Here is a 71,850-nt window from a genome sequence, read left to right as displayed (position 1 = left end):
GAGAGGCAAATTTTCTGGGAACAACCTAATTTGTTTTCCTTTATGTCTATATGAAAAGAATGAGTAATCTGCCATATTTGCTTTCATCAAGCTTTGAGGGTTGATGTAGGTTTCCTCTTGCTTTCCTTGAGATTGCTTTGAGGGCTCATTCTGAAATAATGAGGCATTTTAAAAAACTTTCAACCTACCTGATCTCATCCATTCCAGACACTCAGCTAACTGTGCCCCTTTGATCCCCTCTCACTGGGAGGGGAGGTGGATTTGAAAGACAATATAACTTAAAAAAAAAAAAGAAAAGTGAGTTGGCCCCAGAAAATAACTTATGTTCCACTTTCTGGAGAAATAGCCTCTAAAATGGCAGATAAAAGCCTGAGCTTCCTGCCTCACTCAGGGAATTCTGGTTTTATAGTTGGGTTATAAATACTTTTTCTTATTTTAAAATATGTGAAAGACATCAAAGACACACAGCCAGTCCCACTCCTTGTGACAGAAATACAGTTAGTAAAATGAATCTTTCCATGGACTAGAAGAAGAGCTCCACAGCATCTTGGTCACTCAAGGTACCAGTAGGAAATCAAACTCTCTCTTGGCATTGCCATGCCATAATGAGCCATTCCCTTCTTTGTACCTTGTCTTTGTCTGCTTAATCCAGATTACTGTATTTCTCCATTTCAATGAGATACCTATAAAATAAATGTATAGAAAAGGCTGCCATTAACCTCTGATACCTTCAGAAATACCTTTCATAAACATTCCTCTCCACAGAGTCTGTAGCTTTTTTTTGCCTTTGGGAATCTGATCCCTGCTCTTGCTTGTAGGCTTTGCTACCATCATCTTTCCTCCTCTCCAGGCTTTACCTTTCCCCTCCCTCTCACACAGAAAGGGCTTAGAAAAAGAGACAGCACCACTCATGGAAGCTACAATTCAGCCTGAAGATCTCTCTGAAGCAAGAGACTGACTGAGAGCTGCTGAGGAACCCCCGGTCTCCCCCCTGCTCAGGACCACCACACAAGAGGGCTGTCAGATGCCATCATCTTCCCCTTGCTCCCACCTCCAGCTCTCATTGCCTGTTACATGACCCCTGCAAGCAGTGACACACCTTCCTCCTGGGCATGGAGGCAGGTGATGCTGTGCCACAAGATGGGAGCAGTGCACTGCTTGCTTTGCTTTATTGCTCAGAGCCTACAGCAACTTGGAAGCACGGTTTGTAGAGTTGCCCTTGGAAGGTGAATCAGGCAGAGCTGCTGTTTGCCAGTACCTGTTGTGAAGCATCTCCTTTAGTCTAAATCGTTAGGCAGTTTAAGATCTATTGGACACGGGGCCAGGTTTTGGCAGGATCTCTGCTGCTCAGGCCATAATCTCTCCGCCTCTCATTTGTTTTCATTTGCTCCAGCCAGCAGCTCTCATGACAACTGTGGCAGCACATCCTTCAAAGACCAGCAGCCAGATAAACAAACTGGACTACCAAATATTTCAGCAGCAAGTCTCAGTCAAGGAAGGAAAGCCCTTGAGTCCTTATAAGGCAGCAAGGGAATGTAAAACTGCCTCCCTTCCTGCAAAGCTTTTACTTTTGAAGGCAATTCCTACCTTAAAAAGGAGTCGAGATGTTTGAGACTGCCTCGAGAGAAGGGAGTGGAGCAAGGTAAGCAAAGATAAGCACCAGAAAAATGGAAACATTGCAGGAAAATGAAAAAAAAAAAAAAAAAAAAAAAAAAAAAAAAAAAAGACAGAGTTAAGTAGCAGGGGAAATTCCCTTTTCCAGCCCAGCTTTTAGGTCAGCATAAGGCAAGGAGAGAAGCAGGACCACCAGAGCGTTAAGTGGACAAGCACTATGCTCCAAGCTCATCCAAATGCACCTCAGGATTCATTCTTTCTGCAAGTTCTGCAATTAAAGTGTGAGGCTTCCCCATTTAAAGCTGCCACCCTCATGTGCTGTGATTTAAATTACAGAATCCTCTTCAAGTGGGTGTGATCAGTGATCAAGGAAAGTCTGTCTTTGCACAGTTATCTCACTGCACTCACACTTGCTGCTTCAGGATTCCTCTCTTCCCTGGGCTTCTCAATAATATAGTGCAAAAATGAGATGTTATGTTTTGCAATATAACCTGTGCCTGATCACAAAGCAAATTTGGTTTTGTATTAAGGTAAACAAAGGGGTATAAATTCCTCAGTAAAGCATAAGTCCTTTTAACTGAAAAGCACGGGTGTTCAAAGATATTTGTCCCAGTTTAATTAGATTTCAAAAGTGGGATTAAATGAGCTTTAAGCCTCCAAACTGCTGGGGAAGCCCAATATTTTACCTCTGTGTAATGTGACAATAAATAACCTTAATGCCTATTCTTCCACACAGTTCCCACCTCCTCAGGGCCAAGCGAGCAGTGTATTTATGTTATTGATTGAAACAACAGTTTAGTTCCCCACTTGGTTTTAAAGGATCTACCTGAGAGCAATCAATCCTATTCAGGTCCATCTCCCAGCCAGAACGTGACTGCCACCACCACTGACAGCTACACCACCCTCCGGGGAGAGGCAAGACCTTTAGGATGGCAATGCAGATTTAGGCACTTGTCCAGACCAGTCTGTTGCTCTCTCCAGACCACAAGGAAGCTCTGCATGATCCTCATGATACACCAGGGGAAAATGATGATAAAGGAGAAGCAAAGGAGTTGCTGCTGCCTTCAGAAACACCTTCATGCAGGCAGAGAGCAGCTTAGAGGTATCTCCCAGTGCTGGGGGGGAGACCTGCAGAGTTGCACTCTTGTATTCCCCAGCATGTCTCAGCATTGGGATTTTGATGGGATGGGGGATACTTCTTACCAAGCCCATTATTCTCCCCATTTCATTATCTAATGGCCCCTGGCTGTGCAGCAACAGTGTAAAGAGTTTGTGGCTGATTTAATTTGCCAGAGACTTCATCTGTGTAGCTGCAAGAACAGGGTTGTGATTTCTATTACATGACACAGCAGCAGCTGCTCAGCCCCAGCTCTGAGATCGTTCTAGCCCAAAAGAAATAGGTGTTCATTTACATCAGTTGCATTTTCACTTTGGAAAGAAAATAAATTCAGATAATAAGCAGGACAAATCCCTCTGACATATGCACAGGAAGAGCTGCCTAGGAAAAAAGGTCAACTGTACAGTGTTGTGAAAGAATAGGAAAGATTTTCATGGATTGGTAAGGTTAGTCTGCCATCCTTCAAAAGCAAGCAAAATTAAGTCATTCTGGTATAAACCCCTTATATTCTAGGTAACCAAAGCACTTAGGCTGTATATCACTGTTGTGACCTTCAAGAGGACTCACACAGTTGCATGTGTGAACAGTGGTGCACATCCCACCCCCTTTTTGGGACCAATTCTGACCAAGTTACACCTGCTGATTTGTGCAACAAACAGTCAAAGATGAACCAGTTAATTCCTTCTCTCAAACCCAAGAGTTTGCCAGTCCCTGAGAGACATCTCTGAGTACAGGTATCACCCCCACAGTCCGAACTGGGCCATTCAGGTAAATTATCCTTGGTCCTCAGTCTGTAACATCCACTGAGGGCAGGGGTGCTAAATCCCTGTCTGTCCTCACCCCCAGCTTTCAAAATTCTCTACAGAAGCCTTCAGGATCATGCATTTCACTTGAAAAGAGAGAGAAACTGAGGCACAGATGTGATGTAAAGCACCCAAGGATATGCAACAGTGAGGAGCACAGATCACAGTTAACAGCTTTCAGTGCACTACACAACACCAGCCCATAAAGAAGAGCTCAGTGCACCAGGTGCTAATTTCACCCTGAAAAAGCTGACTTTTCTTATTTTCTGCCCTCCCTGAATCCCTCAGCCAAGTCCTTATTATTCCTCCCCAAGCTCCCCCTGAGCCTGGAGCAGGTCAGAAGCAAAAAAATTTATTCCTTTTTTGTGCTAGGTGACAGGGAGATGGGGCAGGGGGTGGCAGAAATACAAGAGGAAAAAAGAGGTCTTAGCGAGTTTGGAACTGTTCAGCCTTTCCTTATTTATTTTATGTTTTTTTCATCTGTTTCCGGTTTCTGTAGAAGTCACCCCTCATGAGAATACCCTCAAGTGAATCAGCAGAGGATGAGGGGTCTTTTAAGACAAGTTGGAGCTGTGGTGTCAGAAACCAGCCAGTTTTCACCAGACTATTGAAAAATTAGAGAGCGACAAGAGATGGGCAACTCTAGACTAATTTGTCAAAACTAAATCACTTAAACGCATCTTAATTTCTTTTCAAAGGATTAACAGTGTCTTGTGGGTAAAGAAGCACAAATATCAATGAACCTGACTTTCCACAATACCATTGGTGTTGCCACAGCCAAGCTATGGAAACAAGAATTTGTGAAGCTGTGATGAGGCAGAAGGACCCAGAGAAAAACAGACTCCAGGAGTCATTTTCAACAGCTTGCTGACAGACCAAAAGGCAGTATCTGCTGATGGCAGCTTTGGTCTGCTACCACTGGAGACTTCCAGTACTGAAGGGAACAATGAAGGGACAAGCATGCCAAGGCAGCTGCAGACGCTGCTAAGTTGGGAAGAGCCACGAGCATGTTGTGGGATAGAAACAATTCAAAACAATTGTGACAAACCATGGAAAGATTGAAACAGTGTAATAAAGGACAAACAAACAGTGTCTGAATTTCATTTGGAATAATTCACTGACATCAAGGCAAACTGGAGAGCCACAGGCTGAGGCAGGTAGGATCATGAGATAGGGAGGGCAGACATGTGCTGTAAAGCCAAAAGAGAGAAACTTTCCAGGGCCACAAAACCCCTGTGCTTTCCCAGAGGTCACTGTTAGAAAGTTTTACTCTTTAGCCAGCTCTGCCAGAGTTGTGTCCAGTCCTGGAATCATAGCTCAGGAACATGTGGAGGAAAATTCAGTGAGCTAGAAGAGGGTGAAACAGGAACTATTTGGCTTAGAAAAAGGGGAGGGGAAGCACTCAATGCTCTACAAATAAAAGTTTACTACAGAAAAGAAGTTATCAGTTTTTCTGTGGTGGTCTGGGCAAGAAGGAATGGGCTTGGACTGCAGTAGGGGAAATTCCAAAAATATTCTTATTATTTAGCCCCCCAAAAATGGACAAGGACTGGAAATACTTGTGCATGAGAGATCTGGATTCTCCAGCCATAAAAATCTTCCATGAACAGTTTAGAAAAGCATCTTTCAGAGGCACAGCAAGGTGAGTCAATCCTGCCTTTAAATGAGAAGAAAGACACAGACTTATGGCCTTTCCAACCCAATTTTCTCTAACTCCTGTGACTTCTATTGTTAGCACTTGCCTTGCTAAAATGGAACAGTTTCTCATCTTCCTCGAATATACTTTACCAAAGACAGAGCAAAGAAAAAAGGCATTTTAATTGGAATCTTCTCCATTCACCTCCCATACATCTCCCACAAAACAGAAAAACAGTAAAGTCATTCCTTCTTAACCATATTTTCCCATGAGGTTTTTGCAGAGGGGAAGAAATGCAGATCTGTTAAAAAAGCAATATTGTCTTTTTTTTTTAATTGAAATGAAAAGAACTAAAAAAGTTCTTTTTTCCACTGCAAGATAAAGAGGTGAATGGAGAAGCAGCAGACAGGTTTCATGGAGGCGTTCATCTCTGAACTCATCAAGATACCAATGATGCTAACATTGGAGAAGGACATAGTTCTGTGTGCTTAACAACCCAGAGCAACACTGCAAATTGGAGAAGGCTTTGAAGTATAGCAGACTCCTGTAACCAGTGGAAACTCTGGTGTGAATGTGGGGGTGGATTTAGGTAAGCAGAAAGTAATTTCCTTCTCAGGTAAATTCAGCTCAGGTATTTCTGCAGGTTACAAAATTGGCTTCGGAAAAATCTCATGAATAGCAGCTTCACATGGATTATTCAAACATTTTACATTTATACCACAGTTTGCAATAAACAAGGAGTTTCAATACTCTATGTCTTTATTCACAGAAGAAAGTTGCCAAATTCTTGTTAGAGGCCAGATTTTCTTAAAGGTAGCCAAGAGATGAAGTTTCTCTGTGGGAATTAATTCTGAAATCTAATCATGTAAACTCTTTGCAGACATTGACTTCATGTCTCCATTCTGCAGCTGGCCAAGAAGAATGATCTTAAACTTTTACATATACACAAACCATTGTGCGTTTGTTTCTAGCTGATCTGCAAAAATTCCTTTTGCAAATATTGATTTGAGAATTCTGGTAAGAACCAAAAGCACTAAATGAGGCAAGCTCAACTATAACAGGGGAAAAAAAATTAGGAATAGGACTAGAGAACCAAAGCCACATGGAAGTTTGGCTGTCTTTTGTCTTTTAAACTGCTCCTAACAAAGTTCATGAGTCTGGAGGATACTGAAAACTCACATGAAGCACGGTCCACAGTCATCAATCCCATTATTTTCTGTGCTAGGCAGAGGCTTGGGCTGTAAAATTTTTCTCCTCCCACCCATGTTTTGGATGACTGGTGAAACTATCACACTTCACCTTGTCTTCTCATTGCTTGGCAAAACCCTGAAAACAGTACCAGCTACCAGGGAAGTCAGTTACAAAATAGAACCTGCTTTTGTTGAGACAGTCCTGAGGAATTTGCATCACACTTTGCTCACCAAGTCCCTCTTTCAAGAGGTTTTTGGCACAAGCAGTAAAGAGGCCTTTACACGAGTGCTTTAGAGACAAATGGACATGCAGCCTTACAGTCAGGATCTCATAGCGCCTCAGAGAGCAGGACCCAGGAGAACTCCAAGGACCAGAGCACACTAATTACTTCTCTTGTTTTCACCTCAGTGTTTCCTAATAAAGGCCCCAGGAAAAAAATGCTGTCATGTAAGAAATAAGTTATTAAGAGCCAAGATTCCAAGTAATCCCTTTGCAGGTTTTCCAGGACTCTGTGCTGTTGTAGCTGCCCAGGATAAATGACATCCTGCAGAAAGAGACAAGAGTCCCCAAGGCAGCACTAGAGGAGCTTTATTCAAGAGAATTAAATAATCTGTCTGATAGGGTAGGTTTTATAATGAACTGATGAATCACAAGGAAGGAGTTCAAAATGCAATATCCAAGATTTTCTTCACTGTGGATGTAGTGAGGTCCTGGCACCAGTTGCCCAGAGAAGCTATGGATGCTCCATCCCTAGAAGGGTTCAAGGCCAGGTTGGATGGGGCTTGGAGCAACCTGGTCTAATGGAAGGTGTCCTTGCCATAGGTAGGGGGGTTGGAACAAGGTGTTCTTTCAGGTTCCTTCCAATTCAAATCATATTAGGATTCTAGGATAACAGGAGAAAGGGACAGGCAGCAACTGACTTACAGCTGGCAAACAACGTGCATCCCCTCAGGCAATGCTTATTCTCTTTGCAACTGTCTCAAGAGATTTTTAATTCAACTTTTTATCCTTTTCACTAGACACGTTCCCAGCTGGAGCAAAATAAATTATCCCTAGCTATCCAAATGAAAATTAAAAAGCATCAGTGAGACTTGACTAACATTCTAACACATGCCACATATCTTCCAAAACCGTAATATCATCCTGAACAGGATAGCATAATTAATCCCCTCCTACATTCTTTTCAGCGTTCTGCTTAGCCTTTTCCTTCACTTATAGCTGTGTTCTTGCACACTTGCAATCTACCAGGAAGATCTTAAAATAAGGAAACTCTTTTATCTCTTTCCCACCATATTCATCTATCACAAAAACAGCACCAAAAACCCCAATCCTTCAAAGTCACCATATTCATGTGTCCTCAGACTTGTCTGAATAGTCTGACTACTTGTTACCCAAAGCTTCTTTTTCTGAGACTGGCACTGATTTCAGTAAAACTGTTCCCACAAGGTAAGGACAAGCCAGTGAATTTATTTGAATGGCAGCTCCATATACTCATATCTTCATCCTGAGATAGCAGTCAAATATAGTTAAAATGGTTCCAGCCTAAATAGATCAGGTTTCTTCAATCCTGAAAAGAGACAGCTAAGGGAAGTACAAAAATACCCATAAAATCAGGAGTGACATGGAGAAGGGGAACAGGTACAGACTGCATATTCCAAATCAGAACTAAGGGCTATCAGACAAAACCATAAGAACAGGTTCAAAACAATCTAAAGGAGGTGGTTCTTCATAAATGTGTGTTGCAGCCAAGGAACTCATTGTTCGGAATGTTGTGGATGACAGAAATTGACATGGGCTAAAAATTGGAACATTTCACTAAAGAAAAAAGTACAAAGACAGACATTGTCTTTGGTTTATGAAAACCCTGAACTACAAACTGCTGGAAGCAAGACTGGAAAACTACCACTCTGCTTGCCTGTATGCTGCTGTAAATGAGACACCAGCCTAGATCCAGCATGTTTATTCTTATAAGATTTTTTTGAACGAGAAAAGATTGCTGGGAGGAAAAACAAGGTTAGGAAATAATGTTACTGAATGCTTTCAGTGTTCTGATAAAAACAGAAGAGAAAGAAGTACCACTTTTCCAGAAACTTCAATCACAAACAGTGCTTACAATGTTTTTCCCAAAATGTAATCATGCTCCTTGTTCCAGTAGTTATCTTGTTGTCATGCCAGGTACTTCTCATTATACTTTTGAGCAAAGCTTGCTTTGAAGTGTTACTGTGCCATATGATACCTACGTGTGTCCTCAAAGAAATGTGCTGGCTTGAGCAACAGAACACTCAACTCCTGCTTGCCCTAAAAAAATGAAAAGCCTTGCCCTCTCCTGTGTGTCACCAGGAACACTGATGGCAAAGACTCAGTCAAGTACCAGAGGAAAACCTTCCTGAAGGTGTCAGGGGTTGCATGAGGAGTTAGCACTCAGCTTGCAAGAATTTCCTTGATACAGAAAAGTCACAAGAAGGAGGAAAGCCAGAAGAGCTCCCAAAGCCCCGATAACTCTTTGGGATAACAAGCTAACACATAGCTAGTATGGAAACATATTTCTAGATAAAAGATCAGGCATCACTAAGAGCTTCTTTGTGTGTGGAAGTTCTTACTGATTTGAAAGCACATCAATCAAAGGAACATACATTCAGACTTGCATGTACAAACCTTGTCAAAACTGAAGTGCTCCTGCTGCTACTGTTTCTACAACAACTGGTCTCTGCAGGATGAGCGGGAAGTCCATCCCTCACCATTCAGTGCTGGGGAATTACTCACTGTCTTTTACAAAGAGTGAGCTCTTCATGAGACATTAAAAAACAAAGGGAAATAAAACACATCTGACTTTTGGTGACAAAACTTAGGAGAAAAATCTCTCAATTTCATACTGAGGAAAGGTTCAGTTACATTTGGAGATGCCTCTTGGCAACAAGTCAGGATTCTGGCCCACTATTTCTCCAAGGTATAGGAAGATAGAAAAGGTAAAGTAATCCACAAGACTTCAAACAACAATAATTTTCTATAAATATAATGGGATTTGGAGGACTTAACCCAAATCTAAGGTGTCCAAATAATGCTTAATTTCTAGCCACATTCCTGCAACATAAATGACACTCACAACCCTGTAAAAACCCTCAACTCTTCCTCTTCTGATTTACAAATTTATTCATAGGAGAACACTTCAGTCATCACTGAGCTGTGATTGCCTTTTAGGTGGCAGGCAGCATTTAAATTGCTCAGTGCTTGAGGATGCAACAAGAAGAGACACAGCCAAGAGAATTATACCTGGACAAAACAGCCCAAATCCTCAGGAGTACTTTGGCTCTAACTCTCACTGACACCCATGGCAGTTTGGCCCTAAATAACTGCAGGGAGCTGTGACAATGCAGTTAATCCAGGGAGAGTTTGGTCAGCATGCAGCAGTAAGTGCCCTGTCCTCACCAAGAGTGACAGTGGGTAATGGGAAGTTGAGACACATTCCATTTTACTCCCCCTTCCACCAACAGCCTCCAGACAAAGCTATTGAGACAACCATAACACTGTTACCAGTTTCATGGCTGCTTTGCCAAGGGGATGATAACAGAAGGCTACCCACTGTCATAGTAAGTCTCAGCATTACCATTTATATGTCTATGTCAGCACACTCCAACTCTGAGTAACTCACAGCAAGCTGCCAGCCCAGCTTCTGCAAGCCTGAAAAACTAAACCAACAGAAGAAAGTGTGTAGACAGCCATTATGGGAAGCAAATTATCAGGATTACTATGGTAACAACGCAGAGTGAATGATGACTTCAAGGTCATGACAACATATGCATGTTATAGGAACAGCTAATTATCTGACTCTGCTCACTGACACCACAACATACTTTTCACTAAATACCTTAGTATCTGAATTTTGCTGCCTCCAGCTACTATTAACATATTTTGCATTCATTCTTTGTATAAATCCCCAGTAATGTTTCTAGTCAAAGTTCCCAAACATATATTCAATTTATATTTAATGAAACAGTGTGAGTTAAGTAAATGAGTGCTCATTAATTAAAGCATATGTATAGTGAGATGTGAGAATTAATTAGTTAATGTTTGCAGAGAGCTCTGAAAAATGTAAAAAAAATCCACGTGTGAACTTTGCTTTGGGAGAAAGAAGGAGACAGAGGAGATGAAGAGATACAGAACATGATATGTAACCTTTAATGAACACCTGTTTAATATCATGCATGGTTTGCCATTAGTGTTAACTGCAACAAGAAAACAGCTACACATTAGTCAAAATCTGGTTTGTCAGATGTTATTTTCTGTTAAAAATAAGTGGGCCAAATTCTCCAGTTCTCTCTCTACTGGGACATTGTCATGTAACATGACTAGCAAAAGTTATCCAGAGTTATGGATAAGCACCAAGAGGGGATGACACAGCCCAAGGGGAGGAACAGTGTCTGAAGAGTTCCCATTGCTGGCCTGCTGAGTCCCAGTGGTTCTCCAGCTAAACACAGAACCCAAACTTTTCTAATGACTCCACCCATTTCCCGTGGCATCCAAAAATTCTCTGAGCTCAGCACTGGGACTGCCAACCTCAGGGTAGAAATCACCAATGCTCAAATCTTCTGGCTGCAACCCATAAGAACACCTTCCCTCTCCTCCTTCCTTCTCTTAATTATTTTGATTCTTGGGCACTGCCTGTATACTTGGAGACCAGCCTGGCCAGCATGAATGAAGAAAAAAAAAGAGTACTAAGAGGTTTCTAGCACAGTCTGCCCCTGATGAGGAGAAGCCAGCTTGGGCAGTGTTACCTCCATTGCTCCCTGGAGCGCTGCTGTGACAGCTCAGCCTCTGCAGCCTGGGAACCCACATCCACACATCCCATGGCTGAGAGCTCTGCTCTGTGGGCACCATCTCAGGGGAATGATGGACCCTTAAGCCAGACACAGCCAAAGCTGTCCCATGTGCTTTCACTAGTCCTGCTCAACACTCAAGGGATAACAAGGGAATATTTGTGGGCAGACAACCAGGAAGATTTCAGTGCGTTTCTTTCACTTTTGCCAGGGTAGTTATTTTATACAAAGCTGGAGAAGGGGCAATACAAAATAAGTCACCCAGGGAAGACTTCTTTAGACAGTGTAATTGATGTAGGGCAGTATAACTGATGTAGGTTGTATATTAGCAGAGCTTTCCAGGACAACACACTGGTAAACCTTATGCTTCTGTTAAACAGCCCTAGAAATTAATTTAGCTTTCTGCAAACATAAAGTAAGACAGACTGCCTGACCTGAAGGTGAGTCTTTTGACCAAAACAAGACAAGGAATTTGCTTCCACATTCACCTCCTGAAAACATAATAAAATATGATGAAGCAAGTGAGCCTACCTGTGACAGGCTGTGCACCACCTTGGCTGTGCTGTGTCCTCAGCAGAGCCAAGGACTGAGTGTGCAGGAGCCCCAGTTTCTTCCCACCTTCACTTGAGGTACTGAATAAGGGGGAAAACCAGCACAGTATGTGTGAGGGGTCCTGTCATTGTGGGTGCTGCTGCAGCTTGTGTGGCACTCTGGTACCATAGGTGGTTTTATGGATGTTCCAAGTCATATCTTGATCCTGCCATATATCCTTAGGACACAGTACTAGCTGCTAGGATGCTCCCATCCTCATCACCTTCTAGCGAGTAATATCACCAAGGAGTAACAACATGCCTCTGCAAAAGGAGATATGAAGGGACTATCGACAGGCCAAAGTCTGAGTGGAGAAGTGCTCAGATTTTTCTCATGAAAACAGGCTCTGCTGCCCTTGTCCCCAAGGCTGAATGAAAGCACACAGATGACTGAGTGAACCCTAGTCTCATCTGAGACCCAGAATTCTCCCAAGCCCCCTTAAAAGAGAGTTGTTCAGGAGCTGCTGTTCCTGCAATTGCAGCTGAAAATCAGGACTGAGGGGAGGCACCACATTCAACAAAATATTTAGGGCTATGTTCAGGGAGCTTTCATGAGGGTTCTCTAGAGACTGATAGGTGAAGGATACCCGTGCTGGCGTCATGCTGGTGTTGTGTGGTACAAGTGCTGCAGTGCCTCCAGGCAGCCCAACACCCCATCAGCTTCTGCCAACCTTCCCTCTCCTGTCTCCCTTCAGCCAGCCTGTGCCAGTCCTTGACAGAAAGTGACTGAAAACCCACCTGATAGCCTGTGTTCTGAGGCACTAGAGCAGTCATCATCCACCTCATTTTCAGCCAGTTTTCTGACAGATGAAGGGTTATCAGTGACAGAGCCAGTGCTGGGTATGGGTGGGTTTCCAAGTCTGCCAGCAGCTCAGACAGAGATATTTCTCCTAGAAGCCAGTGGCTGCAGCCTATGTGTGTCCCCTTGCAGGTGAGCTCCCTAACCAGCACCCAAAGTCACACACCTATTAACCCTTGAAGTCAGGGGGAACCACCCAGCTCTAGCTCCCACAAGATGGGACAGTCTATTCAAAAGTCTCCGGGCAGCTGCAATCTACCTTGAAAGCCCAGACACAAAGCAACACATCCCTGGAAGTATTTGGTTAGTTATATATTTCAGCTTATGGCAGCCCCGGGACTGAAGATGACTTGTGCTTAAACCTCACTTCCATAGCTGCTACCTGGCTGCTGCAGAGAAAGGTAGATTACTGCAGTCCTTCATGGAACAGATCCTTGCTGTTGCATCAGACTCAGCTCCCCACAGGTTAGGAGGTTCTGCAGCTTGTCTGGATACTCTTCTGCAGCAGTACCAAGAAAGAGGAAGGCCCTTGGATGGCAAGGGCAGAAAAAGAAGAAAGCCCAATAGCCAGATGCAAGGATGCATGGAGAACAAACCACCATAGCTTAGTTTCCAGATGTGTCTGCCACTGGACTTCATTATCTCCCCAAATGGGCTAATGACCTGCTTGCATGATGCTTCTGCTGTCCCACCAACCACACTGTCAGCTTGAGGGCCTTTCTGGGCAGCATTCTCCAAGAAAAACCCCGTTGCTTACATGCCTCCAAGCAGCTGCTGCCAGCAATGCCTGATATGCTGCTTGGAGGAGAAGCACATTTCCTTTCAGAAAAATAATCCTGATTTGTTCAATATACTTAGGAGAGCCTTGTTGTTAAGGAATGCTGGATGATTTATTCAGCAGTGCCTTTCTCCTGGAAGGACATAAGCCATTCTCTTAGGAGACCTACAAAAATCACATTAACACTAACATGTTCTTTGATGATTAGAGAGTTTCCCTGGCAACACTCCATCAGTGCAGGCTGGCAAAATATATTGTCATAATTGGAGATAGACTTTTTCCCCTTTTGCATTACAAAGTAATTCAGCTGAAGGACTCCAAGTGGATTCTTCCATTTATGGTGCCTATTTTCAATTAAAAATATCCCTTTTGAGACCATGGAAGAAGCAAAGTTTTCAGGAATTTCCCCACACTGGGAATTGTGTGCTCATGTGGTTTTGTTTAACACAAAGCAAGAACTGGATCCCCCATCTGTTGCTCCATAGCTTATGCAACATTTAGGGGCTGTTTTGTATTAATGATGGTCACCATTAATAAAACAGTTTGTAGATTAGGAATTTATACCACCCTTTATAATTAATAGACAGTTCTTGCTAATCTCCTCTATGGTTCTTTCTGTCCTAAATTCTCAAAGCACTTTCCCTTCCTATCTAGATCTTGCTGGCAGGCCCCAATCTACCATAGACAACTGGCTGAGTTCCTAACTGGGGAAAAATGGAGATATGGCAGAGCACCAGCTGGGTCAGCTATTGCAAGAAATCCCAACTATCAGACTTAATAAGAGAGACCACAGCAACTGTTATTGCTGATGGTTGCACCAAACCAGTCAAACTTTTTTATTCTACAGTAAATAAGTGCAGGCAAAACATCTAACATTTGCTAGAAGAATTGATTAAGTTTACAAGCACCAGCACTCTCTTGGGGAAGCCAACCTGACCATAATTGTCGGTGTAACTAAGTCCCAATAAATGCTTCCCTGGGGAGAGATAAGAGGCTTTAGGAACAGATACCTGCCAAGACCTGTTCCATATTCCCTGTCTGGCTTCTGAGAAAATTTAAGCAGCTTCTAGCCTCAAAGATAACTTGAAGCAATCACTGGTAAAAAGACAAAGTCTTGATCTGTCCCCAGAACTTGGACTTGAAGTCTAATAAAGGGTCTTGAAGAAAAAGGAAGCATAAATTATTTCTGTTAAAAGTACAGAATTAAAGTTATGTTAATAGAAGTCATTTAGCCATCTGAGCAGTCTCCTAGCAATTGCATAAATTACTGACTGAAAAGGAGTTTCAACCAGAACATCATTTCATGGCCAGACCCTGACTGATTTCCCAGCAAGCAATAACAAGCACTCTGAAGGGAGCTGCTCTATCCTCAGATGAATGGAATTAATAAGTCACAAAAAGCTGTTTAATAAACAAATTTCCCTTTTTTCTCTTGTGAAATGTACAGGAACAGAGTATGTGAACACAGAAGCCTTTGCTATTTCTGTGTATTTCCCAGACCATTTCTTCTTCAAGTCCTTGCCACTCACTTTAAGCCCATCACTTCTAAGCCCCAATTGCTTTGATGTGCAGCACAGAGCCTATGGCACTGTTGCCAGTTCCTGAGAGGGCTGCTTGTCACCTCTATAAATCCATATGCTCCACTCAAAGCAGTTAGTTTTTTGACTGGTCTCTGCCTCCAGGGACAGAATGGCAGAGTTCTGGTTCAAATCTGTTATTCCCCTCTAAGATTCAGCCATTTGTAGCTCATAAATTGCAACTTAACAAATAGATTGAGATGTTTCAAGTTTATCTTCCCACACAAGTAACAGCAAATTGTAGTGTGAGCCTTGTGTGCAATTTTGCTGAAGTGCCCTGAGGCTGGGAAGCAGCTCAGAGAAGCTGTTTTGCTGGAGATGAGCACTTTCCTGGTCACCATCTTTCCAACACAAAGCTCTCCTCCCTCAGAAGTGGCTCTGGGAAAAGTGAGGGATACACTGCAGGCAGAAGCTTTATAAATGGCCCAAGCTGAAAACCCATGCAGTGAGCTAAAACTTCTTGTTTGAGACAAACCATTGCAGAACTTTTTATTGAGTTGGAAAAAAAAGGTCATTTGACTTCTTTTAATTATACCTAAAAAGGTTCTGTACATTCCTAGGGAACAGCAACAGTCCTGCTGAATCACAATGAGGAAAAGCCTGTGTCTAGGCAGATCTGTGCTTGCAGAAGCAAAACTTCAAATTCTTTAGAACTAGAAGGATTGGAAAGAAGAACCAGCTGTGCACAAGCACTACATTTAACACAGGAGAGCTGGACCTTCCAGCTGCTATCTCAATGAAATTAACACCACCAGCAGAAATAACTATGGGAAACTTCTTTTCCTGAGGCATTTCCATGTGCAGCTGTGGCTGTAATCACATTCAATTTATCTATACAGTGCCCAAAGCAATCTCAGGCACGACCATCTCTCCACAACCGAAGGCATGGAGATATCAGTCTGGCTCCAGCAAAGGCTTATCTAGATTTTCACAATGTATAAAAAAAAGACTTGGGGCAAATGCTGTCTTTAGGACTGTGATGGTGTCAGACTGGAAGGATCATCTCTGTCCCACCTGAACCCTCAGTCTGTCCAAGTGTCACAGGGTGATCAGACTCTTGGAACAGACTGGCACACCTGCAAAGCCACATGAATACCCCAGCTCTCCTTATGACCCACCCCCACACAGAGCTGGGTTTTGTGTTTATGGCAGCACACAGCAATTCTCCCATGTGAGACCCCACCAGGCAATGGTGAGGATTTTGGCCAGATATTTACTAAGCCTCATCTTCCCCTCTATGGAGACACTGAAACAGTCTGGCATCTTAGCCCCCTTCTGCCACTGGGTTTTGACTAGAAGTGAAGCAGACAGGGCTGGGGCCTGGCCAAGACCCTTGTCCCAGATTTCTATGACATATTCCATACCTACAGCACTGATGGGTGCAGATCCTCATCAACTCCCTTTGGAAACTGGCTACCCAAATCTTCCTGGTTTTTTCCAACTGGTTTGAAAATTTGAAGCTCATTAAAATAAACAAGCAGAGAAGGGGAACTGGCACACTGCTCTAGCAAAGGCTCATCTCTGAGGAGCAAGTTTATCACTGCTGCTGCTTCCATCCAGCTCCAGCATGACCTCTATTTATTTAGCCATGGCTCTCCACGACCCACAGGGACATCAAGTGGCCAAAGAATCTAGTTGCACATACAGAGACCACAGACTTGCTGAGAAACGTTTGGGAGGAGAGTGGGGCATCTGAGCTTAAGTAAATTTGGGGCGTTCACTGCCCAGCAAGAAGTTTTCTCTCCATGTCTTTACTGAACATAATTTCATTTTATTCTTCCTTTCCCTCTTTTGATTATAAGCCTAGTAAAAACATGCAAAAAAAATACAAACAGAAAAGAAACCAGATGTTCCCTGAAAGACTGAATGTACCCTGTACTGAAAGTGCCCCTGCAGAGTGTGTGACAAAGCCCATCCACGTGACCCAAAGGAGACCCTGGCACTGGGGCCTGTGCTTAGGTAAGAAAGACATCATAGTAAGTTTGTGCAAGTTTTACTTTCCAGAGTTTGCCCTTTCTCTCCTTTTCCCAGTATAAAGTAAATTAGCGTGGTTTTTTTTCTTTGTCTGGCATTTGCTTTTTTTCCCCTGAATCCCTGCTGTGAGGTTATCAGCAACACAATGTGGAATGGAAGAGAGCCTGGAAAAGCTGAAAATCATTTGCTATTGTCAGTACCATGGGGAGATGTCTTTCAGAGAGCTGAAAAAAACATTTCAAAGCTAATCCTAGCCCAAAGCTGCCATCAGTTACTCCTTTCTACACCTTCCCCTCTGATAATGAGGGATTGTGGCTTGGGAGCTCGGCAGCAAGCCCAGAAGCCCCAGAGGTGCTGGTAGGTACCATCCTCAGCTGATAACGCTGTCAAGAGCCTGCCAGTACCTTTTGGGAATCAACTTACTATATCTTGTATTAAGTAAGTTGATTCAGAAGGGGTTTCTCTCACACCAGAGGCTAAGAGGGTGAGGAATTATGGGATAAGTGTCGTGTGCAGATGTAAGAGGTGAAGGACAGTTATAGCTTTTGCAAGCCAGGCTTACAGGTTTCCTGAGCTTCAACTGTTAAACACCATGGCAGGGAGCAGTCCCAAACCTCGCTGCTCCCCGCAGTGCTTATTCCAAAAGGCATCTTCTCTTTCCCACTCCCAAGCAATTCCCATCACAGTCTACACAACAGCTGAGAGCATGCTCTGGGGATGTTCTCATGCCTCTGGGTCTGCAGTTTCCCCAGGAATCATCTTATTTATACACATGATCAGCCCCTCCTGCTTGGAACAGCTAACTCTGCAAGTTTTCAATTTCCTAGAAGGCACAAGAAGGAAAAGTCCCAGGACAGAGACTATGAACACTTGAATAGAGAGGCCAGGCTGAAGGCATGAAGAAATCTTGCCACAGAGCAGAGGAGAAACTGTGCACCAGGAGACACCAAGAACATGGTTAGGTCAGTTCTCAGTCTTCTTGCTGCTATGAATTTGCCACTTTAAAAGGCAGCACGTGCAATGGGATACAGACAGGGATTGTTATGGAAAACCTGTATTACTTCTGCCAAGAGGCCAATGTTTTCACATTGAGGTTCGGGCATCCACTTGAACCAGCAGCACTTGCAGTCCTGAAATATTAAATCACAACAAATTTCCCCCTCGAGACACATCTTCTCTTTTCTTTCTCCCAGCATCCCACTGCTGCCTGTGGAGGTTCAATACCCAACTCAAATTCAGCTGCCTGAATTCTGGAGAGAATCAAATGTGGGTTTCTTCCTGAGCAGCAGAACATGCAAAGCCTATTTTCTTTCAGGAACCACAAGTGTGAATTCTCTAGTTGAGCACCAATACCAAGGATGCCTCTGGCCAGTATCACTAAAGCTCACCTGTAGGTTCAAAGATTAGAGGAGTTTCAGCTCAAACCACAGGAAGACAGGCAAGGAAAAAGGTATATCCCAAAAGAATTTCCACACAGAAAAGTTTCCCCAGCTCAAAGCAACACCTCCACAGTAGATAAACCGTAACTGCGTTAAACAGAGCAAAGGTTGTTTTACTGCACTTCAAAAGTCCTCCCGGGGAGATGAGAGCCAGCCAGGTTTCTAAGCGGTGCCCTTTCATACAGGTTTGAAAAATAACATCAAGATATTGATGTTATTGCATATTCTTTATTTCCAGCTGGCTTTGTCTTTCCAACTCAGGTTTAAAAGCTGTGCAGATTATACAGCACTGGTATTGCTGCATTTAGAGCTACATGAGGAAATTCCACTTTTAAACTACAAAGTCTGTCATTACCCTCGGTCCAGCACAGGTACTGGGAGTCCAGCTAGGATAGACATCACCCACAGGTGTTCCCCTTCCTGACAGTGGTACCTCTCTGAAAATGCCTTCTTCCTACTGTCATCATCTGTAAGCCAGGACAAAAACACATATAGCTGCTCTAGCTCTGTGGATATCAAAGAGACAGCTCTATTAAACCCAAAGGACAATTGTCCTCTCTGTATTTCAGATCAGTCTAAAACTGTGCTACAGGGGACAATTAATCTTCAAAATCAATTTTTTTTCAGGAGGCTAAATTTCAATTGTCTCAGGAATGGTGGTGCTGGTCTGGTAATTACTGTCTGATGAGGCAACCTCCAAATTCACTGCCCAAGAGAAGACATTTTATTAATAACTTTTGTCACAAACCACAGGTCCTTTTTTGACTTTGAGAAAATGAGTTGCTTTATTTACTGTGTTAAAAACCTCAAGCTGTCAGGAGTCAAAAACCACAAGTTGTCAGGAGTCAGAAGATTTGCTTTGGGTTTTCATTGCATTGTGAGACAGGGAGTAGATATTCTCTTTTCCCCAGGAAGGCAAAGCAAAACCCCCAGTTTCTTCTAGAAGAAAAACAATAAAAATGCTGTTTTCCCTTCCTTTGCATTTGTGGCCTTTTCCTTCATGCCTCACTCCACAGTAATCTTGACTCCCCTACATCTCCCTCCAACTATTTATCCCCACAGTTGTTTGTTGTCTGGCTGCTGTATTTGGCTCCCAGGCTCACTGCTTGCCATCATTCAGAGGGACACAGCTCCCAGAAGATCCTTGGAAGCCACAGAAACACCAGTTCTATCCACATGCTCAAGGTGAGGCTGCCCCAGGACTATGCATCCTGCAAGTGCCAAGCTTGGCTCTATACAGCGAGGATATTTCAGGATTTTATCTAATGACGCCGTCAAACACCTAAATTACTGCAGAAGCAGGACTGATCTAGGATTGCCCTCTTTCTGAGGGACACCTAAGGCTCCCCCTTGCATCACTTCCCTTGGTCCTGGGAGCTCAGTTCATCAGAGGCAGCACAGCTTGAGCACCAGGGCCTGGAGAGCACAGTCTTATCAGACCAAATTTGTGTAGCCAGCACACTCTCCTGGCACAGTGGAGACATGGCTTTGCATCTCAGTGAGCAGACAGAATAAACCCCAGGTTTTCAGCTTGCTAACCACCTATGCTTTGGATGCAGAAAACTGCTACACTAATGCAGTGGATGTTGCCTGGAGAGTGTCTGGGTCCCCTCGAGCCATGGAAGTTGATATCAGCCTGAACCAGGCATATCCTACACACATTGCATTTCCTGGTGAATAGCCCAAAGTGTGTCAATATACTGATCTTTTAAATCATACTTCTGGAATCCCAGATTTCCCCAGGAGAGGTCTGGTGCTGGCAATGCATTTCACATACCTTGCTCAGCACCAGGCACCTCCTGCTGGTACCCTCAACCCCACCAACACTGCACTTACACTGAACTGAAAGGTGGCCTCAACTCTCCAGACCCCCAGTCTTGTATTTTCTGCTACAACTGTCCCTCACAGTAGAGGGATCTCCAGTGTTTCAGGAAATTGGGTTCTGCAGGAGCTGTGTTTTACTAGCAAAGGAATACTAATGAATTCAATTGCCCTTAAGTCCCTGCATGCTCTTTATTTCCAGCTCACCCAGCTAAAGCTCATTTGATTTTAAAGATAATCCAATAAGCATCAATTAAGAAAATTAACTCCACAAGGATTGGATTTTCCTAGTGCATGAGACAGTGAGATTAAGGGACAGGCCAAAAGGGAAATACAGCTGGAAGTTCTGTTATAAAAAGGCATTTCTGTTAAATCCTGGACATTTTCCTTTGTACAAATGAAGGTTTGAAGAACTTCTGCCCTGCAGAAGGCCAGGCCAACACTGCCTGTGGGTGATTAGATCCCTCCCAGGCACTGAAACTGGCACTGCACAGGTCCTGAGAAGCTGGGTTTGCCCAGGCCTGCAGGACCAGCCATGAGAAGTAGGAATGATGCTGCAGGACTGTTACAAGCAAGGCAGACCTGCCAGGTCCCAGCTCACTATTGCAGATTCTGCTGTCCCCAGATTCACTCTGAGTCCTGTCCAGTCCACACAGGCTGGAAAATCTCCATCATGGAGGCACAGAGAGGTGTTCCTAAGGAATGAAACAAATAGAAGGAAGACTCCAGAAGAGAAAAGAATATGCACGTCATGCTTGGAAGTGAGGACATCAGGGTCTAAAAGACCTATCACAGTGTTCCTTTGCATCCTGTAATGTTTGTTTTGCTATTTGCTTTAGCTGATCACAGTGGGGAGAATTCATTATCTGTTACTGAAGACCAAATTGAGCTTTGACAAAAGCTCTCTGCTGTCCAAATACGCTGTTGAGTGGTTAGCACCAAATTCAGCTCTTTCATTTTTAACTACAGAACCATTCTCTTACACAGCCAGTGCACTCGTGAGACAGCTTACCTGTACATGTCTAAAGGCAAAACACATTGCAAGGACTCTCCTGAGCTGCAGGAGTATTTTTGGAACAGGTTGGCTTATGAGCACTGAAATGGGAGTGATCCCTTTAGTGACCCCAAATACATTCTCAAGCACAAAACATACTTTGACACTTCAACTCATATATCATGAAAATATCATGTATGTCAAGGAAAAAAAAGGATGATACTCGTTGTTACAAGGAAAGCCCATTAACCAACAATCTGGGGTTGCTGCAAGACTGAGTTCAGCCCATGAAAAATTAAAGGCAACAGAGACCTCTAATGCATCACGTATCAGGAGAACCATTAAGTAATCAGTCAGCATCCAGTTTTATAGGGCATTTTGGGCATAATTCAATCTCCATTCATTTTAGATCATTTCCTTAATGAAGTAATGCACTGGACATAAATATTTCAATGCAACTCTCCAATGTCTTTAAGTGGCAAGCCTTCAGTAACACAGAACCCAATTAAGCTGTAAAGGATAAAGACTGAAGGGGGAAAAAAAAATCTAGATGTAAAAATACTGATGTGCTTAGGTCCATGGGATTCAGGCATATAAATACAGCTGTGCTTCTGAAGCCTTTAAAGAAAATAAATGAGATCAGTTCAGCAGAAAAGGCTGGGGTTAGTAAGATGCTATTCTATAACCAGGCTGCCTTTCCCTTGCATGTGCACCTGAAGCAACTTGAGGTAAGGATTGCTTAAGAATTGTACAGCACCAACGCAGTGGGATGCAGGTAACTCCTGCAAGGGAACTTTCTAATATTCTACACAGTAGTGATGCTTTTTCTGCCTTCATGCACAGCAAAAATGGAATGATTTAGCAAGAAGGTTTCCTTAAGTGCTTTTTCTTGTCTTTCACAGCACTAAGTGGCAGTTTTGCTACAGAACATCTCTCTTCCACAGGTTATGGTGGCTCAGTAAGACATTTAAAATACTTGCCAGGCAGTTACTGCAGCAGCTTGGCTGCAGGGCCTGGGGCAGTGCTCTGTATCAGCCCATACCCCACCCAGACCCTCCTGCACTGCAGAAGCCACTCACACCTCTCCCCTTTGAAAGAGAGGCTGCAAGGCCAAGTTTTCAGACAGGTTGCTTGACACGTGGGTATCCAATACAGTTTTGCAGAGGTGCTACACACACAGTCACTGAAAGTTTCTTTGCAAACCACCAGCCACAGTTTTCTCTGGGATTCACACCACAGAACGACAATATTCTCCAAAACTCAAAGCACTGCAAACCTGAGAAAACCATTTACTGTATTTGAACCATAGGCTGAAGTATTTCACACAAAAGTTACAAAAAGAGTTGGGGAGATCAATTTTTAATCCTCTAAAGAGTAAACCAAAACACTCACAACAAAAGCAGAGAAAAGTTTAAATCCATTAGAAGGATGGGAACAAGCATCTTTCTGAAGTGTGAAAAGGCCTTTTCCCAGGAGAGCAAGCTGGGAAGGGCTCGTGATAAAAGGGAGGAGTCACTTGCTTTGGGGCATTAAGAGCTTATAGGAGAAAGTGGTGGAGACTCTGGCTCCTGGCTGGAGCTGGTGTGGGTGGTTGTGTTATTTGTCAAGCAGAACTCCCTGTTCTTTGGGGAGTTTTTACTTTATGTCTTTATGTAATCCTTTAAAACTTGTCTGGTTTTTTTTGTTTTGTTTTGTTTTTTTAATTAATGTCCTAGAAGCTGATGTGTTGGATTGCTAGTGAATAGCATGCCTGTGGCTGCCATCCCAAGTCTGAGGTTGTGGCAGCACTAGTCACAGCTCAGCATGCAATGAGCTTGCCCTGGGCCTGAGGCAAGAGTCCAGGGAAAAATACTGTCCCAATCCTCACTGGATTACATTGTGTACTGGCAAAGTGGTTAAATTAGCACTATCTCTATTATTTAAATTCTACTATTTCCCAAGTTTTTGAGTGCCACATATTTAACATCATTAAAATCTAAGCTTTTGGTACACAATTACTATAATAAAATAAATATAAAATGTGCAATACTGTAAATAAGAAAATTGCCCAAATACTACCCTTCAAGCCATCAATAGTTTAGGTGACAATGGCTATTACCAACCACGTTGCCCAGTGATATATAATTATTTTTTTTTTTAAAATGCAGGTCTCCAAAGACTGCTGTTCAATCCAGCAGAGGGATCCTCTCTGCTGTCAGTCCCCAGCTACAGTGTGCTGAAAGGAGCAAGGCAGAGCTCTCAAACTGAGAGCTGTTTGTAACCAATCTGATACAGCTATAGAGTGAATAACTGACCCCATCCAGCTGTATAAAGGGATGCTGAGGCCATGGAGTGTTTCGACTTTTGAAGGGTTTCAAATGGCTTCATCCACTACAGCCCACTTGCACTTTTTTTTACCCTGAAGACTTAGCAGAACTAAAGCACTATTGATACATCTGCCTCGGGTTTGATTCCTCTCTCTGTACACCTCACAGGTAGGAGTTTGGCTGCTTTTGCCTGTACTCCTGAGGCCTGATTGGTCCATGCAGGAGACACATCTGCGAGAGGGGAGCATACAGCTGCTCTGCTCTCTCTGCTGCGGAGTGTCAGCACCCAAAAATGCAGCTCCCTCGGTGCAGGTACAGTGTGTCCCTCTCGGTGCAGACGCAGCGCCACCAATGAGCGGCTGTACAGTCCTTCCCTTCTGCGAACTAACCACTAGAGAGAGCCCTGGGATAGAACGTGCTGCAGGAGCACCCTGAGCCCAGGCACAGCACTCGAACGAGCATGGGAGCAAAAGTAATCACTTAAAAGGAAAGGATTTTTCCGCCTTCCTGAGTTTTTCTTTTTTTATCCCCAAGGTTATTATAAATTTTCTTTATTAATCCAACTTAATTTTCAAGCTTTTGTTTTTAATTTTCTCTTCCTTTCTCAAGGGAGAGATGGATTTTTAGGTAAACCTCCATGTAGTTCTCCCATCCCTTGTTAAGAATACTTGGGAGAAAAAAATTGTGACCAGAAAGGACTGGATTGCACGCTATAGCTGGCACTAAAACCGACTTAATTCATGTGAGGAACATGAAGAAAGTTGATAATACACTCAGTATGCATGGGATACAGGTATCAAGACATTTCCATGGGAGTGCAGATATATCAGTGTTAGCTATGAGTTTTATCTGAAAGCAAAAGCAGTTTAGTGCCACACAATATTTGAACGTTTGCCGTGCTGACAGGCTGAGTGGGAAAGCTCCAGCCCTGAGCTGTGCTCACACAGCTGAACCACTTCAAGACTGAGTCAAAATCTGCACAGAGCAATATTTCATACACCTTAAGGTCACAGAGCAATTAGCACAAACTTCAACACATCCTGACTTCAAGCAGACATCTTCCCAAGACCAGCTACCAGTGTCTGTCCCACAGAGAAGAAAAGCCATCCTTTCTTGGCTTACCTGCTTCTGATGGAGGCCACCACTGTCAGCTGGGACCCACAAGGGTCTCTTCTCAGCTAGGTATAGAAGACAAGGAGAGATCAACTGTTTCAGTGTTCTTATGGATGAGGTAAACTGGCACTATCTTACACCTTTGCACAGCTGATTTAACTCCTTTTGTTTGCAGAGGAGCAAGCACCAGTGCAACCTGGTCTTCTACTGCTGTTGGAACAGCACAGTGTTCTCTAGCTAACAAAGACCTACCTACCTCAGTTGCCTGTGCTGCTGCTACTGGTCCCTCTTATGCCCTGAAGGTGTCAACAAGACACAGCTGCAATCAGGTCTGCAGATCTGCAGTCATGGCCAAACTTGAAGCAGCTATGTGTCCTCTCTACCCCAGGTGCTGCAACAGTGCATCCCCCTTCTCCTGTGAGATGCTCTGCATCAACTCTCACAGGTTCCTTGTGGCAACAGTGGCAGTCCTGTCTGTGCACAGGACACACTTCCTATGGCTGAGGACTTTTTGAGTAGGACAAGCTGGCTGGGTTTGCTAGCAGACCAGAAAATTCATGGAGAAACAGTTGTTCTTGATGTGTTCCTTTTTCTTTGGAGAGGGGACTGCAAGCAATCCCTTCCTCCAGACCTGCCTGCGCACTATGGGAGGGATGTTCCTGGACATTAACATGCACCTTCGGGCTGGCCTTCAGTGTTTCATCAGTTGTGAGCAATTAACAAGTAAATAAAAATACTCAAGTGAAGTGCTTAAGTGGGGTTTATGTGTCCCCTGACAGGCTGAGCAGAACTTTTTGGCACAGCGTGCAGTGTGGCAGCTGGCAGCCAGTGCCAGTGGTGGGAATAAACCCTGAGTAGCTGGACATTTCATCCTCTCCCCAAACACCACCTTCCCATGGTAAACGTCCTACTGTTGTGCCAGCAACTGTTAACTACAAATCAGCTCTTTTCCAGCTTTGCTGGGACAAAGCTCGCATTCCACAAGTAACCTCTGGTGTCATGTACATGCAATGGCATCACTCTCTGGACACTGCCTGCACCTGGGGAGGATGAAGAACAGAGGAAGGCAGCAGGGTAGAGCACTCTTGGGTAAGAACCTGTGCCAGCTCCATGCTCATCCCAGGGAATGGGATGCTCATGCACTCCTGCACTGCTCTCCTGGGCATAAACCCCGCTAGTGAGACACACGTGTTCCTCTGGCTCACAATTCAGTGCTGCATATGTCAACCGTGTTTTCAGTAAAATGTGAAAATGAGACACCATCCAAGTCTAAAATAGCCAGGAAAAAAATTGCCCTGTGACGTGGCATTACGCTGTTTATACATAAATAGAAATCATGTGTAGCACGATTTCTAGCCCCCAGCACCAGCCAGGGGCTCGCTGTGCCTGTGTTTGAAGCCTGGCCTCGAAAGGCCACGAGGTGAGTCATGGAGGTGGAGCTAGAATGTCCATTTTGGGGGACAAGGGCAGGACAGGGGAGCTATTACTAAGGCAAAAGCAGTGCTAGGGGAAGGGAGACTTTGTGAAAATTGAGGTGTCAGTACTCAGCTGCTGCTCACCAGCAATAACATGAAATAGGAGCAGGTTTTGGCGGAGCTGCTTGGGTGCTTGTCTGGGGCTCTCTGGGGTCAGGGAAGCACATTCAACAAATAGCCAGCTGCCAGACTCAAGTTCTGTGCTTGTTTTAAACTTGTTTTGCAGCCTGATCCCAGGTCTCATTTACTAAATCTAATTTTTGCCATCAACTGTGTCAAGAATTCTGACCAGGGTGAGTCAGGGTAAAATTGATGGGCTCAGGGTTCAAGGATCACTGTCTCTGCAAGAACAAATCATGGTGATGGACACATGTACCTCTGACCTGAGACAACTGATCGGTGCCAGGAGCTGTCACTTGTTTCTGAGCAGGATAGTGCGAAGAATTGAGATACAGGGGCTAGTTTTGCTCAATATTGAAACTGAGAAGGAACAGTTTCAGGAATAAACCAGGGTTTCACATGGCAGAGGGGATGTTCTTCACCTTCAGGTCTGCTTTAACCCACCACGTCTCTGGGAAATGAATGGGGAATGGTGCATACATACCATGTGTACTACAGCAAGTAATTTGTACCTCACATACCTCACCTGGCTTATGCTCTGGGTCACTCCGCAGCCATGATTTGCCTCCTGAACAAGAGGAGCAACAGTTCCAGGTAAGTCACTCACCAAATGCCCCCAGAGCAATGCATGAGTCAGCAAACCACAGCTCAGTGTGGCCCTGGCTGTCCACAAAAAGTTGTTTGCTGTGTGAGCACTCCCAGCCCTGCAGTTCCTTCCACTGGCAGCCTGTAGCTCAGGTTCAGCCCTCCCAAAACATGAGAAACATGCGAGTCTTTGTGGGCAAGAGCCTCTGGTTACACAGCATGGACCTGGGTGGAAGATGAGGATCTGAACATGCACATGGGCAGGAGAATGCAGCTGCCACCTGCAACTCCTACCTTGAAGTGTAGGACAAAGCAGCCAAGGGGGCAGTCAGTGTGATGGGTACCCAGCAACGGTGACTTTTTGCCATCTCCGCTGGTTTATCTTTTTCACAGATGGAAGATACCTGGAAAACCTTAATCCATCACCAATGGCGCAATGGACCCACCTGCAATGGCCACCCACACCCATGCAGTCTGAGAGCAGCGTGCAACTTGGAAACTCAGAGATCAGAAAGGTCTTCTGCTACAGAAAAAGTCCCCAGGGGCTCCTCCGTGTTCTTTCTGTGGCTCCCACATCCAGTTCCCTGTGTGCACATTGCTGCAGCAGGTGAACAATGCTTCTCAGGGCTCCAGCTGGACCCCCTCCCACCATAGCCTACTGCTTCAACAAGTGCCAGGGCTGGCATGAAAGAAGCCTTTCAGAGAAAACAGACCAGCCCAGTCACTCCAGACAAGAGGCTGCAATAGGTTGTAAGTTGGCAGAGCTCTTGGCGCTCCTCAGTGCCCCGTTTTTACAACACGGCTGCTGCATTGCCAGCCATGTCTGTTTTGCTGATTCCTACTTCTACTCACTGCTAAGACCTAAGGGAGTCTGAGATGGAGCTGCTGGGAGGTAAAGATGATGTGAAGACATTTGAAAGCACTGGGGTAGTGCTGTGACATAGACCCCAATCTAGCCCAAAACTGAACTTGGTTGGAGTCAGAGCACTCACCCCTGCACCCAAACCTCTGGGCCATGGAGGAACAGCCTGGCACAGCCCCTGCTGGTGTGCCAAAGGGCTCTCTGCCCCCTCTGCAATTCTCATACTTGGCAACCGGAGAGAAGTAATTAAATATTTAGGAAAGGTTTACAGTTTGGATCCAAGATCCAGTTTATATTCTGTAACCTCCCCTTTATTTTAGCATGTTCAGTAACAAACTGAGTTTGTGACATGACAGTGGCTTCAGATCATGTTTGAGCTGCTTGTGGCTGCATCCTCAGCTGATGCTTTTGAAGACAGCAGTCACAGGGCATTTGCCATGTTTCCTTCTTGCCTTCATTCCACCACTGTAGGTACAAGTTGTTTGTGGGAATCTTCAAGCAGGCTTTTTGCAAACTTAAAAGCTGTGTTAATTAAATAAGAAAAAGCATCCTACCCTTACAAATAATTATACTGCTTTATTTTTCAGTATCACAATCTCAGGAAATGAAACAGTCCAGATCCTTTCCAAGATATTAGATAGCTTTTTTTCCATCTGTCTGTCCACAAAATAATCAAATTAAGTACAAATTTGTTTGTTTGCTACATTTATTGCAGTGGAAGAACGTAATCACTGGTAGAAGCAGCTGAGCTTCAGAACAAAGCGTGGAACAAAGTGTTGTTTTCTCCTGCTTTTGTGAAACCCACTTCAATGTTTCCAGAAAAAGCACACGGAGGGACAGAAGGATGTGGTGGGTAACAAAATACAGCGGTTTATTGAACAAAATGGGGCAAGGCAATGTTCCCTTTACATTCAATGAGAATTCAGGAGCATGAAGCAAAACATGCTATACACACGCACACACACAGACATGATACTTTGGTTAAATGTCATTCAGAAGTTCTATGCCAAACCTGGTAAAATTATAGAGTGAACAGTCAAAAATTGAAAACAAGAATAGGCTTGCATAGACAGATTATTGTCAGTGTGCAATTCATATTTAAGGATTAGCTGTTACAACCCAGGGTACACTTGCAGCTCTGAGGAATTTAAGCCTTCTGACTAATCCACCTCATCGCATGGCTAATATTTAGATTCAACAGACTGAAAGTTTACCCTGAAGAGCTAAATGAGACAACTGCAGTTATTTCTCTGAGGCAATTAACTATATTGCAGTGCACAGATGCAGCTGGAGACAGACCATGGAGTCTACTTAGAGTGAACACTGATACAGTGGAACTTGTTTACCACGAAGTAGAAAATACTCATTTGTGTGTGCCACTGTCCTCTCTGGAACTCTCCTGGAAGAGCCCAAACTGCACAGCTAAGCTTTGCCCTGTGCTACTGATGGGGAGGAGGTGGCTAATGTATCTCCAGCCCAGATGCTGAGGTTAGGGTAGCTTTCTCAACATGAAACACATGTCCCACAGCCTGTCCTGGGCACAGCAGTCCAAGGGGCACATGTGTGCAGCACAGTCAGTGCCTCCACAGCAGTGCTGCACAACCACAAACGTGCTACAGCACATTTCAGGAGTAAACTGGGTTCTCCGTAGGTTTATGCCTGCCCTCTGCAACAAACATAAGACAAGCTGCCTGTGGTATACTTCATGTGAGGGATACCACTGTGCCTTAGCCCTACGTCCCACACCCACCTCCCAAAGCAACTGCAAAACTAAGCCCTGAACATCTTGGGAGAGAGGGGCAAAACCAACAGTCCATTGGCTGGAGATGGATATAGAGCAGAGCTAACCTCAAAGCAGCACCCTCCCTGGCATCACTGCCAGGAGCTGGATAGCACTGAGCTCAGCTGCCCATCAGTCCATGCCATGAGCTGTGCTTCGGTTCCCATTGCATCTCACAGTCTTGCAGTGACAGTGCTGCCATGAGGGACACAAGGAGCCACCTGCTCAGGGGGACAGACACCCAGGAGATTGTTCTGGGCAAGAAGAAACGAGTTTCATGGACTGGCTGTGCTAACTTACAAGAGTGTAAACTAAGTAGGGGAATCCTCACACTGTCTCCAAGTGCTCCCCTTTTTATATATAAATTAGCAATCCACAGTTAGTTTGTATACAGGATAATATGAATTAAAATAAAAACCTTGATAATAAAAACATATAATACACACATTGATCCACAGCAATAAACTGAATGAAAACACTAGAATGTAACAGTGGGTGTAATTTGGCACAAAATAAACACAAAAAGGTCTAGCACTGTAAAAATAACAATCCATTTTTTTCCATAAGTAGAGAATGTAATCAATTCTGATTCAAATCCTGATAGGTGGGAATGCAGAGATATAAAAATACTGTACATACAAGATCCCTTTTACAGAGTGAAGCAGACCGCAGCATCTGTAACTTCTATGCTTCCTCCCCAAGAGGAGAAATTCAATGATGAGACTTCATTTATCCCTTAAGAGCTGGTATTTTCTCACCCCACCAAGTTCAAAACCATGAAGTTCTTTAAAAAAAAGATAAAAGTAACCTGTTGGATCTATCCACGTGACAACAGCTGCTTCTTGCTGCAGGAAGCTGTACAGTCCAGATTAAGACAGTGTTTCATAGCAAGGCGACTGAGACCAGCCTGCTGAAGACATGGAGTATCCCTGCGGGTAAGGCACGATCCCTCCGGTTCACCCAACCTCTCTTCGGCAGACATTGTGCTTTGGACGGAGGCAAGGAGGTGGTGAGAGCTCTTGTGGCTGAGATGTGCCAACTATGAATATTAGGAAGTACCAGGATTTCATGGAGATGAATTTTCCACGTGGTGCCTGATGCCTTGTTAATGCACAGATTGAGAAAGGGATACAAGACCTGAACAAACCCAGGCAGGGGTCCCAGCAAGGACTCCTACATCCTACTAGATCTGGAGCAAACCCATAGACAAAGCTACTAAAACTGGGCAAGAGAAAACAAGGAAAAAATAAAGATACTGAAACACTTTTCTGCCGTAAGAAGGAAATATTGCTGTTTCTTTATAAAAGATCAGCTTTGTTGTGCTTCTTTCCAGGAACACATGTACAAGGTGCTGAGTTTGCATCTCGCCTACACCAACTGCACCTTCCTGACTCTCAGCAGAACTGTGGCGGCTGAGCCCCAAGAGGAATTGGCTCCTTGTTCATCCATGATCTTAACTCTTGTTGACTTCAGTGGGATCACAGAATTCTCTTCCAAAAGTGGTCACTAAACACACAAGTCCAGTTGCAACCTTTGCCTTGGGAAGTCTCTAACCTATCTGACTGCATCAGGACCCCAAAGTATATCAGATGAACAATTACTCTGCTTATACCCCATTTGCTATCTGCTTTCCTCAGCTACCATTCCTAGCATTTCTCTCTCTCAATAGGTGTCAGCCCCTTCTAACAAAACCTTAGGGCCCCCCTTTCCACAAGGGCTATAGAAAAATAAAACAGGAGAAACACTTAAAAGGGACAGCAAATGAATAAAGGTAGACAGTAAGAATAAAAAGATATGGATGAAGGGAGGATACAGAGCAAAACAGCCCATAAAGCATTCAGCACTTCCTGAAGGCACCCAAGGAAGCAGCAGATGCTTCTTCCCTTGGGCTCTTTGTCTCTTGGTGCCATGGCTGGAGAGCTTGACTGGCCCAAGGAGGCCATTAAGAAGATCCTGGAGCTCCACAGAGCAGGTACTGAGGTGTTCTTCAGACTCTACCCAGCTTCCAAACTAAATCAGAGTTTTCTCTCATATTTCTATTCGCTCCCATTGAAGTCAACAACTTGGATACCACCAAGCATCCCTTCTGAATTAACAGGTTTTTCAAATGTCAGGGGGCTCATGGTCTTCATGACTTTTCTAATTAGGGTAAGACAAGAGTTACATCAGCCAACTGCAGTGCAAGAAAGTCCATCATAGCCACCCTACAGAGAGACCCACAGAGGGCTGAATTCCTAGTTGGCAATTTCCCTTTGCCTTTTGCAGCAGTTTTTCGCAAGCACAGCAAGTACAAAGCTCAACCACTTCCTGATTTGGCAGGACTTTTCCCCATCCAGTTTTCACAAGTGCACCAGGTGATACAAGCAGCAGTGCCTGTTATGTAGGAAGTGTTAATTCATAAAAACATACCAGGCATTCATTTCACAACAATAATTACTCTGATGGCAGTGGAGGGAAAAAGCCCATAGGAAAAAAAAAATGGCATTTTCAGCAGCAGAAATTTTGACTGTTATATGAAATACAAAAATAAGTTTTTATAAAATAAAATCTCGGTAGATGAGGTTGCCACACTGGGCCAAGTTATCAAATAAACAAGAAAAAAGGAAAAACAGGATCTATGTTGTTATTTTTCTGGATCCTTTTAAACAATGTTAACACTTCTCAATAGACAGAGACAGAACGAGAAGAGTAAACAAGGCAAGGACAGTAAAATCTAGCTGCTGGCTGGGATATTTCCTGAGAAGCAGCAGCAAGCAAGCAAGACCTTGCAAGTCACTTAAGGGTTCATGCAGGTGAGTAAGCTCACAGTCTGGAAGCAAGGATATGCAGGTAGCAGGATGCTGCTGATGCACCAAGTCCTACATTACAAGGTTTTTGGATAGTGTATACCTGGTCTATTGGGGGTCATGTGGTTCTTCATAGATACTGAACTGCTGCCAACAGGCCAGTGGGGGTAAGAGATGGAAGTTTCTCGAGCTGTTGGTCAAGGCAAGACAAGGGTTTGTGCTGTAGCATTAAACTTGCCCCTCCAACTTATGACAAAAAAACCCTAGTCTTCCTAGGGATTTGGCCCAGTAACTATCCTACCAAGGACTACAGCCAAGGTTAAAGCCTTACAGCTGCCTTAGGACTTGAATTGTGCACTAGAGAAACAGCAGACAGCCATGCTCTCTTCCAGTTTCTTATAGGTCCAGAGACCTGTCAAGGCTCCCTTCCCAGGCAGATCAGTGGTGAGGGCAAGTAAAGTCATAGCTCTGTCTCCCCTCCTCCACAAAGCCAGTGGCAGAACTGCAGCTGCTGGCAGACAACGAAGAGCATGGCAGGACAGACTCAGTGCTGGGCACTAAGGAAGCTGGGCTGTAGGGGCAAGGCAGCCAAACTCACTGCTGTGAACTGGACTGGCACATGAACAACCTGCCTGTACCAGATGAACAGACTCCAAGCCAGTGTCCAAATGTTCAGCTTTGTAGTTTAAAAATATACCTGAAAATAATGGCAAAAAAATTATTAAAAAGACAAAAGAATCAAAATGAGTGGAGGCCAAAAGAAAAGGCTACTTGTCTGTGCAAGAGAAAAATGATTTTCAAAGAGCAGAAAGCCATCAAAGTGGAAGGGGGGAATCAATGTATGGGCAAATCTATACAGACAACAAACCTGCGGACCCTGCTAAGCCCTAGAGAGCAATAATTTTTTTATTCCAGACTGGAGTCTGCCTGGGATGCTAGACAGAGCACTGTAGAGGGAAGGCAGTCAGCACAGACATGGTGTGGACCATTCAGCACTCTGTGTCTAGCTCAAGTGGCCTGTAACTGTAGATTTTTAATTCAACGCCCATATGGCCCTCTTTCAGCCCCACATTTCCAAGACATATGCAGGTTCAGATACAAGTTGCTGTACTCAAGTGCATCAGCAATCAAGCTAGGAGTTACAGGAGATCCTACTTGGCTTCAGTGAAATTCCTTGGCTTCTACTACACTGAAGCTCAAAGTAGGTGACCACAGAGGTCCATTCAGACGTGAGTTCCCAAACCACAACTCACAGCTTCTTGAACTCCCTAGCATGCACACAAGGTCATTTCAGTTGAAATTGTCTTCCTTTTAACTGTTCTATCCTATATCTGGAGCTAAATGCCTAGTTACACACTCTATCCAGATTTTTGGAAACCCTAGAAAGAAATACAGCAGTTAAATTCTGTTCCATAGGCAATTTCTTTGTCACCGGTCCCAGGGTCTGGCCTTTGCTGGTGTACGTTTGAAGATGCATTCTCCTTCCTAGTATGACTGTCAGGTTGGGTCAGTTGTCTTATCCAAAACAGGAAGAAACACGTTTCCTCTTACAACTCTTTGTGCTAAGCCATCCTAATACTGAAAGGACTTGTACTTCTGATGTTTCACTGCACTGCCATAACACAACTCATTTCTTCAATTTTCCTCCATTTTACATGCATCTCAATTTGTCCTATTTGTCAAAGCTCCAGCCAAAGATTAAAAATAAAAATAGAAGGAAAGCCTCAAAAGGATGTATGAAGGAGCTGTTAAGCCAGCTGGTTGATTTGCACAGCTCAGTGGCAGCTAGATTATACTGCACTGCTTCAGTCATCACATATGAGTAAGAAACTGAAACAAATAATTTTCCTTAATATGATGACACTTGAAGAGATGATTCTGGGAGTGGAGGGTGGGCCTCCCATCGGGTCAGGAATCAAGGAAGTTGCCTGGCAATTCCAGTAATATTTGCTACAGAAGAGTCAGTACCAAAGCAAAGGCTAGCACAGTTTACTGCTTCCTACGGGAACCTGGAAAACAAAACAAAGAAAAAAACCTGTGAGGCTAGATCCTGGTGGAGAAACTACTACCTGCAGTTGTATTTTACTTGTCCTGCCGTTCTATTTTACTTGTCCTGCCATCTTGTCCATCTGACTTCCCAGGGACTGGTAAAGTCAAAGGCCAAAATGGGAACCATATGTTTCATTACCCAAGCAAAAGGAAGGATAGATCCACAAGACAGGCAAACATTCACATTTTGTTTAGGGAGTGAATGGTGCTGCAGCCTCACTTCACAGTCTCACTAAAGAAAACTGAATGAACACTGGGTTTACAGACTCAGATATCTAAGTGCCATCAGATATCTAAGTGCCATCAACTTTGCAGATTACTTGATGAAGACAGAACAGAAGTTTCACAAACTTTAAATTTCAGAAAGGAAAAAGTGTCCACATATAAGTCACAATAGTGGAGCTCAACAAAACCTGAGAGACTGAGTTAAACTCTGACTGCCCTTTTCCTTCCCCAGAGACTCCACAGAAAAATCTGAATGCCAACTGTGTGAGTTAAAAATCTGCAGGGGTGACCTTAATCACACTGCTCTATGCCCAGTGATTTCAGGAAACAAGCCAACAAAGCAGTGCTGAGATGCCACAGGAACAAAATAAGCCTGTCCTCAGGCTTCTGTCTGATCATCCCATCTACCCGCCAGCCAGGTGACAATGCAAGATTGTCTTGGATTGTTTGATACTAGTGAGTCACCTAAAATCCATCATGTCATTGTCTTAGTGTCATTTCTCCATCATTTGCTGCCTGGATTTACAGTCATTCATCATTAAGAGATCATGGAGGACATGCAGACAATAGTTTGACAAACTCCAGGCAAATCAATTCAGCTTTTTAGTCTCTCAGCCTGCAACATGCTCAGCAAGTACAGCCCCAAACACTGACCAGCATCACCTGCTGCTGGTGTGAAAATATGCACTCCTTGTTTCTATTAGCATTGCCTTCAAATACTCTGTCTTGCAGGCTGCTTGTTTGAGTAAAACAGCTCACAACAATCCAAGAGGTGGGGCAGCCCTGGGATTGATTGATCCTACCTTTAGGAGAGTGCTCAGGTCTGGGGATCTGGCGCAAGGGGCTGGGCTGGCTTGTGTAATATCGAGAGTGTTCAAAGTCATCAAGGAGAGGCTGTGACCTGCCAAGCACAGGGTAAAAGGAGATGGGAAATAGCTCAAAGGCATAACAGTGTGTCAACAGGAACATCTCAGCTGTCTGGTCTGTCGCTGTCAGTTTGATGCAAACTGTGCCTGGCCCAGACTTCCCGCCTGCAGAGCAGCTCCTCTGAGCACAGCCCATTACTGTTTCTGCATTAAGAAATGCAGAGCATTTACTGCTTCTCCTGCACCTCTTTCATTTAATAATGGTTTCAAGTTGTCAGGAAATAAAGAATTTCCATCATGAAGACTGATGCAAACCTCACTCAAAAGAACAACATTTTGAAGTGTTTAATGCTTGCCCAGATTTAGTCCCAGAGTATTTTAATATGATATCTCTTCAGTCTCACACCTTATCTGTTGTTTCTTTTGCAATTTCAACAAGAATTTCTAGGCTCCTTTCTGGAAATCAAAGGCACTGGGGTCACTTCCAGGGCCCAGTCTCTCATGAGGGGCCTTGAGCCAGAGCATCAGGAGATTCAGAAGCAACAATGGGCTAGAGCATGTTCCCAGTTTGGGATGAGGTACCCCAAAGCACAGTGCACCTGCTTGCAGGGGGTGTCCACATGCAGCAGTGGGAGCTGTGTACAGGGCTTAGCTGGGAGCAAAGACGCAAGGGAGCAGCTGTGCAAATGCATGGTGATTACTCCTTCCTGCCCAGATATGACATTTGTTTCCACATCCCCAGAAGCTCTTTAACCCTCTCAGTGTTTTTCTGCCATTTAACAAATGTCATTGCACAAGCTCATCAATCTCTGTCAGCACAAGGCATGGAGACCAATATGGACAAATGCCATGAGCGCAATGAGTGACGCATGTCACCAAACACCTCACGAGCTCTGTGCCCTCCATCTCTTCTCAGTGCTAAAATCTCTGCACTCCACCAATTCCCTCCTGCGTGGGTCAGGCTGGTCATCCCACAACTCCTCCCCAGGATTCAGCTTCTCAGCAGCTTCCCAGTTGCATTTTCCCATTTTTGCCAGCCAGTTCAAGCTCACCTTGAAGACCTGTCGCTTCTGTGTCGCTGAGTTTCAGGCCCTTCTCTTGACCTTGAGCGCGTAGACTCACCTGCATCAGGCTGATGGGAAGGAGGGAAATCTGTTCATCTGTGTGCCTTGCAAGAAACCACCACTGCACTGAGCCTGACACAGCTCCACACAGCCCTTTCGTGCTTGGTTTGTAAGATTAACTATAGCCAGATGTGCAAATGCCAGTATCAGGACTAGTTTCCAGTAAACAAAACTTAGCCTTGCTGAGCCAAACTCAATTTTTGTGCTAAATATGTGACTGCTCTCAGGGACCATCCTGAAGCTGGGGTCAAACACAGTGTGTAATGACTGTGCACATGGCTGCGCTGAGGGACCAGCTGCACGCAGCTGTGCTCCTGCAACCACTTAAAGACAGTAAGGAGGCTGAAAACAGAGATACCTCCATCGGGCCCCAAGATTGACACAACGTCCCATTTAGCACCTCACCAGTGCAGACGATGAAATCTGTTTCCTATCCTCTCCCATGATGGCTAGCCAAGCCTTTCTGTTATTACTCACGCAAAAACCTAGGCAAATAGACTCAGTACTTTCATTACACAGCCAATTTTATTACAAGGCAGAGTGACATCTGAAGCATCTGCATTGCCCTTATACAAACAGATCCAACTACTGCTTTTATTGCTACAGTCAGGATTTCAGCAGAGGGAAGGTCCTGCACCAAGAGGACTGAAAGTGCTTCAAAAAGGCCACAAAGTGCTGTGACATCTAGTGCCAATCTCCCAGGCCACATGCCAAAAGCATCTAACCAAGTAGGTGGCTCCAAAAGTCTTGGGAAGCACTTGAATAATAAACAGCAAGACCCTTTGGAAGCATCACCACCTTTTGCTTTCACCACATACACACACACACTCCCTCTGGAAATCGGAATAACATTATCTGTGGTGCCTCCTGAAGCTTGACATACCTTCCAATCTTGATCATGCCTCCTCTTTTCAAAGGAAGACTTTTCTCTCTCTTTCTCTTTCCTTAAAGCCTTTTTCTCCTCAGCCATCAACAGTCGAGCAATTTCCTAGAAGGGAAAACACAGACAGTGCCTCAGATACTTTTACTGCTCTTGTGAGTTTGAATAACTTTCCCATGGACAGTTGCTGAATGGGAAGGGTGCAAATCCAGGACTTCACCCATCTGTGATCAGAAATCAAGTGATAGGGCAAAATTAAGACAGACATCATGCAGCATGCCCAGCAGATCCCTGATTTGCCAGAACTGCATTTGCAGAGCCTTTCTGCCCCCTACTCCTTTTCCTTAATGGAGGAGGTGGTTCATCTCACAACATCTTGGATAGTCTCCCCTGGGGCTCAGAAAAGAAATGCTCTCACAGAACCATGAACTTCCTTCTTCTGTCATGGCTGCAACAGGCAGTGCAACTGTCTGCTTGGTCAGCCTGAGCATATACATGAAACTCAGGTAGGAGCAAACCCCATTAGAGCTCTAAGCTTCCCCTACAAGGAGAGAAATGAACAACTAGAGGGTAAGAGGGAACAAGTGGTGTTTGGCAGCTTCCACAAGCAAAGGAATTCCACAAATATTTTACTTGTTGCTCACCTCATCCTGGGCTACTTGAGCTGCCTTCTGATCTGCTTCATTAGCCTGGGGAAAAGAAAAAAAGATGGCAGAAGAAAAAACAGAGACAAAAGAGTAACATCTCTGAATTATTCATACTCATTAACCTACTGGCAGGGCAAGTAGGTGCCCATACAAATACACAACCATCCACCCCAAATATACTTAGCTACCTCAATACTTACAACCCAACAATAAACTGTCATTTCAGCTTTTCAGCTGAAATTTGTCCTCATGTATCTGCTAGGGCACATCACAATGGATTTCCAACTCTGCTGCCCTCTCTTCTCAAAGATGGGCACTGGTCTGTCTCACTTCTGGGCTGGCCACACTGACTACAGGCCATCTTCACCTGCCTGGAAACATTAATTTAATATCACTCTGCTTCAGTAATTTAATTTTGGGGTGTTTATTTAAAAAAAATAGGTCCTTACTGGGTGGATGCCAGCTGTCACTCCATATGTGCGTGTATGGAAGACAAAGATAATTACTAGAAAGCACAGTAGCACTTTATGTCTTAAAGTCACTCTCATAGATAAAAGGTTTACAAATTAAAGTTGTCACTGCTGGCTACCTTAGTTCCTTCGAGGTGACTAATGCATCCCCTCAACTTACCAGGAGCTCTTCCTCCTGCAGCTTCCGAGCAATCTCCGCATCAGACAACTCCTGTTCCGTTCGGGGTCCATCATACATGGTTTGTTTCATCCCCCTCAAATTAGTGCCTACAGAATTGTGAGAGGAAAACAATTAACTCAAGCATTCTCCACATGCTTTGGTAAGGAGACACCCACATTCTCTTCAGCTCCCCCTCAGGAGAACCAGGACGTTGTACCTGCCACACAGCTGGTTTGAGAGCATCTTTAGCTGAGGTGCAGCACACACCTTAGGAAGGTTTCTCTGTGCACACAGAAATACCTGATACACCATGTCTTACAACAAATGCAATTATATGGCAGAAGATACCACATCCCTTGAAGTCTTCGATAACAGTGATGCTAGGAAAAGAATTGTCACACTGTGCCTTGATACAGATACACTGGCAAAACTGGGCAGCAGAGAGCAGCCCAACATCTGTTATGAGCACAGCACTCTGAACGCACTGCTGGAGCAGCATGGGCTGCAAAGGCTGCCTGGGACAGGCTTACACGAGATTTCAGACTATTTTTTCCTTGGGATGACCAATGAATTTTACAATTCAATGAGAAAACAGCCAAGTAAGCATATTTAAAGTTCATATAATATTCAGTTCTGGCTTTGAGTAAAGAGTTTTGTTATTTTAATGATAAACCTGATTAACACCTTCCACTTCCCCAAGGAAGGCTTTCATATTATGAGGAGGAAGAATAACTGCCCCAGTATCTCCAGAGACAGACACCCATTATCATCCTCACCTTACCCATGGGAATATTAGTTAGATGGCTTTAAGCATAAGTTTCCTCACGTTGTTACAGACACAGATCCAAGTCTCCTACTTTCACTAGATCACTCCTACTTCCAGTGTGGTTTTAAAAGCAGAAAGATGCTTCTGGATCTCTGAAGCCCCCATTCCCCAAGTATTATTGAACAAGAACTACACAGGTACACATTTCCCAGAAAACTCCACTTGTACAGAATTTGGCTAGAACCCCATCTTACAAACAGAGCCCAGTTAGACACCCAGTGCCACTACTGAACTTTGCCCAAAATGAATTGATTAAGTTGCCAGCAGGGTTTTCAATAAGAAGTGGATGAAAATTGCTGGTTTTTTTAGTGCTTTAGCAAAGTGTTTTCACTTACAGTCCTGCATCTCAAGAAAAGATAAGCATAATCCTTACATTTGGGGGTTTGTTAGGTTTTTTTTCTCTTGTGCAACGAGACCACTGCACAAAATGTATCATGAAAACAAAAGCTGGCTGTTGGTTGGTTGGGTTTTTTTGGGGAGGAGGGAGGAGGGTTTTTTTCTTAAAACACAGGATACCAAGGATACCATTTCCAACAATACCTTCTTCCTCATCCTCTCCAATGCCATGGAACATCAGGACATAAACAGAGCAAGAACACTAATGGATAAGAAGAATCCCACTAAATCGGGGAGAAACCTGGACAGGATTAACTGTGTACACACTGCAGGTAGATAGTGGAGACAAGCATCTTCAAAGGAAGCAACACATATTTCAGATACCAGTATGGGGCACACAAAAGTCCATCCCCACACATACATACACCTTCCCCATCACTTGGTTACCTGAGTCTCGCTGGCAGCCTCCACCCTTCCCCTGGGTCACAGCACGTGGGGATGGGGAATGTGTCCTCTGTCCTGCCCTTCTGCAGTCTCTTGCCTCACCCCTTCTACGATCATCTCTAAATTCACCATCATGGAGCTTCTCATCATGTGCCATCCTGTGTGATGAGCGACCCTGATGGCGAGATTTGTGTTTTTCAGGGCGCACCACCCGGCCGCCGCCCTGATGCCAGGTTTCCTGCTCAGCCTCCAGTTCCAACTCAAGAAGGGGAAGGTGCTTTTCTCTGTCTTGCCTTGGAGGCCTTCTCCTGTGCTGTGCCTCATCTGCAAGTCCGTGCTTCGACTCCATGTCAAGACTGAGAGGTCTCCTACCCTTCTCCCGGGCAGCTGTCCTCCTCTCCCGCAGCTCCCAGCTATGGCTGTGATCACAGGCACCATGCTCAGCCTCTCTTTCCAGATCAAGGCTAGGATGTCTCCGGGACCTTTCCTGGCTGGCTGTTTTCCACTCCTGCTGATGGCCACTGCTGGTCTCTCTCAGGTAAGGAGACCTCCGACGATCCTCCGAGGTGGAACGCCTGTGTTTGGAGGCACCGTCGGCCAAAGGTGAGGGAGGTCCTCTGTGCTCTCTCTGGTGGTGCCTGCGCCTGTCATGACTGTGTGCCCTGTGAGGCTCAGAAAACTGCTCTCTGGGGTCACGCCAGGGGTGCTCTGAGCAATGGGGGGACAAACAACGAGTGGGTTAGTGGTGCAGGGGTTAATGGTGGTTCTGAGGCCAGACTCGCAGCAGGCAAATGAGGGTGGCTTGATGCAAGAAGCTGAAAATGCAGGCAAAGTATGATGGGGTCAGAAAAAATAACAGGGACAGATGATGCTTGCAGGATACAACAGAGAGTAGGGTGAAATGGAAGCAGGGCAGAACAGGAGGCAACAAGGCCGGAGCAGAAAGCACAGGTCCAGCCCGAAAGTGTCTGAGACCTCCTAGACAAGGACAAGCCAATATAGAGACAAATGACTTTTAACAATGCAACTGGGGCTGAAAAACAGCCAAGAGAGCAGCTCATCTCCTGATGACACATCACTGCTGCAGGATCCTGAAACCACCTGAGAAAGGCTCGCAAAGAAAGGCACAAGATGCAGGTAAGGTTGGGAGGCAACAAGGGGCGTAAGGCCAGGAGGGACCAAGCAGAGGGGTAAGGTTGGATCCTGGTTTATAAACATTGGTGCCTTGCCCTGCCTTCAGGCACAAGTTTTTTCATTAGTTTCACTGATGGGGGTAAGACCCACATAAAGCAGAAAAGGAGACAAGAGATAGGATTTTTGTTTCTTTAAAAGCAAGAATAGGATGATGGATAGCTGCAGCATCCAAGCATCTTCCACCACAGATGTCATATATCTCTTGCAAACCCAGAAGTTTCAGGTCCTGTACTTCTATACTGCCTAAATAAAAGTTTCAGCTCTGAATAAAGAGAGGGTTATGGAAATTTAAGAGCAGAATAAGAATTCACAAAACAGAAGCTCCTGACCTCAGCAATGTAGCTAGAAAAGCCACTTACTTGGCAGTTCGGTGGGGTTGTTTCCTCTGTGCTTTCCAGAAAACAGGTAGAAATTTTCTTTGCTCTTAGTTTCAGTAATAAACTTGAAACAGGTAGGAGGATGCAACAGTCTGCCTCTTTACAATCTACTAATTGATTTATTTTCCAATCAACCAATTTGCTAAGAAAAATCATTGCACTGAGTGAATGATTATCTCTCTACAGCAGCTTTTCAAAACAAAAAAAGAGGCCTTAAAGCAGAGTCTGATTTGAAACAGAACTACACAGACAAACCTCCACCCAAAAAATAGAAAAAAACCCCAGCAGCAGCAGACTTTCCTCCTCAGCTGCCAAGACGTTTCTTTTATAGTATCTAAATATATTTAAAATAGATTTCACTGCACATGAACTACATTCTGTTTTAATAAATAGCTCTGCCTCCCTTACAATCCATCTAGATTTCAGGGGAAAAAAAAAAAAACAAACCCTACACCAAAACTGAATGTTCCCTTCAAGGCATTCTACTCAGAAAAAACTTTTTCAGAGCCAGCAAAAATACAGCCTACAGCAAATCCACCTTGAAAACAAATCTGTATGACTTTTATCCAAAACAGGTGTATTTTTAGAAGTCCAAGAACCGTAACAGGAACTGCTGTGGTTGGTTTTGAACTGGTTGGTTTTTTCCTGTGTTAGATCATTCATATGATTTACAGAAAACAAATATCCAATAAAACAATCTGACTTACTGAACAACGGAGACCAGAGCCTGAAAGCAAGAGCCAGTTTTTGAACAACACTAACAAGGGTCTAAGAATTAATTCAATTTTGTCATTAAGGAAAGCTCAATAAATACAGCAGCAGAGAGCAGAACACAAAAGAGCAAAGCATGGCTACACTGGGAAAGGACTGCTGCAGGTAACACAACCATGCCAGACAACCCAAGCAAAAGACTTGGTTTTGGGGTATCTCAGGGTGTTTAACTCATCAGCAGGTGCTGGTTCCTGAAGCACCTTCTGAAGGGGCTGTGTAAACACTCTCTGGATCCTGGTGTTACTCTCTCAAGCAGCAAGTGACTGAGTGAATACAAAAATGTTTTTCATGGCACAGACACTTCTGGGAGGAACTCTGCTTTTTTTCATGTTTATTTTTCCACTTTTTTTAAAGAGTTCAGACTGCTTTGGAGCAATAGCCCTGATCCATGTGACTCCTGGATGCAGATAAATTTTTGTCAGCTGATTTGTCATAAAAATCCATACTGTCCTACCATCTCTGCATGGCAACAGTATTACCTACACTGTATTTTTTCAGACACTTGTCCCATTTAATTCTAAAAACCTGAAGTGTGGGTTGGCTTTTTTTCCCAGATGCTTTTTTTCCCAGCTCTGTACATGTAGCATGACTTGTGGTCATGAAGCTTCCACTTGGTTACTGCTTTGCACTTACTGCTTTGTATTTCTTTGTCTATCTTTGAACATCTTCCAAATTGAACCTAACTTGTGTAAGTTCAAATGCAAGACTTGAAAACTGTCAATGGCATTGATGTTAAAATGAGAAATAAGAGGTTTGATCTTCATCTTCACAATCTGTTAATCAAAAGCAACCCATCTTTCCCACCACATTTTTGAAGGAAGAACACAGGAACCACCACCAGTGCACAGCAAAGCCATCCCCAGATTGCTCCATAATTAAACACACCCTGATTCTCTCCTCCCAGTTTAAAGAAGGTCTGTATTCAATCACAAAAGCTGACCAAGAGAAAGCAATACAGCGCTGTGGATCACATAATTTCCACAATGTACAGTCCCAGATGATAATCACAGCAGAGACACTCTGTGGAGATGACCTTGTTCTTCAGTAAGTCATTCAAAGTGGTTGTGCTAATTTTACTGCTTGGATACGTACCTGCAAGGAGCTATTTTTGAAACACAGTTCCATGAAGCAGCATTTATTCCTTTATGTAGCCGTGCCAGCATCACAAATGAGCACACAGAACTGTTTCTCTTCAAATGCAAGCATGGAATTGCATTGACATTCCTCCCCCACACGCTGGGTGTTACACAGCAGTAACTGTGGATTATCAACTACCGTTTTTTTTCCACAAGCCCTTTTAAAACATGCATGCATGGCTGTACTCGTACATACACACACCACACACCCTACGCCTGTCCTCCAGGCCATTTTTCTAGGACAACAAAAATTATAAAACTGTCTTCTTTTTTTTTTATTTAAATATTTCCTAATTAGAGAAAACAATGATTCTGACTCTTGAAATTGATGTAATGCTAAAGTGCTCAATACAGGACTGTAGTATAAGGGAAAGTTCCTAGATGGAGTTGCCAGATCACCAGGTTCACCTATGAACCTTGACCTTTTTATCTAGTAGAAACCTACCTCCATTTTCTGCATAATAGCTCTCCTCATAGCCCTGGGACTCTGGGTAGTGCTTCTTGCGCTTCTTTTCTTCCTGCAGTTGGAGGAGACGGGCAATGTCCTGCAGGGATGGGAGAAAACAGACATAAAATCACCGCCGAAATTATCTCCAGACTCTTTTATTCAAATTCTTTATTCAATTATTAAAATCCTGATAGTTTAATTTTTCAGACATGGCAACAACATTACTCAAATTCAACCCGTAGGTGGGATAGGGCTTTCAACCTAGTGGATGACACAAGCAACCATCTCAGCAACCAGTATTCAACCTCACCCAAGCCCACCACGGAAATTCCAACCCCATGGCAGACTCACAGGTTCCTGTTCCCCCTGCACACATTTGGCCCAAACAGCCAAAGCAGGGCAAAAGGGACTACCTGTGCAACCCCAGGATTTCAACTAGGATTTAGAAGTCACAGAAGTGCACACCCACTTACAGGAGTGGGCTGGATCTGCCCCCTGCACTCTGCCAGGGAAAGAAAAACAGAGGCTAAGGCTGCCTCTAGTTGAAGGCACTTCTGACTGGAAGGAGTTCCCACAGTAAGTCACAACCTCGCTTCACACTGGCTGTAATTTGCAGGGACTGTAGGATGCCAGGCAGAGAAATGCATCAGTTTGACAGACAGAGACTGAAGGAAAAGAAAATCGAAGGGACATTAGGAAGAGTGAGCCAGGCACAAGGCAAGAACTCAGTGGGGACTGCAGCCATTTGTCTTCTGTCACGGTTTTGGTAAATACGCCAAAGAGACAAGCACTCCATTTTCCTAATTGGTTTTCCTTCGAGATGACTAATGGATCAACAAGGCCTCGGAACCACAAACAGCTCCCTGGGGTTTGCTCATCTGGGGTCCAGAAGACTGCAAATCAGTGGAGCCAGTTTGAAGCCAGGAAGCAAAGCTGGCAGATACCAGCATGGCATGCTAGCCCTTTGGATGCTATTCATTTAAGCCTTCCTAATCCTCAGAACCTTTACAGAGCCATGCATGTAAAGTGGACACTGCGGGCAGGAAAGGCATCACTGAAATGCAAACTGAGAGTCAACACCCTCCAGAGCAAAGCCTGCACTGGAAGACATTGAACGGTTGTTCAAGTACAAATTATTATTTCAGGATTCAGATAAGATCTGCTCAATAGCCAGCTTTGTGGAGGACCTGAGGATGCCACAAACTCTTCAGGAAAAAAAAAAAAAGCCAAAACAAAACCTCTTTCTCCTGACAAGGTTAACATCTTCTAGCAAGTACAGTAAATCTATAAATATATATGCTTAAGCACATTATCTCCAGGACTGAGACAGCTCAGGACTTGCAAATCCACACAAACCACTCCTTACAAAAGGGATTCATAAGCAGGCAGGCTTAGAGCTTCATTTGAAAACCCTGCGATCCAGACCAGATCTGCCTCAGTTTTCAGCTACGTTTCAGCCACACTCGGGAACTTCCCATGTACGAAGATGAAGAGAGAGAATATTTATGACTTCTCATTGCTTTAATCCACAGTCATCTGAAGACTGCTCCCAAGAGCACAAGATGGTCAGCAGGCTGACAAGTTGGAAGGACCAGTTGTCAGACCACTGACATCCCTGCAGCTCTCTACATGAAGCAGGAAGGAAAGGTGCAATTCCCCAAGCCAACATTAGTTTTGCATCTCCTTCACCTTCCTGATAAAAATAAGACAGATTTGTTACCTTTATAGCACAAATTCTTTGACCTAAGTGTTCCTCCCACCCCGTTACCACAAGTTCCCCTTGGAAGCCAAGCCCTTCCACATCTGCCTGGACAGCCTTTCAGTACTTGCTTGGAATTAGTGGTACAAGAATAAAATTAAGCCTTGCACAAGCAAACTGATGCATCTGTCAGGTAAGGACAGATTCTTACTTCAGGCTCTTCCAGGAAAAGCAGCTTTGTGTTTCCAAGCTCTTCCTATACAGAAAATGCCACCAAGTGCCTCTTAAGCATCTTGAGACTACTCAGACTTCTCAGGAAACCATCTGTAATCAAAAATGGGGACACATGCAATGCTCACACAGGTGTTCCTCTACTCTGTGGGTTTCTTAAAACCCAATCTGACAGGCTGACCCAATAAGGTGATCAAGAAGCCAAATCCTTTGAACACCATCGACAAACCACACTGCCCACTCGCAACTGCTCAACAGCAGCAGAGTAACATTCTGAAATCACAAAAGGAATTTGCTAGCAAGAAACTACAACAGGGTGTTCAGGCTGTGAAAGACTAAACTGAAGAACTGAGAAGCCAGAAGTGGATGGCTGGGTGGAGAGTCCTCCTGAAATCTTTGCAACAAAGACAAAGAAATCATGATCCAAGATTCTCCCAAAAGTGGTACCTATCTTCTTGCATCTGAGAAAGCAAGCAGGTCTCAGAGTGCATAAACCATTACAACTTTCTACGCCAGGGCAATGAACACCTCAACAAGACCTACCTATTACTTGCCTTCTTCATTAGCAAAGCCACTGGCACCAACAATCCTTGTGACCCTTGAGTGTGAGGACTATGACTGTATCTTATTCCTGTAACAGGACTCCCTAAAAATCTCTCTGCATACAGAGATCTGCAAGGACGAGGACTGCCACCATGCAAGCCAACTCCTGTGGCTACTGGCCAAGAAATGCCTGACCTGAAAGGACTGCTACAAATAGCCCTGCCATCCCTGCAGCTTTAAAGGTTACCTCGTCTTTTTCCTCTTGCCTGCGGCGCTCCTCTGCCTCAAACGTGAGCTTCACTTGGATTTCCTGAGCGATCTCGCAGTCCTGTCGTTCCCTAGAAGGTAAGGAGACAAGGATTACAGGCAGCTGAAGCCACAGGCATCAGTCAGCCTGAAGAAAGGGATAAAAGAGCTAAAAAAAAAAAAAAAATCCATCTGATTTACACAAAAGGATTATTACTCAGTGTTACTGCAGAGCCTATGAATCCTCACCAGGGACAGGGACTCTCTGTACCTACTGCTAACCAAATTTAGAAAATACTTCCCAAAACCTTCAAAGACTATAAAGTAAAAGAAAACAGATTCATCGGCAGTTTGCTAAGAAAGGAGGTAGGTACCACAAAATAGGGCAGGCCAAAGTAGCACTTCGGAGTCTGCAAACAGTTTAATTCTGCTGAGTTTCTGTATGTGTGGTATCAAAGGAGGGGTTCAGGGGTACAGCTAATGCAGGTATACCTGGGAAGTGGTTTTCACGTGAAAGCCAAGAAGAAGAAAGTGCAGGAATGCAGTACATAGGCCAAGTGGAGGCTGGAGGCGGCAGTTCAGTAATGATGAGAAATGCAGCTGAGGTGGGATGAGACACAAAAGCAGAACCAGTGCCAAGAGGCGAGGGAGCAACATGCGTCAGAACGCGGGGGGAGGGAGCCATCTCCACCCTGCCAGTGCGGACGCAGGAACACAAGATTGCATTAACTGGGGAAAGAGATAACAGAGTAATTGAGACAGGAGAGTTCTGGCCGTGTAGACAGACCTAGAAGGCTGTATTTCATGGGCATCACAGCAAAAGCATCTGCAAGAACAGTGCAGCATGCTCCCATGTCCAGCAAACAGGCTGGAAGAATGGCCTATGATTCCTTAGGGCAACTCAGAAAAGGGCTGGGGGATTTGAGAAGAAAGATTAAAAATTGTCTCTTTCAGCACTGTTTAAATTGAGCTAAAGACTAGCTTTAAACAGGTCTGAAAAATCAATCCCTGCAATTGCAACTACTGAAAGGCAAGGCATAGGAGGAGACAAAAATGGGAACAGCAACAGGCAGAGCCTGTTTTATTAGAATACAATGTGTTGAAGAACACAGTGGCAATGATCAGATAGGTGATGGGAAGGCTACCAAGAGCACATTATGGAAGACAAGCAAATAATTCAAGAGAAGCAGGTTGTGCTGTGTCAAAGTTGTGCTGCATGGGATGAAGCAACTAGTTCTAGGCTTGAGCAAGGATCTGGGCAGAAACAACCTAGTGAACTTGGAGATAAAGGACTGCAGGAGAGTCTAGGACATGAGTAGAGGAAGTCAAAATAGTTTCAAGTGCAGATAAACGCTTTAGGTGTTAAGAAACGTGGCATGGCTGGAGCAGTCAGTGGCACCACAGAGCCTTCTTTTACAAAAAGTGAGGAATGAGAGAAGCAGAAAGGGTGGATATGTGGAAGAAGGACATTGCAACAAGAGAGTTTAGAGGATAAATGTCACCAAGAAACAACTCATCTGTCTTAAGGAACAAAAAGGTACATGCAGCAGGAGGGAAAAGAAGCTTCTTTATTTTTATCAACTGCTCCATGGAAGCAGACCTGCAATCAGGCTGGAGTTATTAATAGGTCAAACATCTCAGGACATCAGCTTCTTTCATCCAGGTAATGAAACCTGGTATTTTTAGCATGTGCCTGTGTGTGTTTCATTTTACTCTGGGGGGAGGTGTGTTCAAAGACACAAGAGTTCACACAGCAGCAAGTCTAGTTCTTGAACCTGCCTTATATAAAGGGACCTTGGCAAACCTGGCACCCAGCAAAGAACCACAGCCCCCAGCAAAACAATAGCTGAATAAGCAAATCCTAGGGGGCAGGCTGCCAGTAGGCCTGATAGTGGATCCCTTATGACCCCAGCCTCTGAGGACGTGAATTCAGGTAGAAAGCAAGTTAGAAAGGTCAGACACATCAAGGCATTGCACGTCTCCAGTTCCCCTGGCACCTGTGAGCAGAGATAAAGTGCCAAGTTCATCAGCACAAACTGACTTGCTGAATACTTAAAATACATCTTATTACAGACAAACAGAAACAGCTAATCATCTGTTGTAGTTTGGTTGTAGAAGTAGAACGTGTAGCCATGTTCTGAAGCCACGAGGAGCAGAGGGCAAGAGCCCTCTGTTAACTTGAGTGAGCATAAGAAAAGAGGTTAAAGAACTTTGACAGCCCTTCTCATTCTTCAGTTTCTTTAGTGTGAGTTCAAGTGCCCATCAGACCCCAGAAATCAGCCAGAGCAACATAAACATCACCCTTCCTGAACATCCCACCTACATGTTCTTCCTTCCTGGGCTGCAGGAGTGTTAAAAGTGTTGGGAAAACTCTACATCAGTTTATAAAAAAAAGAGAAAACACCCAAAAATCTGTGTGATAAGAAAGCTCCCTACCATTCACACTGATTGTAGCTACTAGTTGTTGCCAGATGAGGGAAAAAAAGGAAATGTTTAAGGGAATTATTCAAAGGAACTAGCTTACATTAATACAATAGAACCATTACAGCACTGGAAGCAAAATGGGGAAAGGACATATTTTCACACTATTTTATTTTAGTCATCTTGCTACTACACTTAGCAGCGTGCAGGCTGCTCAGCTAGATGTGAGAGATGCTTTTAAAGAAGCATAAAAATAAGGTTTGATGCTTCCCTGAATTCTTAAAAAGAAAAAAGTTATTTCTATTCTCTCATTTATATTCACAAAGTCTTTCTGAGAAAATTTAGGATTTGAAAGACAGAAGAAAGCCCACAAATTTGAAGAGCTTTTGTATGTTTCCTGTTTCTAAAGACCACCTACTTTTACTTCCTTATTTCTCCCATCACCTTGCAGTGTCAAACTGACCTACATAATACAGAAAGCATCAACAGCGAGGATTATTTTGTTGCCAGAGTATGCTACTCTTAGACAAGGAGCAGTGGGAACATACAAAGAACTGAGGAAGAAAAAGATCCAATCACAAAAGGATGTCTCCAACTTCTTTTACTATTCTTGCAGAAGAGCTCATGCTTCCAGGAGCAGAACTGCTGCTGACACAACATTTTGCATCAGCAGTTCTGCCTGTGCCTTGGCTCACAAAGTTTGTAAATCCCATTTTACAGTCCTACAAGAAGAAAATCATTTGCAGCTCCCAGCAAGTAACAAAGAGGAATCACCTCTGCCATACAAAATTAATTTTTACGTTGTCATTTACACACTCACGACTCTATTTGGTAATAAAGACAAAATGGAAAAAAAACACAGACTTGAGAGATATATATGTATCTACCCAGAGCTGCCTCAGTGTGCTGGGAACATTGAAAACAATGGCTGATCTGTAACACTCAAGCTTCAAAGCTTTTATGAGCCACTGCTTTGAAGCCAGTCCTGTATCTCGCACATCTGCAACACAGAGCTCTTCTGCTTCATCACTGTCCCTGCCAGATGAGCCACCCAGGCTTTGTGATCCACCACCAGCTGTACCTGGTGGGTGGCATCCCAGAGCACGACACAAGCCTGGAGGCAGCACAGCTGCTGGGAGATGCATCCTGCCTCACAGGCCCTGCATTTGCAGTGACCCCCATCCTGCCATCTCTCACCAGCAGGATCTGGCTGAGATCTGTCACAAAAATCATTTGTTACATCTCATGCATTATAAGTCCACTCTGGATTGGAAAGTACAGTTTGTTTTGCCCTGCACTGCCACGTTCCATTTCCACACCAGCTCCACAGCTGAGAGTCATGGCACACAGAAAGCCAAACCACAGGGTTTGATGTGCTGTGTGGGGACTGAGCAAACCTGCAGAGCAAACTGGATCGCTCATTAAACACCCTCCCACAGCTGCTACAGAAGTCAGTGACTGCAAAAGAAGGCCTGTCCCCAACACCCATACCCACCAAGTGACCCTGGGGCAGCAGTTTCCCCTTCCAGGTCACTTCACACTGAATATCTGCAAGCACAAGCATGGGCTTTCAGCTTTCAGTGCAGCAGGACACCCAGCCCCTGAAAAGCACTCACCAGGCACCAGTACAAACACACCAATATCTGCAATTTTCACAAGAGAGAGAATTCACTGTAACACTGTATTTATGTGGCATGGTTCCTTCTTTCTCAGACTTTGGCCTGCACAAGGTCAACACAAGTGGCCAAGTTACTCCATTTTGCCAATGAGCAGTACAATGGGGAGACTCCTCCTCATGGACAGGCAACAGAATATAAGCCAGGATGGGCCCCAGGACCATCTACTTCCACCCTGTTCTCATTACTCTGTGCCTAGTATTAATACTTTCATAGCAATGGACAGCCAAAGAAAAAAAAGAAACAAAAGCAAAACCTGAACCCCACGTACTGTCAAATCAAAGCAGCTGATTTCAGTGCTTTGACCAAATGGAACTAGCACTCCCATTTCAACAGCTCCATCACAAACTCACAAGTCTTTTTGGTGTTTTTGAGCACGTGCTTTCTTATCCTCCTCCTCTTGCAGTTGCTTGGCCATCTGCAAGTCATGTTGCACCAGACGATTACGCTGAACATTTGTAGCCAAGTGATGCTCAACTGGAAACAAACACAGACAAGAACCCTCAAATCAGGGTGCAGAACTTCACTGCGTGAACAAGATAAACCAAGTGGGAGGGAGATTCCAGGCCAGAGAGGAAGACGGATCTTGGCAGGGGAACACCAGGCAGCATCATTAAAGGTGGGAAAGTCCTGAACTGAAATTACGCTAACAGCTTGAGATTGCCTTGTTTTAGCACTGCGGGGGCTGTATACGTGTCTCTGTTACCAAAACAAGATCTGCATATCTTAACACATCCAGGTTTATAGAGAATGTTTTTTAGGCTTTGAATTTCATTTTCTGACGATGAGAAATCACCCTAAGTGAATGAAGTGGGTCTGGAAGGGACCACCAGAGGCCAGTGAGGATGAGCTGAACCTAAAGCACTTCTGATGGATGCTTCCCTAATTTGTTCTCAAGAACCTCTAGAGAAGGAAACTCCTCTCACTCCCAGTATAATTGGTTCCAAAAATCTCACTACCTTTATATTTAGCAACAGAGTAACTGAGTACTACTGTGATGCCTTTACCATATATGGATATTGCCTGAAAGAAAAAATGGCTATGTGAGCTGCAGCAGAGAGTCATCTTTAATTCAGTGGTCTCAGGTTCCAGCACCGAGGGCACAAGGAGCTGCACCCTTAGTGGAACTACTGGAATGGCATTAGCACCTAGTACTGGCAGACACCAAACTGGTGAGAAGCTGATTAGAGGCCATCACACCTGAAACTGAAACGTAAACATTCCCAAAGTAACAGATAAGCATATAAAAAAAATCATTTAAAAAAAAAAGAACCAGTCACTTTGAAGTTCCTGGCTGTACTTTTTTTTCTCCTTTTTAAACACTTCTAGGGTTTAAAAGTTGCCCTACCTCAAAATATCTGAAAAGGAAGCCTCCTTTCAAAAGGCAGACACAGGCAATTCTGAAATAAGTAAACAAACAGACCTCTTCTGGTGGTACTTCAGGTCAGCCTATAAAACTTGAAGCTTCCAAAATTGCTAGTCATTTCTAAAAACCTTGCACAGCAACAAAACCTCAAGTGCACTCCTACATACAATTTTATCACAAACGGCATAAACAAACTCAACTCTAAAGGAGAGCACAAAACTGAAACATGAAATGCAACTATCTCTAGGGTACAATGTGAGCTGGAGCTGAAGGCAGTGTAGGGTTACAGGATAGTCAACACAGCAATAATAAACTGTATTCCACTAAAAAGAATAAAAATTGAATAAATGCAGGAAGCATTTCTCTTAGCAAAATCAAATAAAGCTGGGTTATCTGTTGGGACAAGTTTGCTTCAGTTTGTTCTCAACATTATTGCTACTTACTCTCTTGTTCCTGTAAGTTATGGGCCAAGGTATGATCTTCCAGAATAGCGAAGTCTCGACATACTGAACAGGGAAACAAAGTAAAGAGAATTAGTATCAGAAAAAAAAAATGCAAAAACACATCAGAAGAGCTGTGGGAGTCAGGGGAATATACAGACTTTTGACACGCTCTCTGGACTTGTGTTTTTCCCCCTCCTTTGCTCATGTCTGTTTTTGCATGCACGCACTTCTTTGTCCCTGTTGGCATAAAAAGCCTTCTTCACTCTCCCCTCCACTTCAAGAACAGAACTGCCCATGCCACCCCGGGATCAGATCTTGTGTACAAACCTGTACTCCATTCAAATTCATACCCTGCCCATGGTGACTGTGTTCAACTGAAAACAAGGGCAAGCATTTGTGATTACAGTGACTTTCTCTGCCAGATTAAAGAGTCAGGGAACAGTATTTTCATGGCACAAAGGGTACATGCACACTGCCACCCCTCTGGAACTGAGCAGACTGAGCTCCATGGTTCTCCCCTGCAAGGCATTTCTACCAGTTCAGGCATCATTTTATAGATGTTTCTTGTAAGCTTCATTGACTTTTTAAGTGCAGATGCTGGATTTGTACCTAGGACCCAGCTATGGGATCAACCACAGTGTTAGGGGCTGCATATAATAAGTACAGCTTCTTAAAAAGATGTTGAAAATGACCTAGAGACAAACAAAAGAGGAAAAGGCCAAACTCCCTTTGGCACCAGTCTGAAAGCAGCAGATTTTTGCCAATGGCTATCACTTTCACACTTGAACTTGCAAAAGGGAATGCTCTACCCACTCTGCAGAAAAACACCAGTGTGTATTTTTAACTTTCGATATGCAGTGGGCCAACAAAACTCAGGTCACATACTTACTGGGACAGGGACAGACACACAGCATCTGGTTCAGCCTTTTGGTGCTAGGCACACATCAGCTCCTCTGTGAACCAAAGACAACCTGTGCTCCTAAACTGCAGGATGGGACTCCATTTCACATGGGGTTTCTGCCTGCTTCAAGGGGAGTTTAAGGAAGTGGCAATGAAAAATTTATACTGGAGGAGTCTGTTACTTAATTTTCCCCTCAATATGACAAGCTAAGCTTAACAGGACCCAAGAGGGGAATACCTCCCACTTGAAACACAGGTCACAAAGCAGAGGACTATGAGGTGCTTCTGAAGCCACGGTGGGAAGTACAAACCCCTGCTGCTGTGCTCCATGGGCAAACCTCTGGGGAAGACCAAGGTTTCTCTTTAGCAGAGCACAGGCACAACCTAGAAGATAAAATGAAAATAACCCCAAAACCCCCAGAATGTATCAAAAGTACAAGGGGAATTTACGAGGATTCTGCTTAAGAAAGGCTTCAGAGACGGAAAAGATAAAATATTTCCATCATTGCAAAGGGTGGAAAAAACAAGGAAATGAGAAAGTAGCCACATTTTCCTGAGCCACAAGCCTTCCCGCTTCTCACATTCAAGTTCTGCTAGACAAGCATCAACACATTCCTCTGCACCCAGGTTTCTTCACAAAATATCATGAAGACTTTCGAGTTGTGTGCACTAAGAGGTCAGATAAATGTTTTATCATATTCAATGGAATTTTTTGTTGAGTCTTTCTTTATTGAAGGGTGTTTTAGAGATGACAAGAGCTCCTAACAGCCAGAGCAGCGCTCCAGGGAAGGATAGTGACAAGGAGCAGGGTGGAGATGAGGACAAAGATTATGGTTATATGATCCCAAAGTGGCTCACTTTAAGCATGCACAATTCTGGATTGTGTAATTAAGGTTTTGGTTTTGCTAGTTTTTTTTATTGCAACTTCTTTTAAAAAGAGAAAGACTATATGAAACACTAAATAGCACTGAAATGCTTCCAAGTGGGCATTTGTGTACAAAGAAAGAAACACTGCCTTCAGCCACAGATCTGGAAAAGCCACAGATGGGTTGCAGGCAGCAACTCTATTCAGGTGACAAACCCAGGGTGCTTGGAAGTCATAAACATATTTTTATGGGATAGGGCAGGGGAATCTTGGCCACAGAGACTTGATTTCTGTGGTCCCTAATACTACTTCAGCTTCCTAGAATGATTGTGGAACAACCACCTACTGCTTACAAGAAGCATCATCTAGCCTGCTGGAAAGGGATATCCAACTTGGAGGTTTGAGCCCTACTATCAGTTTGGAGCTAAGCAGACACCTCAACACAGAGCCACAGTCTGCCCAAATCTAGGGTTGTGGTATTACCATTATGTATTCAGGAAGCAGCACTTGCTCTTGACTGTTAAAAAAAAAAAAAAAAAGAAAAAAAAGGAAAACAACAAAAGAGAAGGGGAAGGCAGTGTTATTTTTAACTGCAATAGGTCTCTGAGCAAGTCCACTGCACAGCTGCCCAAACAGCTGTACTAGCAAGACAAGGCAGGCAGCACAGGAGCAAGGATGAACATTTCAGAGCTACATTTTCTTTTGCATAAAGATCACTGCTGTAAGAAATGCTTATAAGACTGCATCCCAGCCCTTCTTAACTCCTTTCTGCACAGGCTCACACATTGCCCTGATCCCTGTGGTACTCCAGAGTTCTGCCTTGTCATTCATGCTGCTGATTGTGCTTGCAGACCTTTGCTCCATCCTCCCCAGAGAGGCACACGTGCATAGGAGGAGTTCAGGGGTTTGGTTTTTTACTCCACTCTACCCACACCCAGACACACACACTGTTTGTTTGGGAAAAACCATGTTGACAGAAACATGCTTGTTGAGAAAGTGGGAGGACTGTGGTAGGACACTGCTGCTTCCAACCCCAGGAAAGTCTGATCCCCTCCAGTGAGGTTTATTCCTACAATATAGCAAGGACTGTTTAACCCTTTTGGATTGATGGGCCACTAAAAACTTCCTAAAGAAAGCATGGACTCAAAATAATAGGGCCAAGTCCATATACTGTTGTGTTGCATAGATGGACCTGCTTCTTCTAGCTGCTCCTCCAGAGATCTGTTGGAAGTAGTATATGGGTCTCCAAAGAAACAATCAAAACAAACTCCTCAGATCCCCAATTCTTACAGACTACAGCTGAAAGTTGCTGGATGTTAAGAGACACAAAGCAGGGACCAAGGTTCCTGTTTAGGAGCTCAGTGCCTGGGCCAGGAAGCACACACAGCCCTGGGTACCACCTTCCCTGGTGCAAGTCCCAGCTCCTGACCCAAAGCCACCGAGCTCAGATGCAGTGCCAACACAGCCACACAGCACCCAGACCTGAGGCCATGCCCAGCCACCACCTGTCCTGTCTCCACACAGTGTCAAAGCAAGTGGGACAACACCCTAGGATGAGCCCCCAAGTTGTAGGGTTTAGACACAAACACAAAGGTTGGGTCTTAAAACAGTGATATTAACCCATCAAGATCCAGTACAGAGAGAGAGGGAAGTTGGACAGTTACCAGTGATACACATGATGGAAGATCCCAAGTGTTGGGGCTCCCCAGTGACCCCATTTCACAGAGGACACAGCAAGGAGCAGACTGCTGGGGCAGCAGCAAGCTTTGGGTTTGCTCACACATTTTCATTTATGCACTGCTGAAGAAGCCATTTGGCTGCACACACACTCTTGTTAAGCCACTCTTACAAACCCAAACAGACGGCTCGAGCACACAGCCCTCTCTTTGTGCTGCTGTAGCTGCTGGCAGGGCAGACAGCACAAGAAGACCTTTCGTCACTGTCAGAAATTTGGCTGGGCTGGCTGACTCCAGCTCATCTGAGCACATTATTCCCAAGTCCCATCAGCCTGAGAACAACGTGCAAAGGAAGATGAGAACATCCCATTATGAACACAACGAAGCACTGTCAAACAGCCAAGTGGCAAGAGATGGGGGACACCTGCAACTCCCTAGCAAATCTGGGGGTGGTGGCAGAGCACAGCACTCCCTCAAGACTAGACCCAGCACCCATGGCACCAAGTCAAGCATGACGGCAGCTGCAAGTAAGGCCAAGGAAACCAACCCTCCTGTCCTTGAAGATGCACATCCAACAATGAGGCAACTATGAATAACTGGAAATGTGGACCAGCCAGGCATGGTCTGAAATGAATTTCATCAGCACTAGTCCTCATCCCCTGCCCAGTCTCAGTGTGGCTCCAGCACACTCATTACTAGGTATTACGTGCACTGGGTTTGTTCTCAGAAATAGGATGGCCCCAATGACAACAGAGACTCACAACTGTCCTCTCCAAGAGGCTTCGTATCGAGGGAAAAGAAATCCATTTCATTACTCCCTAACTGTACGCCTAAAAAATGAAAGGTAAGATTAAAGTTACCTTCACTGCTGCAAATCAACTTGACTTCCCATCCCCAGGCCCTGGCTGGAAGCCATCAGGCAGTCAAACAAGCAGCAGGGGTGCAATCAGAGCAGCTACAATTGGCAAGTCCAGTGAAGCGTGAAACATTCACAACAGGTTTACCATAGTCTGATTAAGCCAATCAGCCTTGGCGCAGCAGGGAGCAGACCTGGAATACCCGCTTCTGGCACAGCTGTCAATAAAAGAAATGCCAACCCAGAAATCCCAGCTGCTGCTACAGCCAGCAGAGGTGCCAGCAGGGGAGGATGAGGGCAGAAGCATCATCCTTTGCAACAGTGGTGGAGTCCAAAATTCATGCAGTGGCATGGAAGAGGGAGCTCAGTTGCTTGAGGGATCCTCAAGAGCCTCTCTGCAAGCTCCAAGCAAAGGTCTTTTCCTATGGTAGTTCATCCTGAAAACAGACCTCTCCACGCATGAGTGCATCTGCGGCTCTTGCAAGCTTGGCTGCAAGCCCTGCCTTTATCAGAAAGATAAGGAAGTCCCTAGGTACAGAACTTGGCAAAATTACATTAAATAACCTTGTCCTTTTTATATTCTGCCACCTGCCTCACTAGCTTTCTCCAGCATTACCTCAGCTCCATACCTCAGCATTTCAAACACCAAACTGCTTCAAACAGAGTAAGGTAACCACAACAGAGGAGCAAAGGCAGCCTTACATGTTGTTAGTGATATTCAAGTGTGTGACAAAGAGGTAGGTAACACCCAGGAATGGGTGGTGTGGAACATGCAGTGTCTTGACAAGAGGTTAAACCCCACTGCCTTCTCAAGTAAGGCTCACAGCAAAACATCCCCCTCACTTCTGCCTGAAGTCTTAGACCATGTTTTGACATCCACTACAAGGCCCAAGGGCCCCCCCTTGGTTCACGTGGCCCATAAAACATGCTCTGGGACATCAGCCAGTTCAATGACCCAGGGACCACAGATGCATGTTCCAAGCATTTCCTTTTGGGTCTTAAAAACCACCTCTTGCTCCCCACCCCCTCCACTCCCAACATTTTTCTGTCAGCATCGTGTGCTAGATAATTCACAAAATAAACTAGAAGGTGTGAGTCATGCTTAGTTTAGAGCATCTGCATGTTTTGAATCCTGATCTGAAGGTCAGGAGGGAGAGAAAAGACAAAAGTAACAGGAAAAAAAGTTTCATTACTAAAAATCACTTTTTAGGGCCTACAGAGCTGATAAAGTATGTGGCAAGCAGCAAATGCAGCCTTTTACAAGCCGGCAGTCTCAGGAGGATGCTGAGTTATGAAGATTCCTGCAAGAAGGCAAGCTGGGACCTCCTAGAGACTTACCAGCAGGGACTGGCCAGGCCACTCCAAGCCAGGTAGCCTCCAAAATCTGCAGACTGTTTCCTTGAAATGAAGCCAATGGGACCAAGCAGCCACCCAGGTGGAGGTGAGGGGCTACCCTGAAGGAAGGTTCCAGATAAAACACACAACTGGGACATTTCCTTCCCAGAATCAGCAAAGCTGCTCTGTGAGATACACGGCCTGACCCCAGTGTTTCCCATTTCTGCCCTACCTCTCCCATTGCACCAGGAGACACTCTGCTACCACACATGGGTGCTGACAGAGGCTGGCCAGGACACGTCTCCTCTGCTGCAGTTACACAGACGACATTCCTAGGACCTTATTCACCAGGCCCCATCAGCACCAAGAACATCAGAAAACTCATGCAGGGAGAAGGTGGGTCCCAGACAGAGGGCAGGTCTGGGCAGCCTGAGAAAGGGAACAATTTCTGCTTCTCAGCCACAGCACCAGAGCATCACACATAGCTGGGAGCTATGAGGCAGCACAAGGAGACTGGATGACCCCATAGGGAACCAAACTGAGGGGTCTTGGCCTAATTCTTAAATGTGTAAACACGCAAAAGAAAAAAAAAATAAATCACCAAACCATCTTTTTTTTTTTACTAGCAGTCTTGGCCTGGAAGCTAAGAACAGCTTGGGATTTGGGAAGGAGGTTATCCTCTCTGCTCTAAGCTAAATGCTTTGAGGTCAAGGTCATGAGATTTTTGTGCTCTGTCTACACTCCTCTCCAACAATAAGCTCTCACCTGCCCAACGGTGCTTCAAAAAGGAAGACTCTGCATTTTGGAAACAAATCCTCAGAATTTGATTCTTTTTGTTAACCTGCCTTGAAACAGAAATCATCAGCATACACAAAATGCCTTCTCTGAGGCTGCTAATTTGGCATTCTCACTTCTGCACACTGTACCACAGAGCAGTCCTCAAACAGAGAGCATCTGCTGGACACCTCAAAACAGAAGGTGATGTGATTGCACAGTATAACAGGAAGGTGGAAATACTCAAGATAGTGAAAAAATACCACAAGGCATCTCAAAAGATTATTCTAGAGCATGTTCCAGCCACAAAATTTGATAGAATTTATCATTCCACTTTTACAGAGAAGGCTGACATGCTTTTCATCACTGGATAATTCCACCCTACCTACTTTCATCTGCAATGTTTCCAAATAAGAGCAACTCTTCTTATTCTCAAAGCTTAAAACACAATCATAGAATCGTAGAATCAATCAGGTTGAAAAAGATCTCCAAGATCATCAAGTCCAACCCTTGATCCAACACTGCCGTGGTTACTAGACCATGGTACTAAGCGCCACATCCAGTCTAATTTTAAAAACCTCCAGGGACAGTGAATCCACCACCTCCCTGGGCAGCCCATTCCAATGCCTGATTACTCTCTCTGTAAAAAATTTCTTCCTAATATCCAACCTAAACCTTCCCTGGCATAGTTTAAGACCATGCCCTCTTGTCCTACTGCTGGTTACCTGGGAGAAGATTGACGCCCACCTGGCTACAACCTCTTTTCAAGTAGTTGTAGAGAGCAATAAAGTTCCCCACAAGCCTCCTCTTCTCCAGGTTAAACACACCCACCTCCCCCAGCTGCTCCTCATAAAACTTGTGCTCCAGATCCTTCACCAGCTTTGCTGCACTTCTCTGGACACTCCAGCACCTCAATTGTCCTTCTTGTAGTGAGGGGTCCAAAGTTGAACACAGCACTCGAGGTACGGCCTCACCAGTGACGAGTACAGAGGGACAGTCACTGCCCTGGTCCCACTGACCACACTACTAATGATACAAGCCAGGATATCATTTGCCTTCTTGGCCACCTGGGCACCCACTGGCTCATATTTAGCTAGCTGCCAACCAGCACCCCCCAGGTCCTTTTCTGCTGGGTGGGTTTCCAGCCACTCTGCCCCAAGACTTTGTTCAAGCTTGGACATACAGACATACCTGAAAATGGCATTGAGCCTTAAGGAGTACTAGCACCCATGCTTTGAAAATTTGTCCTTTTCAGCCATGTCTTTTTGTGTTCCCAGATACAGAGTACTTTGAGTCACAAGAACTTTCCAATACCGCTAAGTCCTATAGCCAACATTCCTCCTATAGCCAACATTCCTCCTACAGTTGCTGCTTTCTATTCCAGGGGCCCAACACGTACAGTACTTTGCCACTTTAAAGCAAAGAGCAGATAGGTAAGAAAATATATGTTAATGTCTGCATGTCATTACCTGCCAAGCTCAGAACACTCATCTCTGTAGAAATTTCTTGAGTGTCCCAGTGTCCATCAACCTGTACCTACACCCAAAAGATCACCAGTGAGCTCAGCCACTGCACTGTGGACCCACCAGTAATACCTAGATGGCCAGGTACAAAAACCTCAAGGTAGATATACTTGTCAGGGATGGTTTGGCTAGTTTGACACCACAGCCAAATAGCATACCTCAGGCAGTCAAACACTTCACTCAACATCCAAGATGAACTGGGTCTGTGTATGGAAGAAGTTAATCATCAACGAGAACTAAACTTGCTTGTGAAGTTCATTCTCTCCAGCATTTGACAGAGCTTCAGTTGACTCAGCTAATACCACATGTGCAAAATGATCAACCAACAACAGAGACAGGGAGAAGCTTTCCTAGAAGTCAATTTTAACCACTGCCTCCCAACCATAGACCACAGCAAAACAAACAACACTTGCCTCCAACAGCTGTGTTTTATCCTCACTTTGCCCAAAGGCAAACTACCACGCATGTCACTGGAGAGCAGGGCAGGAGTTGCCTTCACCAAGAGAGGTCAAAATCCCTGGCTCTCACAGACATCGCCATGAACACCACTGTAGCTGTAAATCATGCCTTCAGCTGTCCCCCAGGGATTGTACAACACTGTCTTTTTCTGGAAGTTTTCTTTTTGTTTCTTTTGTAGGATGACAGGACATCATGCCAGTTTTAGCTTTAAGCCCAACACTACTCATTTTTAAATTGGTGTAGGGGGGGGAAGAAAAATAGTTTTCTTTCATGCACAACTCAAAACAGCCACCCACTCAGAAAACTGCTCAGGTATGGAGCTTGCCATCTCAAAAGATGTGCACTACATATACTCCCTTACCCCACACCCATCTCCAACAATGATTACTGTATTTTGCTTCAACCTGTTTAATTCAGCTTTTGTTTCAGCATTTTAGGCATTTTTACACTACATAACTCTTAGAATGACACACTGAATTTCCCAGATAGGCAAAACTTCCATTCTCTGATAAATGCACACCTAAACTCCTTGTTCAGTTCAGTAGTTTCTCTGCAGAGAGCTGGCAGGTCCACTTTGTGGTTCAGGGTGGCTTTCAGGAGACATGGCACCCTGGGTCACAGATCTTCCACCAGCACTTCTAAACCCTTGGTTTCAGGCTGTGATGAATAACACCACAGCAGCTCTAGAGAAGCAGGCAGGCAGATGGGACCGAAGATAATGCAAAGTGTCAGCTCTCCCAGGCTTCTCTTCCAGCTTAATCCTAAAAGATAATATAGCAAAATACAAGGGAGACAGGATACGGAACAGGAGCTCTCAATGCCCCTCAGGTACAACTTCATGCCCTGACTCAGTTTAGTGACTGCTTACAAAAGGCTGACTGATGGAAACCTCACACCAACACAGAGAGGGCCAAAAAGGTTCAAGTTCCCCTCAAAACCCCACAGTGTGGTTTTACACAACAGTAACCTGCATTTGTACAGAGGAACAAGAATCTCTGGAGAAAACAAGCAGAAGAAAGACTCCCCCAGAGACACCACTTTACTTTCAGCCTTTGGGTGACTAGAGCTAATCCTGACACTGTTCTGAGGCTTGTAGCTAAACCAGAGCTGCAGCTGGAAGGACAGACCACAGTATCAGTGCACAAGTGAACAAGCCAGGTTTTATTCATCCAGATGAGATAGCAAGAGAAGCAAAGCTCATGCAGGATGGGCCTCTGGGCAGCCTCCCAGCCTTGCTGGAAACCCAGCCAGCTGCTACATCGGAAGCTGAAGGTACCTGAACTGATCTTGCAATCAGCTCCGATTCTTGCAGAGATTCCTAATCAGCTTTCTGTTCCCTAGAAAGGTGGCTGCTGGGATGTAAGGAAGGACTCCAGTCTGTCACATGTTCAGCTGCTGTCAGCATTGCAAATCTACTCTGTGAGAACAACCTTCCTCTACCCAATCAACTGAGGACGCTCTACGTTGTTTCAAAACCCCTATTCTTTGCTCCACCAGCTCCTCATGGGAACTCTCTCCTCTCTCCCACTGCTTCCTGTGTTTAAGTTCTCCAGGTTTATTAGTCAGCTCTGGGGAACACAAAGTACCAAAACTGGCCCCAGATCAGTCAGAGTTCCACATCCATGTACAAAAGAGTCACAAATAGGTAAAGCTGCAGCACTAACAATACAAGTCCATTTTCCTGTCACAGCCTTGTGTTGGCACACTGCCATTAGTGCAACTACAGATTTAAAACAGTGGAATACGAGGCAAGAATAAGTCCCTGGCATCTGAGGCTAGATGGACAGGGAGGCAGAGCTCCCAATGCGAACTGCTTTGTGGCATCTGAGCCCACAGCTCACATGCACTGCAAAATGTGAGGAAGAAGCAGGCTGGCAGCCTTTTCTCCTCTCCAAGAGCACAAAATGAGCCCCAGGTCAGTGAAAGTAAAGTTTTTTGCTTTGGGAACTATATCACCCTCAGGTGATATTGCATATTCACGGCTTCTTAAAAAAAGAAAAAAAATAATAATAAAAAACCCAATTAAAATCAGGACAAAACAAGTTCACCTGTTACACGGCCAGAGCTGATGCTGTGGGCAATGCCCACAGCCTGGAGAACCAGGTACTACTGAGCTGGAGACAAACCTGCTTTTTCCACCTTGTATCAGGGATGTGCAGAATCCAGGGAGGGCTGTGCAGCCCTAGCCAAGGACGCAGTCCTTCCAGCACTGCAAATAAGGCCAGGAGAGCCCAGCCTCTTCCCAGCACCGACTTCCTTCGGAAACCTGGCGCCAACCAGATTGCCTGCAGGAGAGCACAGTCCTGCGAACGGCAGTGCTCTCTGCCAGCCACAAAAACAGCCCACACCCTGGCAGCTTGGAAAATTCTCAGGCCTTTTCCCTGCTGTCCTCCACACTTCACCCCAGCCCCCAGCAGCACTACCAAAGGCTCCAGGAGGCACTGGTGAATTTAGGGCATAAATCCTCCCCATCCCACCAGCTGGCACCCCAATAATAACACTAACATCAGAACAGAGGGAGAAGACACTTTTTTCCACCAGGACACCACAAGTCACGTTTACCATATCTGGAGCAGACATATATGATAAGCTCAGGTGCTTTTGCAGTGCAAAGCCTTTCTGCTGTGCAGAGATAGGGAAGCTTTTCATCCACACCAGGGAAGGCTGCCCCGAGCCAGTCCAGCACTACCCTGACACATGTCTCAGGTGAGGGGCAAAGAATGTTCCCAGCCAGGGCACACTCCAGCCTCTGGTCCCATCTGGATGTAAAGAGCCAGTACTACACATATCGTAACTTTCGGAGAGGTTTCTGCTGAAAGAAATTAAAACCCCCACTGCCAGGAAATATCCCTGTTTGCACAAACTTCTTTCCTCCTTTATGTCCCTTTACTTCTCAGGTCAGTCCTGCCAGTGTCCTTATGGTCTGTGTCTCAGTGCTTTCAGATATTTGCTCATTTACAACCATCTTTCCCTTTGTAATCACTTCTGAACAGCTCGTATTTAGCCCATATAACATTTCCTCTTAGAGCTGATTCCTCCAGCCACCAAGTTCTGGTTCAGCAAAAGGGCTCGGAAATGAGCGAACGAAAATGCAGACAGGAACTCCGTTTTGCTGCACACAGCTTGTTACACCTCCTTTGAAAAGAGAAGTGAAGAAGAGTGACTCACTTACAAACCCACTTTGACTTTCTATCCTGAAGAGCACTTACCGCAGGGCAGAGCTGTCAAAAGCAGACGGACAAAACCCCTACCAACCTAGGCCTGAGACAAAAGGATCTCACTATTTTTATTTGGCTGATAGAGCATTGTGGCAGTGGCACTGTGGGATGGTGAGCAATTAAAATAATCATCAGTTGAGCTTCTGGAGTGTGACACAAAATCCTTGGACAAGGGCAGAAGGGCTGCGGTGGGCTCTGTGCAGGCTTTCATCTACACCTTTCTCCCCAGGAAAAGTAACACTTCTGGCAAGCTTAACTCACAGGGTGCCTGGGGTTACAGGGTAAATTTTATGAGCACCCAGGCCTAAACCGATCTCCTTCGTTCAAGGCAAAGTTCACAATAGCCCTGCCTTGCATCTCATACATATAGAATGGTGCTGCACTCTCCTGCTCTCTTTCCAGCTCTGCTGGAAGTGTCTCCCAGCCACGGCCACACAGCACACACTCAGCGAGCTGTGTGATATCTTTTTAAATATTGAGAAAGAAAACAGCAGGAAGGCTCCATTTTCTGCTTTTTGAAAAGGAACTATAAATGAAGTGTCAAGGGACTTCCATGAAGTCCTATATGTGTCCCATGGAAAAGCCAGCACTGTAAGGTGAACAGAGACTGTTCCTGACACACAGGAGCCTCCAGGGAGACAACAGTTTTCCCGGTGGAAATGTCCAGCAAATATGCCCTTCACTCCATGCAGTGCAATCCACCAGCAGCAGAATGGCAATTTTCTTTATCACCTTTCTGGAGAACGACAAAAGGACCAGCCAGCAGTGACTGCCATGCCAGAAAATGGACCTAAAGCTTCTCAAGGTTTAAGGCAGTTTTACCAAAAGACCACCCTTCTTCCTCAGTCCTTCAGCCTTCAAACCAGCACAAAGCAGGAAGAGCAGCAAGCAAGTGGGAAGCCAGCCATCTGGGGACACTCTGGGAAGGGGGACAAGGAAGCAGGCAGAGAACTTGTTGCTTTGTCCTATAAATCACCACATTCGTGTGAACTGGATGACTCTGAGCAAGAAAAAGAAAGCTTATTTCAGCAAAGCAGAAGTTTCACACAGCCCCAAGGCATATCCCATTGTTTCTCCAAGCAGGGTTTCCTTGTGCCCAAGTGAGCACAACCAGCCTCTCCTGCTCCTTGCACACACTCTCTGGCTTTCCATGGCCACAGGAAATTAAAGATTAAACAGAGGCCCACGGTCACCACAAACACACTGCTCAGTTGGGATCACTACTCAGAGACCAGCAGTGGGTGATGGATGATGCCTCAGTAGTATCACACATGAGAGAAAACCCTCCATCACAGCCCTATATCTCCAGGAATCGGTGCAAAACAGGCTGTGCCTTCTCTTATCGCAGTCTAAAAATTTGTCAGGAGCTAAGGAAACATCTTTGCAATAAGCATCAAGAGTCTGGAAGCTTTGCTCTGCCAAAGACTGCTTTTTGAGCAGTCTTTTTGCCTCAGTACAACCTCCACAGAAGCTTGCAGAGGACAAGTGCTAAGGGTTTAGGGATGGGAGGAGGCAGACCTGCTTGCTCAGTTGCCTTTCAGAGCCAGGAGCATGAAATATGCTAATCCTGCCCGTCTATGCCAAGCACTGCAGACCCAGAACCACTGAATGCATAATAAAATTTCCACCCAGCCTTAACCAGAAGTGAAATGAGCACCACAGCCTCAGCTACTGGATTCATGCATGCTGGAAAAACAGATCTCCTACTCCCCAGAAGAGTGGACATGAACCAGTGACCTGCATCTATATTCCATCACTCTCCGCCTCCCCATTGCCCTCAAGCCATCCAGCTTGCCTGAATTTTTCAGAGCCCTTCTACAAGGAAGTCACAAAAGCAGAAAATCATGATACTGCAAGGCAAAATCCCAGCTGGAGCCAAAGGGCATGGGGCAGGTGGCTTCACAATGACCTGGCTGACCCTCAGCTGCTCTCAAAATTGTTGCCCTGATTATACTAATCCAGTTAAAGGCCAATGCTTCCTTCACATGAATACAGCTGACAGCTCATCCCTCAAAACCATTCCCTGAAAAACCCTTAAGCAGAATCCCTCCTCATCAGACACCGTGCCAGCCATCAACACTTCCTGAACCCCCTTCCACCTTTGACAGACACCAAGTTTCTCTTGTCCACTGTGTTGCTGAGCACAGACAGGCACCAAAGGCTCCAGTGTAAGCCAATAAGCTCAGTCTGTTCCATGAGAGCCTGCCACATTGCACTTGAGAGCTGATCCCCCTCCCCAGTCACTTGGAATGTCAGCGGCCAGGAGGTTTTTATTGCAGGAGTCTCAGCACAGGTCATGTTAAGCTGCAGAGGTCAGCGGGAAGGTCTGTAGTTGGGAAGAAGAGAGACTGATATTAACAGTAAACTTTTATTCAATTTATGCTATGGCAAAAGACAGCCAGCCAGGCTGCCGGCCCCAGAGGACGCCTTGCCAAGACACAAAATATTCCAGCCCTTCCTGTTTCCCCAAGGTTGCAGTGAGAGCTGTATCTTTTACTACCACGTTTGGGAAACTGGCCTCTCGGGCAGCAGACTACAACCACCAGCATTTGAATGTACAGCTCAGGAGCTCCCAAAAGTCAAATCAGATGCTTAAAACAAAGAGTAGAAACCACAGTATGAGCATTGTTACCGTGTCTCTCCAAGCACAGGTGCCACAATCAGCCTTTGTCAAGGCTGGAGCTCCAGACAGCAGCGTGGCAGGGCCAGTTCCAATGATTGGCACAGATGTACTGCCTTTTATGTCTTTATAGCACTACTCAAAAAAAAATTCAATAAAAACACTTTAGCCACTGCAAATTTCCAGAGCAAATTTTCCAGAGCTTCACACTGCTGGGGCAGACAGAGTTCAGGGTCCTCCCCTCCACCTCTCCCTTTTCTCTCCTCACAAAGAATTCAAACTGGCAGAAAGATTAGGAGCCACCGGCAAGGATGCCCAACCCTGGGTTTTTCCTGCTGCTGCTAACAACTGATGGCTCTCAGAGATTGCAATGGATCAAGGTCTAAGCCTCAGTCCTAGCAGACAGGTATCTCCTTCACAAAGGCATTGCCACACTCTTCAGCCGTTTGGAAAGGCAACAACAGCAGACGGGACAACAGGTACATCCTCCAAAGGTGGGCAAGGTTTGCACAACTCCAAAAGACCTCCTCAGAAACGCCTCCCGTGCAGTTCTGCTTGCCTGCACGCAGCCACAAATGCCACTCAGGTCCAAGAGCCCATTTCCAACAAGCAGCCAAGAAGAGGGTGTAGCCCTTCCCAAATTTAGCTGCTAGTAATGCATCAGATCACAAGAAATGTGAGACAGAGATCAAACAGAGTCCAAGAGAATTTATTGTATTTGCTTTAGAAGTAAGTAATTAAAATAATGTTTCTAGGATTTTTTTTTATCACCAAAAGGCTCACAAATAAGACCTCTGGTAAAAAAGATCTACTCACATAAAGATGAGCAATCTCCTGAGGCAGGTCAAAAGAGCAAACAGCAAAGGTTACTTTGTGAAAAGCAAATATGTCACAGATATTTGGGAGGTGAACAAAAACGCAGGCAGAGCAATTCAGGCCACAGATTACAACTAACACCAAAACCTTCAGCAAATAACTTACAAGAGGTTTACTGACCACAGTGGTCAGAACATCTACTTTACCGCTCATGGAAAAATGGTTCTGTAACTCCAGGCTGCAGCAGCAAGGTCTAGTTTATAGTAGGAAAAGTGTGCTTTGAGAGTGCATTTCGCACCCATAAACCCCTGTCCACAAAATAAACTCAAGGAGCTGAAGCAGTTTTCACCTGCAAAATGCCATCTATATCAGGCCTCCAGCTGATATAAATGCTTTCAGAGATAAGAAAGGAAAGTAAACACACAAAGCAAGACTTCCTGCAGCACCTAGCTACAGCTATCAGATTTTCACCACCCTCGTTGCACTGAAATGCACTTTTTAGAGGAGTTTATTGAGACCACTCCAGAAGAGGAGGATGACCCTGTCTCACAGCAGTCCCAGCTACCTGTAGACAGAGAGAACTTGGACACAATACCTCCACTCCTGAAGGAGAGCTGGTGAAGAACAAAGTACTCAAACCGAAACTATGTTCTTCATTATTAATGAATGACTAAGCCGACCTTTACCCCAAATGAAGAAAGGGAATGTTTTTCCAGAAGGATCAACAGTGATTTCTCTATCAGGAGCAATAAATATTTCCCTAGGTGTGGAAGGTGATGCATTTCTTTCCTTGGTTGGCATTAACACACAGCATGAAAAGACCTAATCCAAAGCATAGCTCAGTTTCAACACTTCCAAAATAAAAACAACTGATGCCATTGAACTGCGCGACACATGCCTGAGACTTTGCAGAACATGGCTCAAACCTCATCTACTTTGCACGCCGGAGCTGCTCTGGGATTCTACTTTAATCCCATTGCTATCATGTAACAACAAATCGTTGTAACAGGACACTCTTGAAGCTTAATCCACGCTATACCATAGGTACAAATTTACCACGGACTGGTTGAGTTATATAGCAACCCTGTAAATATACTTCCATTCGGCATGTAAGCGACATTAGCGCGGTCCACTTAGTTCACTTCAGAAATGAACAAAGCCAAATCAAGGCTACCTAAATTCTGAATATGAGCATCTACACAGGGATTTAATTCACTTTAATCAACCCACAGGAAAGGTTAATTGGATTCATTTTCTTGAGTAACCATGTGTGGACAGACCCTTAAGATGAGATCTTGACCACACTAAAATGACCAATAACAACTTTGCAAATGACTTAATAGGGACAACATTAACCCCTAAAACTTCAAGTTTCTTTCCAGGAGCACTGACTGAAGCATTGAAGGATGACAAGAGGTCAAAAGTAACACCCAGCTGCCTGCACAGACATGTTTTCTACTCTTGACCAGCTGAATCATCAAATTCACACTTGCTATTTTGTAAGAATTGAAATTTGAAAAAATTTAAAACAAAAAAAATTACCAATGGCAAGGGAAAAAAGTTTAAGGAATTTTGGTTGTTTTAGGCAGGCACACAGTGCTCTCTATTACCAGAGCATAAATCTAAACTAACTTGATTATAACAGTGCTTCTACTGGTTTATATCACAAATCACTGTCAGAAAGAACAAACTATCTCGTGCAAAGCTTTTTAAACTCAAAGCAGCTCCAGGGCACGTTTAATTGAGCTCAAAAGCACACGTGTGAGGCAGACACTCAGCTAACAGGGAAGCCAAGGCCAGCCTGGCCCAAGGGAAGGTGAATCCGTGCTCTGAGCACAGGCCAAGCCAGCGGGACCCCTGGAAAGCGAGGGGGGCACTCCCCGCCCTGTGCTCCGGCAGGCACGGGGGGTCTGCAGGGCGGGGCGGAGCTCCAGAGCTCAATGCAGGGCAGTCTTCATAAAAACCACTGGGCTTAAGTATTTTTAACCGGGACCTCAACATCACCAGTCCCCCTCAAATTGTTGAACATTCACAGTTCTGCTCCCATTTTTTCAACGCCCCGAGCGGAACCTCCACACGCGGCCGAGGCATAAGTGCGAGGGACATGTCCGCACGTCCATCCCCCGCGGGGTCTCCCGGCTGTCTCACCGCCCGCGGGAGCGCAGCCCGGTGCCCCCATCCCGGCTGCCCGGGCGCGGCGGGGGCAGCGCGGCAGAGGTGCCGGCGGCGGCCTCGGCCCCGGCGCAGACAAAGGGCTGCGCCCTCCCCCAGCGCCGCTCCTCGCCTGCTCCCGGGGGGAAGCGGCGCTTCCAACCCGCCCCCCGCCGCTCACGCCGGGAAGGGAGAGTCGGTAGCGGGGCCAGGCTTTCAGTCCAGCGAGCGCTGCTGCTCCCCCGGCGGCCCCCCGCCTTCCCTCCGCTCCCGCGACCCGCACGGACCCCCGGACATCCCGCACGGGGCACCGGGACGTTCCCGCAAGCCCCGGGGAGCCCCGCGCAGCGGCCGGAGCGCCCCCGTCCCCTCCCGCTGACCCGGCGCCTCGGCACCGCCCCGGCGCTCGGAAATTGTAAAACAATAATATTGGGGGAAAAAACCCAAATAATAATAAAAAAAAAAAAAATGCAAAACCCAAGCATTTCTCCCTTAGTTCCCCCCCCCCCCCCCCCGATGTCCGCCAAACAGCCCCGTCCCGTCTAGCGCCCCTATGTCCCCCGGGGTGACCCGCACCTTCCTTGACTCCGGGCAGCTTGGAGTGGTCGATGCCGATGCCGGCCATGGCCTCGCCCCGCCCGGCGAGGGCAGCGCCGCGGCGGTGCCCCCGCGCCCCGCACCGCCAAGTTGCGAGCGGATGGAGCCGGCGCGGCCGGGCCGTACGGCGCGGGAGAGCGGACAGAAAGCGCCGAGCGGGGCGGAGCGGGGCCGCCTCGCCGCCCCTCGACCCCTTCCGGGGAGGCGGGCGGGGGCGTCCCGGGCGGCTTCCCCCTCCCCTCCGCCGGCGGGGCGCGAGGAGGAGCTCAGCGGGACGGGGAGGCTGCGAGGGCGTTTATTTATAGTTCACTTTTTTCTTTTTTTTTTTTTTTTTCTTTTTTGCTGCTTTGAGGAGGCGTCTGGAGATCCCCTCCTAGTGTCGGGGCGGCTTGTCAGCCGCTCGGACAGCCCGCGTCCCCCGTGCCGGATCTGGCTGCCTCTGACCCATCATCCCCATCCCGCAGCCATCCCACCCCCTTGTTCGCTGCTGTCCCGCCGTCATGGGAAACGCAGGCGTGTCCCGGTCGAGCCTCAGCGGAAACTGCTCAGCGGTGTCACGGCCCCTGCACCTCGTGTCTCAGGGGGAGGGATGGTCAGTTTGTCTATTGGGACGGGCGCTTCTCGATCAGGGCAGTGCAGGCGACAGATTCCTCATCAAGGAGCACCTTGAGAGGCCTTTAAACCCCACTAGTGCTCTGCCACGTGCGGGTTAGTGCCAGCCTTCAGCACAGACGGGGAGGACTCATAGCCGCAGCCCACCTTTGTTTACCAGCAGCAGAGGAACAGCATGAGATGATGTCCCGTTGACAAAGGAGAGGAGATAAAAGGAAGAGGATTTGGGGTTTAGGGATGTCTGAGCTTCTGGTCTGTGTTCAGCAAAACCAGTCACTCATGTCAACTGCTAAGTGCTTTGATCATAACTGTGTAGCTGAGGACTGTGTAAGCAGAAGATGATCAGTATTGCCACATTTGAAATGAGTGGCCTCCAGCTCCTATTCTAATGGCCCATGGCCCCTGTGCCACTGGGGAGTAGGGGGATGTACGAGCTGATCCCAACTACAATGAGGTCTCCCCTGAGTCTCACCCACTGCATGATGTGTTTATTCAGCTGTGTGCTGGACAGTTTGTCCAGAAGGATATGATAAGAGACAGTATCGAAAGCTTTACTGAAATCCAAAAAGATTACATCAACTGGCTTCCCTTGATCAACTAGGTGGGTTACCTTGTCGTAAAAGGAAAGCAGGTTTGATAAGCAGGACTTTCCTCTCATGAAGTGTCCCTTCTCACATACACACACCTAGCACACCT

The 71,850-nt window shown here is 45.2% G+C and overlaps 1 protein-coding gene and 1 long non-coding RNA gene across 3 annotated transcripts; one reads left to right on the top strand and one right to left on the bottom strand.

Moving 5' to 3' along the window:
- Window positions 1-26,600: 26,600 nt before the first annotated feature.
- On the top strand, window positions 26,601-28,664 carry LOC135419626 (uncharacterized). Its single transcript, XR_010433064.1, has 2 exons — window positions 26,601-26,755; window positions 27,140-28,664. It is a non-coding gene; the product is annotated as an uncharacterized LOC135419626 (long non-coding RNA).
- On the bottom strand, window positions 28,454-70,744 carry CCDC50 (coiled-coil domain containing 50). 2 transcript variants are annotated; one of them, XM_064666229.1, is made up of 12 exons: window positions 70,522-70,744; window positions 52,753-52,815; window positions 51,297-51,420; window positions 46,848-46,938; window positions 44,125-44,224; window positions 40,205-40,909; window positions 38,596-38,702; window positions 37,963-38,007; window positions 37,322-37,426; window positions 36,367-36,446; window positions 35,252-35,349; window positions 28,454-34,183 (listed from the first exon to the last, which is right to left on the bottom strand). In XM_064666229.1, the coding sequence occupies exons 1-12, from the start codon at window positions 70,568-70,570 to the stop codon at window positions 34,164-34,166; spliced, it is 1,587 nt and encodes a 528-aa protein (XP_064522299.1). In that variant the 5' UTR covers window positions 70,571-70,744; the 3' UTR covers window positions 28,454-34,163. The 2 variants fall into 2 exon arrangements, with proteins under 2 accessions (XP_064522299.1, XP_064522300.1); XM_064666230.1 differs by lacking the exon at window positions 40,205-40,909 and having other exon boundaries at window positions 70,522-70,713.
- Window positions 70,745-71,850: the final 1,106 nt, after the last annotated feature.

This window comes from Pseudopipra pipra, chromosome 10 (assembly GCF_036250125.1).
Source record: "Pseudopipra pipra isolate bDixPip1 chromosome 10, bDixPip1.hap1, whole genome shotgun sequence".
NCBI lineage: Eukaryota > Metazoa > Chordata > Aves > Passeriformes > Pipridae > Pseudopipra > Pseudopipra pipra.
Note: the sequence above shows the minus strand (reverse complement) of the source record. Positions and strands in the feature narration are given on the sequence as shown.

Excerpts from the sequence above, each read along its gene's own strand:
- CCDC50 (XM_064666229.1), bottom strand. The coding sequence starts at position 70,570 with ATGGCCGGCATCGGCATCGACCACTCCAAGCTGCCCGGAGTCAAGGAA. Across the intron at positions 51,421-52,752 it reads TAACTTACAGGAACAAGAGA|TTGAGCATCACTTGGCTACA; the intron begins GTAAGTAGCAAT and ends GTTTGTTTCCAG. Across the intron at positions 44,225-46,847 it reads GGCAAGAGGAAAAAGACGAG|GACATTGCCCGTCTCCTCCA; the intron begins GTAACCTTTAAA and ends CCATCCCTGCAG.